Source organism: Miscanthus floridulus, chromosome 8, assembly GCF_019320115.1.
Source record: "Miscanthus floridulus cultivar M001 chromosome 8, ASM1932011v1, whole genome shotgun sequence".
In the NCBI taxonomy this organism is placed as follows: domain Eukaryota; kingdom Viridiplantae; phylum Streptophyta; class Magnoliopsida; order Poales; family Poaceae; genus Miscanthus; species Miscanthus floridulus.
This window is the reverse complement of record NC_089587.1, coordinates 199,172,326-199,244,229: the sequence shown is the minus strand read 5'-3', so window position 1 is coordinate 199,244,229 and position 71,904 is coordinate 199,172,326. Positions and strand designations below refer to the sequence as shown.

Sequence of the window (71,904 nt, the reverse complement as noted above, 5' to 3'; positions counted from 1 at the left end):
CCATCCCTCGTTGGGATGGCCATCGAGATTGTTGGGCAGGCCCTTGGACTACTGGGCCCAGGTGGGCCAGGGAAGAAGCTTTTTGACCTGTATCCCCTCTATGGGAAAAGAGTCTGGTCCGCTTGGGAAGGCAAACTATCCAGCGTGATTTTGGTGGGAAAGGATAGGGATCACGGGCGCATATCCCGCGACATGACACGACGGTGTGTTGTCGTAGGCTCAGAGATCAAGGAAGACGGTTGCTCTTCTCACATCCGTCGCCCCTATAAAACCATGGGGTTCACCCCTAGGGTTTTATACTTTGCCTCCTCACCTTCGTATCTACAACCTCCACTGCCAATTACCTGAGCCTCCTACACCCGTATTGTTGCCATCGTCAAACTCGCATCTGCATCGCAGTCGCCGTCGAGCTCGCATCCACCCCCTTTCCCGTCGTTTCAATGGAGCTATGGTGTAGATCCAACATTACCCCTCAGCACCTAGAGGGCCTCGTTCACCATGGCCTCCTTCACCCATTGCCCACCGTTGAGGAGTGGTGGCTGCCTGGTGATGAGGACAAGTCGTCACCACCCAAAGGGTATGTCGTGTCCTTTGCTCTCTTCCATGAGCGGGGATTCGCCGTACCTGCTCATAAGTTCCTTCAGGGGCTATTGGAGTACTACAAGGTGGAGTTGGAGCACCTTAATCCCAATAGGGTCTAGCATATTGTGGCATTCATCACCCTGTGTGAGGGGTTCCTAGGGATTAGTCCCCACTTCGATCTATGGTGGTATTTCTTTGCCGTCAACCTGTCAAAGAAGTGGGTTGGGAAGCAAGAGCTGAGCATGCCGATGGGATGTGCCAGCATTCATCTGCACATTAGCTGAGCGAATGACTACCCTTTGATGCACCTATCGACCTCCAACAAGGGGTGGCATTCGTAGTGGTTTTACATCAAGGACGACGTGGCCGCCCCCTTGTCGGTGTACTCCAGGCGCCTCATCGAAGAGGTCCTAGAGTCATAGAAGTGGGGTGTCCCGGACAAAGATAAGAAGAGGATCAAGGACCAACTTGCCGCCCTCCAAATTCTGAAGGAGAGGTGTGTGAAAGGATCGGGGATCATCGGCGCCTACCACACGTGGAGGGTGGCACCGCTGATGAGCCGTGCACTCCCCCTATACCTGATGACGCCCGGGGCATCGCCTGAAGGGACGGTGCTCGCCGATGAAGCGCTCCCCCCACTGAAGTGGCGCAGTGGATCAAAGAGGCGATGCAGCCTTTGAAGGACATCGCTGACGTTGTCCTTGACTTCGTATATCCAGTGCTGGGACATCCTCCAATGCGGCTGGAACCGGGGTTCATCGATTTCGTAAGTTCCCCTTTCCCGTGCCTTTTCTTCACTTGAATTTCTGACACCTTGATGCTAACCTCAGGATAGCAGGACTAGCCAAAGAGACATGTCCTCAGGGATAGCTCGGCTCTACTGCCGAATGACCGGATCCTGGTGGCAGCGAATCTCACCACAGCTGAGTAGGATAAGAGGATGAGGGAGCTCAAGAAGAAGAAGATGCTATGGAAGCAGCAAGCACAGGATCGAGGAGAGGAGACAAGTAGTGACGACGATGACGATGAGAAGGTAGTTGTCGATGTGGATTGGGATGTCCTAGAGGGCGAGAATTTGTTGATAGGCACCCAATTGTCCATGTAGGGACCCTTCCTATTCCACGTGGGGGGAAGTGAGTCCGTGAGGCTGGCGGAGGTGGGCCAAACCATTAGCCCATCCTCGAGGCCAATGGGAGCCGGAGGATCCACTGCATCACCTGGGGTGCCAGCGGAGGATCAGTGGATGGGGGAGGTGGATCTGCCACCACCCCTAAGGTGCAGATGGAGGGGGCGGCTCTGCTACTATGTCCCATGAGCTAATGGGGGTGGGTGGATCTACCGCCATGCCCGAGGTATCGACAGAGAGGTACGGCTCCGTCGTCGTGCCCTTAGAGATAAGAGAGGTGAGCCCCTCTACCCGGGAGCAGGGGTAGGCTCGAAGTGGCCCCGCCCTAATGAGGTGGAGCAGGGAGCTAGGGGATCGTCCCCCAAATATCGCCTAATAGCGCCAATGTAATTTGTTGACTCCTCCGTTATCTCTGTTTTTCATGGTGACTCATGCTCTTTGTTTTTTCTATAGAGATGGGGGGCTGGTCAGAGGGGGCACTCCTATAGCGCTAGCGCCCAAGAAGACCCTTGCCCTTCAGGTGAGGTGGGGGCCACCATCCGATGTCGCTCCCGTTTTGGTTAGTGGAGCCGACGCCATAGCCTCGTCAGCCGGTCTGGTGTCGCCCGTGATTGCGCCCACGCCCTCGGTGGGTTAGGCAATCGGCGTAGCCGAGGGATCACCTTCGGAGGTAGCCGTGCAACCGACAATGGAAGTGATTCTACCTTTGGCGTTGGAGCAGGCGGAGCCGTTGGCTGCACTCGTTGCATCGACCATGGCGGTCGTGGCATAGCCAGATGAGGTCCCGCAATGGAGGGGGAGGTGATGGTGGCTACGACAGACGGGTGGCAGCCAGAAGCTGTGGCGGCAGTGCCCAAGGCAGCGGTGCATTCTGCGCCACCGGCAGCCCCCGAGGCGACGCTCGTCCTGGGCAGGGCGGAGGGGGTCGCTGCCGAGGGACCCTCGGACACTGTAGTGGTCACCGAGGAGACCGACAAGGAGTTGTCCCTGGTTCTAACATCAAGGGGCAGCCGCCTACCTGCATGGAATGAGACCCTGCTCTGGTGGGGGAGTCCACAGGATCCATCGTTGGCGATCTTCACCCTCGACGATGGCACCGAGGGTATGGAGCGGGAGAGTGTCGACAATGGGATCACGGCCGTGTTGGATGCTCTGAACCATGCCCAAGGCGCCCTTCGAGATGTCATCATTCCCATCAGACAGGTATTTACTTGGCCTTGCCTCTCGATTTCTTCTTTCTTTGTCTACTTTTATTTTCTGACCACCTATCTTTTTCAGTCTCTTGTCGCTCGCAGCCGGGAGAAATCCTAGTTCCTTCATGAACACAAGGAAGAGTGGGACCACCTTGTCGATGAGGCACCGCTGCACATGGACGTGGCCGCCTAGCTTTGCCAGAGGGTGGTGGAGCTGACTTCCCTCACGGCGGAGGCGGACGATCTTCGATGGTGGGAAGCTGAGTCCCAATGACACATGGAGGATGCCGTGGGGATGCTCCAAGATCTGGTGGCGAGGGCACGGTAGGATGCGGAGGAGGCTGGTAGGGTGCAGATACAGCGGGATGAGCTGCTCCAGCAGGATGCTGAGACCCACCAATGGATCGTCGACCTCCTAGACGAGGTGGAGAAGGAGTAGGAGCTCAAGCTATGAGCTGAGGAGAGGTCCATGGCCCTAGAGCAGAGGGTGAAGCTGGATGCCGAGATAGTCACCTAGCTACACGGGGAGCGAGATGAGCAACGCCAGACCCTAGAGAGGCTTAGCTTGGAGCATGGCACGGTCCATGGGGAGCGCGACCAGGCTGTCCAAGAGTGTGACAAGGCGCAATAGAGGATTAGCTCCCTCCAGGCCGAGCTTGATGCCGTGAAGGCTCAGAAGCTAGAGGCGAAGGGCGCCACTGTCGGACTTGCCAAGGATCTCACCGAGACAAGGAGTATTCTTTAGGCCAAGAGCGATGAGCTTGAACTCCTGAAGGTTGGCCTTAGCGTCATCTGTGATGACCTACAGGTGGTGCAGGTAGAGGGGACCAGCTCGCTCGTGGCCCATGTCGTAGACATCACACTACGGGTGCGTCAGCTAGAGAAGGAAGCTTTTCACTTGGGGATTATCCAAGCCTTTGCCATCGCCCCACTCACATTATGATATTAACATCAACCTTGGGGCGATGGGCCTAGGTTTCGTGCCTGGCTATGAGCTCTCCGAGCTGGATGAAATACAAGTGGCGGTGACTCCTCTCGCGGAAAGCCTAGAGAGCAAAATTGAAGACATGGTTCTCCCCCAGAGGGGTCGGTAGTCAGTCGAGTCTGATAAACATTTATCTATAATATGTGGACAAGTGTTGGTACTTTTGTGCTCGAAAACAGTTTTGTAATTCTGTTTCATAATTTAACTTTGTTCGTGTGAACTTGATTTCTTCCCTTTTGTATTCAAGAAAAAAAAGGTTTGTGTGATCTGACCCTTGTGTTCATTAAGACCGTAGGGCCCGAGGTGCACAAGGGGGAAATTTTGATTTATGCTGGTGAGCAAAGTTACCATAGCCATCGGGGCGTGGGTTTTTTGTTGTCTTACCAGGCGTGCTCATTTATCTGTTCCCGCAAAACTTGCCGCCAGTCTCTATGTGAGGAAGAGGTCTGATGCAATGACTGTTTCGAAGAAAAAAGGAGGTATCCATACCTTTATCAGCCCCCGAGTGAGATCCAACCCTTTGTGCTTGCTGGGGCTGGATGTTACTGAAGACCAGAGCGAGGGTAGCGAACTTACTTTTGTATTCGCATGTACCCCCCACTTAGGTTTTTGGTGATCGTTCCATGACTATGTGTTTGGTCTTATCGTTGGCCCGGCCTTCCCTGAGCCCCCACGTGTGGTGGGGATTTGGTCAAGGGCCGGCTCGTTTTGTGACTGTCACTCCATCCATGGTTTTTCGCAACTGGAGGGGTCGAGGCGAGGTCACTTGCCTTGGCGGCTCAAGTGACGTGCCTAATGAGCTCGCTAACGGGGATGTTCGAATGGAATCCGATCCCGCTGCTTTGCGACAAGGTCGGCAAAGCTCTCGGGCGGCGTTCCATTGCTCCTTGACTTGCCTTCCAATAGATTCCCCCTTAACGGGGACTATATGGGCTCAGCAAGAGGCAAGATTGAACTTAGAAAGTTGAGATGACCCTTCCTGCCTCAATGCGGGTTGGGCAAAGGCCGCGGAGGCTCATCTGTGTTTTCTCCCCTAGCTCTTGTTGGACGCGAGGCGGCCTTAGACCCTTCGTGGGTCAGCCTTCGAACCTCGGTCTCTCGATCTCAGATTGAGCAGCTCAAGCTCCCGAGTCCCTTAGGGTCTGATAGGGGTCGGTCGTGTTTCGCGCGTCACCCCGTCCTCGGTTTCTGCAACCGAAGGGGACGAGTTGATGACACTTGCCTCGATGGCTCGAGTGTCGTGCTCAATGTGCTCGATAATGGGTATGTTTGTGTGGAATCTGGGTCCATCATTCGCTGATGGGGTCAGTAGAGCCCTCATGTGGCATTCCGCTACATCTTAACTCGCCTCCCGGCAGATGCCCAAGCCGTTCGGTAGGCTCAGGTGGCCCATTGGTCTCTCCTAGATGGAGATTCTATGGGTTTGGCTCGGGGTTAGAATCAAACGAGAAAGGTCGAGATGTCCCTATTCGCTTCTGAGTGGGGTCGGGCAAGGCCGCTGGGGCTCATCACGGTTTTTCTCCCCTGGCTCTATTTGACACGAGGTGGCCTCGAGCACTTTGCGGGCTGGCCTTCGAACCTCGGCCAGTTGCCGCTCATATGGAATGAGACGGGCGCCGCTTTGTGGCGTAACATGAAGTGTTGAGATGCTAAGATCGCATATGCAATGTTTGGATGATGGGATTAATGTGCGATTTAATTGAAATGAAAGCGGGGGTCGGTAATGTTACCTCGGTGGTATGAGCAACAAGAAGCTCTTACCAGACATGTCCGTGCGGGTTTCGAGTTTGGCGTTTGCAATGGGGCCGGCGTGGCCTACACAAGCATCACGATTTTTTGTCTCTGTCTCTTGATGGTGATTCGAGCCGTTCGATTGAGTTTAAGCGACCTGACAGCTTCTCCTTGAAGGAGATTCTGCAGGCGGACCCCTCCGAACCCCTCTCGAGAAGGTAGATATAGAAGCTTAGGGTATGGGGAACTATGAATTCAATTATGCTGGTGAACAAAAACACCATAGCCACCGGGGCACAGGGTCTAGTGGTTCGTCCAATTCTACTCAAAGTTCTACACCTGCACCCCGTGTCTCTGGTCTTTTAAACATAAGGAGTGATCAGGCGATGAGGATGTCTAAACAAGTAGACACCCTTGGCAGCCCTCGAGCAATGTCCGTGCCCCTGCCGTTGCCGAGGTTGGATGCTTAGTAATGAAATTAACACGCGAAGTAGGTAATAGAGGTGCTTATCTTTCAGTGGTCATTCGTTTGTTGTTTTATCTAGGCCGTCCGATCGACCTAGGAGGCCCATTGGGCCCCCTGGACAGGGGTTCCATTGTCGGGTCGTTCCATGGTCTTGCCTGGGGAAGCGGAGAGTCGTCTACATGCGGGTACGCCCAGATTCTCGTGCCCAACACATGGTAGTGGGGGGGGGCAGGCCTAGGCAACGTCCTATTTTGACTAGGCGACATCTTGTTGATCAGAGTGTGTCCCGTCGGTCCAGGCATGTCCCCTTAGATTCTCATCAGCATTGATTTCCCATCTGCATTGAATAGGGGAAGGAAGAGAGTTTTTTGTACCAACCTTTCGCCTTTCCTCAGTTGCTGTGCCTCTTCCTTAAATAGGGAGGGGGAGGGGAGTTCTTGTCCCATTCCTTCACCTGCTTATGAGCCACTACCTCTTCTTCTTCCTTTCCACCGAATGCGTTCGTGCGTCGTGGCGGTTCCTAAGTGAGAGAGGGTAATGCTAGGGAGAGAAAAACTCATAGATCCACTCGTGAATCTAGAGCGTGATGTCAAGCCAGAGGTTATCCAATGTAGATGAGATGGTGTCGGCTGCCTTTGTCGAGAAGGGGCCGCCTTTGTCAAAGAAGGAGGTGGAGTGGAGGGTGCTGAGCGTCATCGGTTTTGCCATCATTCGTGGTGGCCTTTCTTCGATGGGAAATGCCCGCCGCGCAGATGTCATTGTCAGGGTTGCAGCTGATCATGATGGCACAGTCCCTGGATGCTCCGGCAGAGGTTTCATTGTTAGGGTTGCGGCTGATGATGATGGCGCAGTCCCTGGGCGCCCCGACGGAGGTGTCGTTGTTAGGGTTGCGGCTGATGACGTTGGCGCAGTCCCTCAATGCCCCGGTGGAGGCACCACAGTCGCCGACGTGGTGCTCGACGTTGCAGATGATAGTGCCCTTGAGGATCCCAAGGAGTGGTAGGACGTCGCCAATGGAGAGCATGGCGTGGCGACCGTAGTAGTACTCATAGTAGAGCTGGTCAGAGACTATAATCGAATATGTTTGTGGGGGAGCCCCCAAGTGAATAGTCTTTTGTATTTATGAATACATTAGTCCTTTTCATGATGAAATCACTTTGTAAGCAGTGAATTTTGTGCGAAAAAATGAATAAGTTTTCAACTTTCACTACGGCAAACAAATAGCTTTTTGGCTTTTCTCCCTTTTTGTAAAAGAGATTTTGGTGCCTTCCGAATCTTCTCATAGTTAAGGTCACAAAAAACTCAGAGTGCGGGAGCACCAACTCTGATCACGCTGGTGAGCAAGGAGGCCATAGCCGCCGGGGCATGGGTTTTCCGCAGTCCTACCAGTTATACTCGGGTTTTGTTCCCGAAATTCTAGCCTTTAGGACTTATGATGAGAAAAGGGGGGGAAACACATAGAATGTTTGCAAAAATAACACAGAGAGTGTTTGTAAGATAAACATACTTATATCAGCCCCCGAGTGAGGTCCTACCCCTCACTCTTTGCAGGGGTCGGAAGTCACTAAAGATTGGGGATTTTTGGAGACAAAACTAATAAGAAAGAGTATGTTTTTATTTAAGGGTAAAAACGATGTAGCTGCTCAATGTTCCAGGCGTTGGTGAAGACCTCGCCGTCGATGGTTTTCAACTTGTAGGTGCCTGGCCGGAGTATTTCCGTGATGACGTAGGGCCCCTCCTAGGGCAGGGAGAGCTTGTGATGGTCATTGTTGCTCTGTACGAGGTGGAGAACTAGGTCCCCGACGTTGAAGGCTCGGTCCCGCACCCGTCGGCTATGGTACCAACGTAGCGCCTGCTGGTACTTGGCCAAACAGAGGAGGGCGATGTCATGGGCTTTGTCTAGCTGGTCCATGGCATCTTTGTGGGATGCCTCGGCTCCCTATTCGTCGTATGCTCTGATTCTTGGCGCTCTGTAGTTGAGGTCCGTCGAGAGGATGGCCTCAGAACTATATACCATGAAGACAGATGTGTAGTCGGTGGCCTGGCTGGGAGTTGTCCTTAGGCTCTAGAGCACCATAGGGAGCTCGATGACCTAGCGTGCGCCGAACTTGTTCAATCGATTGAAGATCCTGGGCTTGAGGCCCTATAGGAGCATGCCGTTTGCACACTCAACCTACCCATTTGTTCGGGGGTGTGCGACGGTAGCCCAATCGACTCAGATGTGTTGTTCATCATAGAATTGAATGAATTTCTTGCCGGTGAACTACGTGCCGTTGTCTGTGATGATGGAGTTCGGTACTCCAAAGCGATGGATGATGTTGAGGAAGAACAGCATAGCTTGCTTGGACTTGATCACGAAGATCAGTCGAGCTTCGATCCATTTTGTGAACTTGTCTACGGTGACAAGTAAGTGGGTGTAGCCCTCGGGCACCTTTTTGAGAGGCCCAACCAGATCGAGACCCTAGACCATTTACGGCCATGTGATGGGGATCATCTGGAGTGCCTAGGCTGGGAGGTGAGTTTGCTGAGCGTAGTACTGGCACCCTTCGTAGGTGCGAACAATTTGCTCGACGTCGGCTACTGCAGTGGGCCAGTAGAAGCCCTATCGGAATGCGTTCCCAACCAAGGTCTAGGCACAGCGTGGTGACCATAGACCCCACCGTAGATACCGCTCAGCAAAAGCTTCCCCTGTTCGACGGGGATACAGAGCTATAGGATCCCGATGTGGCTCCGTTTGTAGAGTTCACCTTCTACAAGAATGAAGGATTTGGCGCGACGTACAAACCATCGAGCCTCCGTCTTGTCCATCGGCAGAGTGTCATGGAGGAGGTAGTTGAGGTAGAGTGCTCTCCAGTCATCTAGATGGTCGGGCTCTATCGTTGGTTCCTCTTCAAGCTCCATGACCTCAGGGCCAAAGGGAGCCATCGGTTGGTCAGCCCCCAGGGCTGGATCAGATGGGCCATTGTTGGCCCATTTTGCCCTTTTGTAGCATACCAAGGGCTTATGCTGGTCGCTAGCGAAAATGCCCGTTGGCACCGGCTCTCGACTGGATGTCGCTTTTTGCAAGTGTGTCGGTCGCCTTGTTGAGGCGCCTTGGGATGTGGGTCGTCGAATTTGTCCTCCAGCTATCGGACCTCCTGGCAGTATGTAGCCATCTTGGCGTCATGGCAGTTGGACTCCTTCATGACTTCGTTGATGACCAGCTAGGAGTTGCCTCGGATGTCGAGGTATCGGATGCCCACCTCGATGGCGATGCGTAGGCCGTTGATGAGTGCTTCATATTCGGCCACGTTATTTGATGAGAGAAAATGGAGCCAAACCATGTACCTGATGTGGACCCTGAGGGTGACACGAAGACTAGACCCGCACTGGCGCCCTTCTTCATCAGCGATCCATAGAAGTACATCATCCAGTATTCTTGATTGATGATCGTCGATGGTGTTTGGACCTCGGTCCATTCTGCGATGAAGTTAGCCAGCACCTAGGACTTGATCGCCGTTCAGGAGGCATATATGATGCCTTGATCCATCAACTCGAGTGCCCACTTTGCAGTTCTTCTCATGGCGTCCTAGCTCTAGATGACCTCGCTGAGGGGGAACGACATCACAACCATTACGGGATGTGACTCGAAGTAGTGGCGCAGCTTCCTTTTGGTGATGAGGACGGTGTAAAGGAGCTTCCGGACCAGGGAGTAGCAGGTTTTAGAGTCGGATAGTACCTCGCCGATGAAGTACACAGGGCACTGCACCTTAAGGGCGTGCCCCTCTTCCTCCCGCTCTACTATTAGGACAGCGCTGACCACTTGTGTGGTGGCCGCTATGTATAGTAGGAGGGATTCTTTGTCGTTTAGAGGAACTAGGATTGGGGGGCCTTGTCAGAAGCAGTTTGACCATGTCAAGTGCCTCTTGGGCCTCGAACATCCACTCAAAGCGGTTGGCTTTCTTCAAGAGCCGATAAAGGGGAAGACCTCATTCACCAAGGCGTGAGATGAAGTGGCTGAGGACGGTGAGGCACCCTGTGATTCGCTGAACTCCCTTTATGTTTTGGATTGGGCCCATCCTTGTGATGGCTAAAATTTTTTCTAGGTTAGCTCCGATGCCGCGCTTAGAGACAATGAAGCCAAGCAGCATGCCCCTCGAGACCCCAAAAACACACTTCTTGAGATTGAGTTTGATGCCATTCACTTGGAGTTTCGCAAAGGTTTGCTCAAGATCGGCAACGAGGTGGTCAGCCCATTTGGACTTAACCACGATGTCAACGTAGGCCTCAACAGTCTGCCCTATGAGGTCCCCGAAGCACCTGACCATACAGCACTGGTATGTAGCCCCAGCGTTCTTTTGTCCGAACGGCATTGAAATGTAGCAGAATGATCCGAAGGGGGTGATGAAAGATGTTGCGAGCTAGTCGGATTCTTTCATCATGATTTGATGGTAGCCGGAGTACGCATCAAGGAAGCAAAGGGTTTCGCACCCCGAGGTAGAGTCGACTATTTGGTCTATGCGTGGTAAAGGAAACGGATCCTTTGGGCATGCTTTGTTGAGGCCCGTATAGTCAACACACATCCTCCATTTCCCGCTCTTCTTTCATACAAGAACAAGATTAGCCAACCACTCTGGGTGGGGTACTTCCCTGATGAATTCGGCGGCCGATAGTTTTGCTATCTCTTCACCGATGGCCCTGCGCTTTTCCTCAACGAAGCGATGCAGGCGTTGCTTCACCGGCTTGGAGCCTAGATGGTCAAGGTATGCTTGATGACCTCCCTCAAAATGCCTGGCATGTCTGAGGGCTTCCACACAAAGATGTCTTTGTTGCCACTGAAAGCTCTAGTTTGGTTTTGGTGAATTGATGAAACCCTAAGTGCTAACCTAGTTTATCAAGTGATCATGAGATAGGTAGCACACTCCAAGTAGTGAAGCAAATGAAGATCATAACATGATGATGATGATGCCATGGTGATGATCAAGTGCTTGGACTTGGAGAAAAGAAAGAGAAAAACAAAAAGCTCAAGGCAAAGGTATAAATTGTAGGAGCTATTTTGTTTTGGTGATCAAGACACTTAGAGAGTGTGATCACATTTAGGTTTGATAGCCATACTATTAAGAGGGGTGAAACTCGTATCGAAATGCGGTTGTCAAAGTGCCACTAGATGTTCTAACTCATTGCATATGCATTTAGGATCTAGTGGAATGCTAACACCCTTGAAAATGTTTGTGAAAATATGCTAACATATGTGTGCAAGGTGATACACTTGGTGGTTGGCACATTTGAGCAAGGGTGAAGAAGTTAGAGGTGAAAAGGAGTTAGTCTCGCTGGTCACAAGGTGACCGAACGCTGGTCTAAGAGGGACCGGCGTGTCCGGTCAGTTGTAGCAGCGTGGACGCTGGCGTCGGTCAACTGACCGAATGCTGGGTCGCTTAGCGACTAGACACTGGAAGGTTGCATCATGTCATGTTGTCGGACAACGTAGAAGAAAGTCACCGTGTGACCGAACGCGTCTGGTCGAAGAAATTCATTTCTAGAACCTTACTGGAAACGACCGGACGCTAGAGGCTCAGCGTCTGATCACTTATGCCACAGCGTCCGGTCGACTGTTGACCATTGAGATTGGGCGAACAGTATTTAAAGAGAGGGGACATGTGGCGTGTATCACGTGACCGGATGCTAAGGGCCAGCGTCTAGTCGATCCAACCAGAGCGTCCAGTCACCCCGAGTTGTGCCCAGTGAAGGGGTACAACGGCTCTATTTCGTGGTAGCTTCTATTTAAGCCCCATAGCCGGCTCAAGCTCACTCTCTTGGCCATTTGCATTAATATAACAACCTTGTGAGCTTAGCCAAAGCCCTCCCACTCATCTCCATCATAGATTCAACATCTTTGTGAGATTGGGAGAGAATCCAAGTGCATTGCTTGAGTGTTTGCATCTAGAGGCACTTGGTGTTCGTGTTTCGCTGTGGGATTTGCTTGTTACTCTTGGTGGTTGCTGCCACCTAGATGGCTTGGAGCTGCGAGGATTGTTGAGCGGTGGGTGGTGATTGTCTCCGGCTCCGATCGTGGTGATTGTTAGGGGTTCTTGACCTTTTCCCTATGGAGAGCCAAAAGGTACTCTAGTGGATTGCTCGTAGCTTATATGATCCTCATCTTGTGTTGGTTGTGCAGCACCCTATTGAGGGTTTAGCGTGTGAAGCCAATTAGCACGTGAACCTCCAAGTGAGTGAATCGCCACAACAAGGACTAGCTTGCCGGCAAGCAAGTGAACCTCAATAAAAAATCATTATGTTCATCATTGATTCTGAAGTGATTGGTCTTCATTGTTATTCATCCTTGTGATTGATTGGCTCCTTCATCTACATGGCGGTATAACTGTCTTGCTTACTCTCTTTATATTACCACAAAGTAGTTGTCAAGCTCTTTAGTGTAGCTAGTTGTGAGAGCTTGTTAGTTTGGTTAGTGTGGCTCTTTAGTTAGCCTTTGAGAGCATACTAATTTAGTGTAGTGACATAGATATTGTGTGGATAGAAACTATATCAACTAGAATTGTGGTAGGTGGCTTGCATTATTAGTAGGCTAGCGCAACACTTGCTTCGCCTCATAATTGTCTAACCGGTTTGTAAGTGTTGTTGTAGAAATTTTTATTAGGCTATTCACCCCCCCTCTAGCCATTAGGACCTTTCAAGAGGTATCAAAGCTGAGGTCACCATGATTTGAGGCTTAACAACCTTCGGTGTAAAAATGGCTCAAATCAACAACACAAAGAAGCCACCCTAATTTGATGGCTCCAACTATCCCTATTAGAAGGCTAAGATGACAACTTATATCAAGTCAATCAATAAGAAGGTTTGGAAGGTGGTAGAGACAAAGATTGAGATTGAAGATGAAGAGGCTCCCACCGCCGCTGAAGAAATACTACTCCAAAATAATGACATTGCTCTTAGTGCTATCCATAATGCTTTGGATGAAAGAACATTTGAGCAAATCAAGAAATTGAGAGAGCTCATAAGGTATGGAAGAAATTGGAGGAATCATTTGAGGGCACTCAAGCCGTGAAGGGTGCAAAGGCATACATTCTTAAAGAGAAGTTTGCAAGCTTCAAGATGAAGGAGGATGAGTGTGCCGGAGATGTTCCATAGGCTTCAAGTGCTTGTTAATGATCTCAAAGCACTTGGAGAAGAGGTGAAGGACAAGGACTTCTCCCACGAGTTCTTGAGATGCTTACCTTCAAGATTTGACACATTGGTCACTATTCTAGTGAGAAGTGGTTTGGACACCATGACACCAAACCAAGTGTTGGGAGATATAATGACAGATGATACTGATACATATAGAGATGATTATGAGAAGGAAGAAAAGAAGGAGAAGAAAGATGAGAAGAAGAAGAGTGTGGCATTCAAGGCCACATCATCCAAGGGCAAGGCTAAGCAAGAAACATCAAGTGAAGATGATGGCTCATGGGATGATGATGATGATGAGAAGATGGCTCTCTTTGTCAAGAAATTTGGCAAGTTCATGATGAAGAAAGGGTATCGTGCTAGAAGAAAGAAATCTTCATCCAAGAACAAGGAAGAGTTAAGAAGTTGCTTCAAATATGGAAGCAAAGATCATCTTGTTGCTCAATGCCCATACAATAGCGACAATGATGATGACAACAAGAAGAACAAGAAGATGGACAAGAAGGAAAAGAAAGAGAAGAAGGACATGATGACCTTACGTAACACCCTAAAATTTGCCTCTTTTAAAAAATAGAGCTAAAATGATTTATTTACGAATTTTTGTGCTCATAAAATATAGGAAAATAAAAAAATTTCATTAAATTAAAATTCATCATAAGGTAGCAACATGTTTGAGCATACATGCCATCGCATTGGATTTTATTGGTTGAGTGGTTTTAATTGAAAAGTCAAAATGGTTAAAATGCTCTTGAAATGAAATTAAAAATGGCTTTGAAATAAAAGAAAAGAAAGAAAAGAACATTTGAAAAATAAAAGAATTAAAAAGGTTATTCTCGGAAAACTTACCCAAAATTGGTTCATTTATGTTTGAACTAAAAAGTGTATTTTGAATCGTATTTATACTCGATTTGGTTCATATTGAAATTGTTTTGAATTAAGAAAAGAAAAAGGGTTTGGAAAAAAAATAAAACCTCCCCTCTCTCATTTTTGGCCCGGAGGCCCAGTTTCTCCTTGGCCTGCTTCGCGCCTCCCTGCCCGCAGCCCGCTTCGCGCTCGGCCCGCTGGCGGCCCATTCCCTGCACCTCCCCTTTCTTCCCTCTCTCCCACGCAACGGCGCGCAGCCTCGCCTGCTCACCGCGCGGCCCAGCTGGTGCCCCGGTCCGCTCGGCCTTCAGCGCCCGCCCGCACGCGCCGCTCCTCTCCCTCACTACGCTGCTGGTCCCGCGCGTCAGCACCGTCTCCTTCCCCTTCCTTTTCTTTCCCCTGCTCTTTCCTTCCGTCGTCCTGCCGATGGCGCTGCCCCGATGGCAAGCCACCGGTCCTCCGCGCATGCAAGGAAGGCAACCAATCAACGCGCTCCTGCTCCCCTTCCATCTATGCATCATTGTCCATCCTATAAAACTCCGAGCCGCACCCCTCCTTCTCCCCTTTCCTTTGCTCGTGTCCAAGCACTTTCCGCCACCGGTGAATCCCTCGTTCCTGAGCGCAATCACCATCACCGACGTGACCCGAGGCTCCGCAGTGTTTCACCACGCCCGTAGGTACCTCCATTTCTTGTTTTTGGTCATGATTTGCTCGGATTTTCCCTCACCCATACCTTCTCTCTCCAGCCATCGCTGCTGTCGTCGACCCGCCCCCTCGAGGCTTCCCCGGACGCTGTGCTCCCCTCCTAATGACTCACGGTGAGCTCCTCCGTCTCCCCATGCCTCCATTGTGTTGAACGATGCTCTAGAATGCCATATCGGTGAGAAACAGTTAAGCCAACCATGGCGCCGCCGTGGGCTTAGTACCCCGCTGTGTTCCCTCGCCTCGGTAGCGCCTCCACCGTGTTCGCTAGGCTCTATAATCATCCATGTGCTTCTTGTTTCGATCGAGGAAGTTCGGAACGCCCCCCCCCGACGTCCGCCACCACGCTGCCTCGCCATCGGCCATGGCGAGCTCGCCGGTGATGTCGTGTCGCCGCTGGAAGGTATCCCGAGCATCCCTCACCGTCGAATCTAGCACGAACGGTTGAGATTAGATCATACCGGTTCGGTCCACAGCGAGCCATGGACCCGGCACACCGTGCCTGCGTCAGCGCTGGTCCACGCCGCATGGTGCACTGCACCAGTCTGCTCGCACCACATGTCGGATGAGTCAACAGCCGCAGTCAAACATCCGGTCAGCCATGCGCATTTTTCAGAAAAAACCCTTCTATTTTTGGTGAATCAACCCGCAATCTATAATAGTTTAAAATAAAAACAGATCAGCCCTATTTTTATTTGTTTAGGCCCCTATATTTTCCAAAAATAGTACCCGCAGTCCAACAGCCGTGTAATTTAATATTTTAATTGTTTTAATTCAAAAATGAGTTCAAGTTATTTACAGAAATGCCACTGAACCTTATTTCACGTGTAACTTTTGCATTTTAAGTCTGATTTGAACCGTTCAAATTGCATTAGGACTGTATTTATGTTTTCTACATGTTTATACAACTGTTAGACATGTTTTCAATATTTCAAATTCATGGGTAGATTTAATTTATTATTTAACTATAGGAAATTTTGTTTAAATCATAACTTATTCATTTTAACTCCAAAATAGTCCGTTCAAGTTGTGTTAGATTCATAGCGACGAGATCTACACAATAGTAATAGTGTTTACTATATTACTATTTTAGAAAAACCATGGTTTAAATCATATCTTGATTAATGACTATGCAACTGGATTTTATAAATAAAATATGATTTGTTTTACTTTAAGTTTATAATTCAAATCTAAAATTGACTTAATTCAATCTATATTATTTATAAAATATTATATATATATATATATATGAATTCATATGGTTAACATAAATGAAGCCTATAGTTTTCTTTTCCATGTATTAAGCAAATCTCTCGGTAGTTGTATCGTTTCAACCGTAGCTCCGATTAGAGTGCTTCTCGCAACTGTGTGTTCGTAGCAATGCGTAGAATCATATTTCAATCTCTTTTACTTATTTTTCTATGATTGGTGTACTGTTCTAATATAGATGCAATTATATGCTATGCATGTATGTGTATGGATGTTTGTGTGGTGTTCTATGATTACGTTCAGTCGATGAGATATATGTGGTGATCCAGAAGGAGAAGAAAGACGTGAAGATTAAAGCTTACCGAAGGATCGGTGTGTAAGGCAAGTATAGCATGGGACCATCCTTGTTACCTATTCACATTTAATCACTTAATTCATATTGCATGTGTCTACCTTGTTGCCATTAAGGATATCCTAGATATTTGATATCTTGTACCTTGATACCTTTGGGATATTGCATTGGGTAGTTTTTGCTAGTGCTTAATCAAAACCATGATCTTATAACTTGACTAATAATATATGCAATAAACATTAAAACATGACTTTCTAGCAACATGGAAACAGGGGGCTGGAGTGTTTAGCTACTTTCTAAATGCTTCAGATTCCTCTTCCTAAGGACTTATCTGTAAGCGATCATCCGGGACTTATAGTACAGCTGCGAGGGCTATATCACTCTGGCTTTAGCTCAGTATGAGGACCTTTTCTAGCTTGTTAGTGGTTACCTTTATGGCGCAAGAGGGTATGTTTTCTTTTCTGCTAGGATGTGTGTACCGTGCTGCGATGCCCACGCGTGGACTCCTAGAGAAGGGCCACATACGTCTAGCGGCCCTAACTTGTTAGATGAACCTTTGAAAGACTTCATAGTGATCTCTGTTGACCTTCCTTGGTAGTGGGTCAAGAGGCTGATCACCTCGGGTGAAAGGGTAAATCACGACTCACAGTGAAAGTGTACAACCTCTGTAGAGTGTAAAACTGTTATAACAGCCGTGCTCACGGTCACGAGCGGCCTTGGACCTTAATGGACTAGAGATGATCACTAATGGATAATGGTACTAATAATTAATTGTTTATGCTATACATTATTCATGTTTACCTGATCATGTGTTTATGGGAATGATAAATTCTTTGCCACTCAATTGCATAAAAAGATGACCTATTAAAGCTAATCGCAGTAAACCAGTGTCAGCCTTTTGAGCCTCATAAACCCCATGATATAATTGTTAAGTATGACATGTACTTACACTTGCTTTACTTTTCTATACTTTGGATAAAAATCCCGGATGGGTACCAGATTGCTGGTTTGGAGGAGTTAGGCTTGTGGTCAACCAGTCAGTCGTCCCTATGAATTTGGAGTCTTCGCCTAAAGATCAGAGTTAACTTTCCGTTGTCTATACTCTGAGGTTATATTCCTTTTACTAATACGTTATGTATTAAGTATTATCTCTTGATATTACCCTTATTTATGGCTATATGTGAGATTTGACTTTCTAGGCTCACATATAGTGTGTATCTGGTTTTGTCTTTAAAACCGGGTGTTACAAAGTGGTATCAGAGCAATGCTGATTGTAGGATGCAAGCCTAGATAGAACTGGACGTTTTAGCATGTATTCATCTTGCTTAGTTCTTGTTTTCTCTCCAACCTTGTTATTTGCTAAGATTTATGCTCATTTCAGCCTCTGTCTGTTATGAAAACTTTGTCTCTATTCTCAATCCTCTTTCTTGGTTTATATAGATGGGTCGTAATGAGGAGACCACCAGCATTAGAGATTAGGAGGAGAAATGAAGGCAAACCGCAAATGCCCAAGAGTTAGTCTTAACATAAAGGGGGTAAAATTCGAAGCAAACCTTATTGTATTAGAGTTAGTGGACATTGATGTCATTCTTGGAATGGGATGGATGTCAGCATGTAAAGGAGTGATCAAGTATGTCCAGTGTCAGGTGCTTCTAACCACACCATCAGGAGAAAGAATTGAGTATGAAGGTATTCAGCCTGTACCTGAGGACAATGTGGATAAGAAGAGAAAGGAGGTCTCACCAGAGTCAGAATCAGGAAGTAATCAACATTCGAGTTCTATTACATCGTCACATCTAGCTCCAACCCTTGGTTAGATAAACTTAAACTCTAAAGAATTAGAAGTTTCTCAAGCTAAGGTTACTCCACTCTTTCCATAGGAGGTATGCATAGATGGGTGGACAATCACCTACAAGGAGTTTCAACCCCGAAAGATCAAGCGAGCTAAAAAGCGGTCCAGTCAAACAAAGATGAACTTACAGAGTCAGCAAGCTAACAATACTCTAAGCAACAATTCTATGGAGTATGACATCACTAAAGATCCAGCTAAGAGAAAGTGTTACCATTGCCAGCAGGAAGGATATTATGTTAAATCTTGCCCACAGAAGAATCAATAAGTACACCAAGGAAGTAGCCAGAGTCAGATCACTACTAGACTGTTACCAGAAAGTGTCAGTGATAACCAACCTAAAAGAAGTATTTGGTGAGAGTGGTGAATGAAGAAGTCATGCTAGACTACCCAAGATCCTTAGTTAAGGAATAGGAGTTTGTGCCCCTTATGTAATAAAAACGATAGTAGCGCAAGTTGAGTCGATGATTAAGCTGTGCATCTTTATTATTTGTTGATTTGTCATTATGTTTATACTTGTTTTGCATCTTTGTAATGATTGCAATGATCTTGCTGGGAGTTCCCACAATTTCATTTAGTTTATAGGTCTAAGGTATAAGGATTAATGAAATAAATAGTTAGGTTATGGTTTTCTTCTGTTTTTCCTATCCTATCTTCGGAGCAGACTGTCTTTATCGGTTCATATCTCTGATTTTGGACGATCAAAAACCCTAAGAAAATTCTGGACAACAGTAGACTTCAGTCACAAGATGATGCAAGCTATACTTTGGTGTCCCTAGGTTTATCTATTCTTAAGGGGGTAGCCAAGTTGAAGAATTTGAAAGATGAAGTGTCCTACGTTCTAGTTTGCGCAGCGGAAGCGTGGTGGTACTCAAGGATGTAAGAGAGAACTTAGAGTATTAAATATTGAGGTTTGGTTAGAGGGAAGTTTATCCAAGACCATCAAGATGTTGATAAATCTACCGAAGAAGCTTTTAAGTTAGGTTGGATCAAGAAACCTCAGGTAAGTGTTTGAAGAAATCCAAGAAGACGTTGACGTAGAACCTAAGTATTAGCTTTGTCAGATCAGGACAAGAGCTTTATATCCACTATGATGCACCTTATCAAGGTGTGGGATGTGTCCTTATACGAGAAGAAAAGTAGTGGCTTGTTCATTAAGTCAACTAAGGGAGCTTGAGTTGAACTACCTAACATGTTATCTGGAGTTATCCATTGCGAAGCATGGAAGTACCATCTTCTTGAAGGTAAAAGTGACATCTAGGAGGATCACAAGAATATATAGGACATCTTCACTAAAGTTGGTCTTGAGCTTGTGATAACCTCATTAGAATGAGATTGATTATGACTTGGAAAAGTGCTATCACTTCGAGAAGCGAAGTCATGGCCGATGCACTTAGCAACGGAGAATTGTGCTAAGAAGGTTCGAGTGACACTAAGTGATGAGGACATGACACCCATGCATATGACCATGTTTGGTGCATGGGATGGAGGGGAAGGAGGCCAGCAAGGGTGTCCAAGTAAAAAAGGAGGCCCGAGGCTAATTCGGTTCGAGTCTCAGAGGTGGAGGCCTAAAGCAACTCAAGTTCGAGTCTGCCTCGACCTTCAGGACCAGTCTGCCTTAAACTGGTTACCCAGGACGCATCCGGACTCCGTTTTTAATGATCCACATATGGATAGAAAGATAATTTGATAAGGAAGCCAATCCAAGTGGTTTCACGTCAAAAGCTCTTCGGAATCAACAGGAATCGTTAAAACAATTCAGCATCTAGAATCTATCAGGGTGCTGCGACACCTTCTTTTGGTCCGTTGGACCGTGTATCGTGTTTAGGCCCATTAGGGGCACGTCCAGGGTAGGCGACGACCCTAAGACCTTTATAATCATATGTCGCTGCCATCATTATGGTATGGGTTTTGCTTAGATTATTCTGTCAAGAACAGTTTCACCGTTCATCGGTTTGTGAGACCCCAACTTCGTGAGATAATCATTCATCTGTAATTTAGTTGTGTTCTTTCTTGTTCTTGCTTGTGTTCTTCGTTGCACAGGCAAGGATTAGCCTTCTTGGTGAGGTCAACCTGGTTTGTGACTTGGTTGATAACCATAGGAGCTGTGGTGCTAAGATTGCAGGGTTTGATCTTTTGATCTGAAGCCGGATCGGTGTGTCATTCTCCTCCACAACGATAGTTACCATCACCTGACGAAAGATTGGAATCCCCGTCTCCATCAAGTGGTATCAGAGCAACTGTTAGTGAAACCCTCTCTTGATTTATCTTTGTCCCATGATAATTTGCTTCATGTTCCTTGTGACAAAGATGAATTGGTTGAAGATGCTTCAGTTTTACATGTTTTGGAACTACTGACTTATGCTGAAAATAAACATATTATTCATATTGCTACTAAAATTGATGAGTTCAAACTATTGTCTTCTTTACCTACTTTGGGTTACATTAAATTTGATGTTTTGTGTAACCTAGATTGATTGGAAGAGAGCCTTTTTAAATATGCTAATTTGCCTTGGTTTTCTAAATACACATATCATGTTATTGGCAGATATAACAAGGGACAATATATGATACATCGAGTATACATTCATAATAATATGAATTCTTCTTTTGTTGTACAAGATTATGATCGTTTAGAGGGTAGCCATAATAATACAAATATTTTCTCATGTTCCTTAAAGAAACAAGTTCACTTCCAAGAAGGGGAGCATTGTTGGTTGCTACCTATGTCTGCTTGACCATCTATTCATGCATTGTCTTTGGTTAGTTCTAATCTTTTACAGGATAGTGTTGACATACATCGTGTGCATTCGGATCATGGAGTCTACATGCTTGCTGAAATTTTTATGCGAGATGACATGCTAGAAACTTGGAAACATGGTCATGTTCCTTCTCACAATTATTTCAATTTTCTTTGTCCTCGCAACCCCGTTCTCCTTTATGTTGTGCAGGATCAGTTTCAAGCACAATCGACGCCGAGGACGGCTTTTCATCAAGAAGGGGAGGATGATGAGGACATGACACCCATGCATATGACCATGTTTGGCGCATGGGATGGAGGAGAAGGAGGCCAGCAAGGGTGTCCAAGTCAAGAAGGAGGCCCGAGGCCAATTCGGTTTGAGTCCCCGAGGTGGAGGCCCAAAGCAACTCAAGTTCGAGTCTGTCTTGGCCTACAGAACTAGTCTGCCTTAAACTGGTCACCCAGGACACATCTGGACTTTGTTTTCGATGATCCAAATATGGATGGAAAGATAATTTGATAAGGAAGCCAATCCAAGTGGTTTCACATCAAAAGCTCTTTGGAATCAATGGGAATCTTCGAAACAAGTCAGCATCCTGAATCTATCAGGGTGCTACGACACTTTCTTTTGGTCCGTTGGACCGTGTATCATGTTTGGGCCCATTAGGGAGCGCGTCCAGGGTAGGCGACGACCCTAAGACCTTTATAATCATATGCCACCGCCATCATTAGGGTTTGGGTTTTGCTTAGAATATTCTATCAAGAATAGTTTCGCCGTTCAACAGTTTGTGAGACCCCAACTTCGTGAGATAATCATTCATCTGCAATTTGGTTGTGTTCTTTCTTGTTCTTGCTTGTGTTCTTCATTGCGCAGGCAAGGATTAGCCTTCTTGGTGAGGTCAACCTGGTCCGTGACTTAGTTGATAACCAGAGGAGCTATGGTGCTAAGATTGCAGGGTTCGATCTTTCGATCTGAAGCCGAATCGGTGTGTCATTCTCCACCACAACGATAGTTACCATCACTAAGGATTAAGAGTTGTATTTCTAGTTTGAGCAACTTCACCAAGATCATTAATGTTTTGAAGATTGGTGGTAGATTCTCTTTTGGACCAAGAACATAAGGAAGCTCCGTTGGATGGTGAACATATGAGGAAAGAGAATTATGGCCTAGTGATTAGTGTTACCTGAGAGTTGTTCAAGGTATCTGTCAAAATTTTGGAATTGGTTAGGCAAATTACTTGGAGTAAGGGCAACAGGTATGCAAAGTAAAGTGGATCTTTATCAAGACAATAGAGCTGCACGAGAAAGTAAAGAAGAACCCAAGGACGGAGGATTCCTATCTTTTAGTCGACATCTTCCAAATCTCGAGGACGAGATTCATCTTAAGGGGGGTAGAATTATAAAACCCTAAATTTTGCATATTTTAAAAAATAGAGCTAAAATGATTTATTTATGAATTTTTGTGCTCATAAAATATAGGAAAATAAAAAAAATATTAAATTAAAATTCATCATAAGGTAGTAACATGCTTGAGCATACATGCCATTGCATTGGATTTTATTGGTTGAGTGGTTTTAATTGAAAAGTCAAAATGGTTAAAATGCTCTTGAAATGAAATTAAAAATGGCTTTGAAATAAAAGAAAAGAAAATTTGAAAAATAAAAGAATTAAAAAAGTTATTCTCGGAAAACTTACCCAAAATTGGTTCATTTATGTTTGAACTAAAAAGTGTATTTTGAATCGTATTTATACTCGATTTGGTTCATATTGAAATTGTTTTGAATTAAGAAAAGAAAAAGGGTTTGGAAAAAAAAATAAAACCTCCCCTCTCTCATTTTTGGCCCGAAGGGCCAGTTTCTCCTTGGCCTGCTTTGCGCCTCCCTACCCGCTTCGCGCTTGGCCCGCTAGCGGCCCATTCCCTGCGCCTCCCCATTCTTCTCTCTCTCCCGCGCAACGGCCCGCAGCCTTGCCTACTCACCGCACAGCCCAGCTGGTGCCCTGGTCCGCTCAGCCTTCAGCGCTCACCCGCACGCGCCGCTCCTCTCCCTCACTGCGTTGCTGGTCCCGCGCGTCAGCACCATCTCCTTCCCCTTCCTTTTCTTTCCCCTGCTCTTTCCTTCTGTTGCCCGCCGATGGCGCTGCCTCGATGGCAAGCCGCCGGTCCTCCACGCATGCAAGGAAGGCAACCAATCAATGTGCTCCCGCTCCCCTTCCTTCTACGCATTGTCGTCCATCCTATAAAACTCCAAGCCACACCCCTCCTTCTCCCGTTTCCTCTACTCGCGTCCAAGCACTTTCCGCCACCGGTGAATCCCTCATTTCTGAGCGCAATCACCGTCGCCGACGTGACCTGAGGCTCCGCCGTGTTTCACCGCGCCCGTAGGTACCTCCATTTCTTATTTTTGGTCACGATTTGCCTGGATTTCCCCTCACCCACACCCATCTCTCTCTCCAGCTGTCGCCGCCATCGTCAACCCGCCCCCTCAAGGCCTCCTCGGACATTGCACTCCCCTCCTAATGACTCATGGTGAGCTCCTCCATCTCCCCGTGCCTCCATTATGTTGAACGACGCTCTAGAACGCCATATCGGCGAGAAACAGTTAAGCCAGTCATGGCGCCGCCGTGGACTCATTACCCTACCGCATTCCCTCGCCTCGGTAGCGCCTCCACTATGTTCGCTAGGCTCTGTAGATCATCCCTGTGCTTCTTGTTTCGATCGAGGAAGTCCAGAATGCCCCCCCTCCCGACGTCCGCTGCTGCACTGCCTTGCCGTCGACCATGGCGAGCTCGCCGGTGATGTCGTGCCACCGCTGGAAGGTATCCCGAGCGTCCCTCACCGTCGGATCTAGCACGGACGGTTGAGATTATATCATACCGGTTCGGTCCACAGCGAACCATGGACCGACGCACCATGCCTGCGTCAGCGCTGGTCCACGCCGTGTGGTGCACTGCACTAGTCTACTCGTGCCACGTGTCATATGAGTCAGCAGCCGCAGTCAAACATCCGGTCAGCCACGCACATTTTTTAGAAAAAAAACCCTTCTATTTTTGGTGAATCAACCCGCAATCCATAACAGTTAAAAATAAAAACAAATCAGTCATGTTTTTATTTGTTTAGGCCCCTGTATTTTCCAAAAAAGTATCCGCAGTCCAGCAGACGTGTAATTTAATATTTTAATTGTTTTAATTTAAAAATGAGTTCAAGTTATTTATAGAAATGCCACTGAACCTTATTTCATGCGTAACTTTTGCATTTTAAGTCTGATTTGACCCGTTCAAATTGTGTTAGGACCGTATTTATGTTTTCTACATGTTTATATAATTGTTAGACATGTTTTCAATATTTTAAATTCATGGGTAGATTTAATTTATTATTTAACTATAGAAAAATTTGTTTAAATCATAACTTATTCATTTTAACTCTGAAATAGTCCGTTCAAGTTGCGTTAGATTCATAGCGACGAGATCTACATAATAGTAATAGTGTTTACTATATTACTATTTTAGAAAAACCATGGTTTAAATCATATCTTGATTAATGACTTTGCAACTGGATTTTATAAATAAAATATGATTTGTTTTACTTTAAGTTTATAATTCAAATCTAAAATTGACTTAATTCAATCTATATTATTTGTAAAATGTTATATATATATGAATTCATATGGTTAACATAAATGAAGCCTATAGTTTTCTTTTCCACGTATTAAGCTAATCTCTCGGTAGTTGTATCGTTTCAACCGTAGCTCCGATTAGAGTGCTCCTCACAACTGTGTGTTCGTAGCGATGCGTAGAATCGTATTTCAATCTCTTTTACTTATTTTTCTATGATTGGTGTACTGCTCTAATATAGATGCAATTGTATGCTATGCATGTATGTGTATGGATGTTTGTGTGGTGTTCTACGATTACGTTCAGTTGATGAGATATACGTGGTGATCCAGAAGGAGAAGAAGGACGTGAAGATTAAAGCTTACCGAATGATCGGTGTGTAAGGCAAGTATAGCATGGGACCATCCTTGTTACCTATTCACATTTAATCACTTAATTCATATTGCATGTGTCTATCTTGTTGCCATTAAGGATATCCTAGATATTTGATATCTTGTACCTTGATACCTTTGGGATATTGCATTGGGTAGTTTTTGCTAGTGCTTAATCAAAACCATGATCTTATAACTTGACTAATGATATATGCAATAAACATTAAAACATGACTTTCTAGCAACATGGAAATAAGGGGGCTAGAGTGTTTAGCTACTTTCTAAATGCTTCAGATTTCTCTTCCTAAGGACTTATCTGTAAGCGATCATTCGGGACTTATAGTATAGTTGTGAGGGCTATATGGCTCTAGCTTTAGCTCAGTATGAGGACCTTTTCTAGCTTGTTAGTGGTTACCTTTATGGCGCAAGAGGGTATGTTTCCTTTTCTGCTGGGATGTGTGTACCGTGCTGCGATGCCCACGTGTGCCACTCCTAAAGAAGGGCCACATACGCCTAGCGGCCCTAACTTGTTAGATGAACCTTTGAAAGGCTTCATAGTGAGCCTTGCCGACCTTCCTTGGTAGTGGGTCAAGAGGCAGATCACCTCGGGCGAAAGGGTAAATCACGACTCATAGTGAAAGTGTACAACCTCTGTAGTGTGTAAAACTGTTATAACAGTCGTGCTCACGGTCACAAGCGGCCTTGGACCCTTATAGAATAGAGATAATCACTAATGGATAATGGTACTAATAATTAATTATGTATACTATACATTATTCATGTTTACCTGATCATGTGTTTATGGGAATGATAAATTCTTTGACACTCAATTGCATAAAAAGATGACCTATTAAAGCTAATCGCAGTAAACCGGTGTTAGCCTTTTGAGCCTTATGAACCCCATGATATAATTGTTAAGTACGACATGTACTTATGCTTGCTTTATTTTTCTATACTTTGGATAAAAATCCTAGATGGATACCAGATTGCTGGTTTGGAGGAGTCAGGCTTGTGGTCAACCAGTCAGTCATCCCTATGGATTTGGAGTCTTCGCCTAAAGATCGGAGTTAACTTTCCACTGTCTATACTCTGAGGTTATAATCCTTTTACTAATATGTTATGTATTAAGTATTGTCTCTTGATATTACCCTTATTTATGGCTATATGTGAGATTTGACTTCCCGGGCTCACATATAGTGTGTATTTGGTTGTCTTTAAAACCGGGTGTTACACCTTCAAGAACAAGAAGGGTGGTTCATATGTGGTCACTTGGGATAGTGATGCTTCCTCAAGTGATGATGATGATAGTGATGACGACAAGACCACCAAGAAGAAGGCACTTGCAAGCATTGCTATCAATGAGAAGCCTTCTCTCTTCGACACTCTATCATGCTTCATGGCTAAGGCCACTAAGGTATAAACTTATGATGATGGAAGTGATGATGAACATGAAAATGAAAATGATAGTGATAGTGATGATGATGAACCTACTAAAGATGAATTATTTGACATGCTAGAAGATGCTAAAGAACACTTTGACATTAAGAGAAGGGAATGCAAGAGCTTGAATAAGGAGGTAAAAGCCCTTAAGCAAGCCCTTGATGAGCTCAAAGCAACTCATGAGAGGCTAGAGGAAGCCCATGAGAAGCTTGGCAAGGCTCACAAGAAGCGTGAAAAAGCTCATTCCTCTTTGCTTAATGAGCAAAATAAAAGGAAGCATATTGAAACTTGCCATGTAGGCTTAACTTGTGATATAATTAATGAATCATTATCTATGCTTATCATTGTTGCTCCCACTAACCCTTCTTGTAGTACTTCTACTTCCACCTCATCTAGTAGTGATGGTCTCACTTGTGATGCCTCACTAATGGTTGAGAATGAGAACCTCAAGAAGGAGGTCAATAAGCTCACTCACACCTTGACCAAGGCCTATGGTGGTGAGGACCGCTTGCTTATGTGCTTGGGTAGCCAAAGAGCTTCTCTCTATAAAGAGGGATTGGGCTATACCCCCAAGAAAGGCAAGGTGGCTTTTCTCCTCATAAGACTAGTTTTGTGAAGAACAATGGTCGGTTTTGCACTAATTGTAAGCAAGTTGGTCATAAAGAGCATGAATGCAAAAATAAGAGCAAAAATGCTAATGTATCCTCAATTAAGATTAATTCTTTCTATGTGCTTACTAAGAGTACAAATGGTGTGAAGGCTAAGTTCATTGGTAAACCATAGATGGGCTCAAAGAAGAAAGCCATTTGGATACCAAAGAGCTTAGTAACTAACCTTCAAGGACTCAAGCAAGTTTAGGTACCTAAAAAGAATTGATCTTCTTTTGTAGGTCAATTACAAAGTCGGAGAAAGGCATTGGGTTCTTGATAGTGGGTGTACTCAACACATGACCAGTGATGCAAGAATGTTCAACTCAATCAACACCAATGGCAATGATGGTTATGATAGTATCACATTTGGTGATAATGGCAAAGGCAAGGTCAAAGGGCTTGGTAAGATTGCAATATCCAATGACATGAGCATATCCAATGTATTGCTAGTAGAAATCTTGAACTTCAATTTGCTATCCATGGCTCAATTGTGTGATCTTGGATTCAAATATATATTTGGGGTAGATGATGTAGAGATCATAAGTGTAGATGGCTCCAATTTGATCTCCAAAGGCTTTAGATATGAGAATCTATACTTGGTTGATTTCAATGCTAGTGAAGCTAGATTATCTACATGCTTGTTCACTAAGTCTAGCATGGGTTGGTTATGGCATAGAAGGCTCGGTCATGTTGGAATAAAACAATTGAATAGATTGGTTAAGCATGACTTAGTTAAAGGCTTGAAAGATGTTGTGTTTGAAAATGATAAGCTTTGTAGCTCTTGTCAAGCTGGCAAACAAGATAGAAACACCCATCCTAAGAAAAGCATGATGAGTACAAGCAAAGCATTTGAGTTATTGCACATGGATTTGTTTGGGCCAACACAATACACTAGCATTGGTGGTAAAAAATATGGCTTTGTGATAGTGGATGACTACACTAGATACACATGGGTATTCTTTCTAGTGGACAAAAGTGATGTATTTATAGCATTCAAATCATTTGTCAAAGGCATTCACAATGAGTTTAAAACAATCATCAAGAGAGTTAGAAGTGACAATGGTAGTGAGTTCAAGAATACTAGAATTGATGAGTTATGTGATGAATTTGGAATTAGACATCAATTCTCGGCCAAGTACACACCTCAATCAAATGGACTTGTTGAGAGGAAGAATAAAACACTCATTGATATGGCAAGATCTATGCTTAGTGAGTACAATGTGAGTCAATCCTTTCAGGCCGAAGCTATCAACACGGCTTGCTATTGTAGCAACCGTCTCTATTGTCACCCATTGAAAGAGAAGACATCATATGAGCTCTTGAATAGTAGAAAGCCCAACATTGCATATTTTTTTGTCTTTGGTTGCAAATGCTATATCTTGAAGAAAGGCACTAGATTGGGCAAGTTTGACAAGAAATGTGATGAAGGATTCCTACTTGGATATTCCACTACAAGCAAAGCATATAGAGTTTGGAATTTGGATAGTGGTACTCTTGAGGAAGTTCATGATGTTGAATTTGATGAAACCAATGGTTCACAAGTAGAGAATGAGAACTTAGAAGATGTTAGAGGCATTCAACTTTCAAATTCCATGAAGAACATGGATATTGGTGAATTGAGGCCTAGGCAAGTGAATGATGATGAAGATGATCAAGTGCAAGTGCTCTCTAACTCAAATGTGCAAGATGATACAAATTAAGCTAGTACAAGTGGATCTCATGACACTGAACAAGATCAAGTGGCTAGTACATCATCTCAACCCAATGATCAAGCAAGTGCAAACAATCAAGTTCCAATCCTCCAACCAACCAATGTTGCAAGAGATCATTTATTGGACACTATCATTGGTGATATTTCAAGAGGTGTACAAACAAGATCAAGATTGGCTTCATTTTGTGTGCACTTCTTATTTGTGTCATCCATTGAACCAAAGAAGATAGATGAAGCATTGAAGGATGTTGATTGGGTGAATGCTATGCATGAAGAATTGAATAACTTCACACGAAATTAAGTATGAGAGTTGGTAGAAAGACCCTGGCTTCTATCAACAAGTGGGTGCGTCCCATCCTACGTCGGTGGATGGTGCGGCATGTCAGAGGGCCAAGTTGTGACCCTTCGGGGAGTAGATGGGGAAGTGACCCTCAGTCGTCAGTCGAGGCGGAGCTAGCCCTCAGTCGTCGGGCGAGGCAGAGCTAGCCCTCAGTCGTCGGGCGAGGCGGAGCCCGTCCTTGGGCATCGAGCGGGGCGGAGTCTAGCCCTTAATCGTCAGGCGAGGCAGAGCCCGCCCTCGGACGTCGAGCGAGACGGAGCCCGCCCTTAGCCATCAGGCGAGGCGTAGCCTAGCCCTCGGGGGTCGAGCGAGGCGGAGTCTAGCCCTTAGCCGTCGGGCGAGGCGGAGCCCACCCTCGGACGTCGGGCGAGGCGGAGCCCGCCCTTAGCCATCGGGCGAGGCGGAGCCTAGCCCTTAGGGGTTGGGCGAGGCGAAGCCCGCCCCCGGACATCGGGCGAGGCAGAGCCAGCCCTTAGCCATCGGGCGAGGCGGAGTCTAGCCCTCGGTGGTCAGGCGAGGTGGAACCAATCTTCCATCATTCAGGCAAGAAGCGTAGTAGCATTCTTATCTGACCGGAAGTGTCAACGTTCGATGGTTATTAGTTCCACCTCATTGGGTACCCCGGTATTAGGTCCCCGACACCGGCCGAGTACATGTAGCCATGTAATTGTCGGTGAAGACCTTCTTCAATTGTTTCCAAGATTCGATGGAATCTGGGGCAAGGCTGGTGAGCCAGTTCATTATGGTCAGCGTGAGCATGACAGGAAGATAGTTTGCCATGACACTGGTATCTCCCCCGACGGCACGCACAGCGGTGGCATAAGCTTGTAGCCACTGTGTGGGGTTCATCCGCCCCTCATAGGGCTCGACCCCGGTGATTTTGAAACTACGGGGCCACTGGAGTGTTCGGAGTGCTCTCGTGAATGCTCAGGGCCCTTCGGGATCATCACTATCAAGATCGGCAGCATTGCCGGCGTTAAGTGGCTAGAGGGCTATCGATGCTGACATTAAAAATCCCACCTCCACGAAAGGGTGGAAAAGGAGGTTGGACGGCGACGGTTTCGGTGATAATCTCCGTAGAGCCCTAGGGCTTAGAGTCTGGATTTTCTTCTAGAATAGTGTTGAGGGATTCTTTGGGATGTTGGCCGATTTGTAGCATGTTGATAGTCGGTGAGAGCTGATCGGCGATCGGGTCGGCGAGAGGATAGATGTCTCCAATCTGGTCGGCAAATTTGTCCCTTAGGGCATCTTGATGGATGGTGGTCGTATCCCCTGGAGTTTCCTGTTCGGCTTCTGATAAATCAGAACCAGAAGGTGGTCGGCGCTGAACCAGAGTGGTCAGAGCCGATTCTGTGAGGAAAAGGCAGTCGGTGAGCTTCTGGCCGACCTGTTTGATGGATGCAATCAGATCGTCATTGTCGACCTGCTTCCTCTGAGTAGCAGGGCAGTAGGCGGCGAGTTGTTGGTGAAGACGACCTCGGAGGCAGTTCCGAGATTGGATCTACCATTGCAGGTGTTGGTGTGGTCGACGCAAAATCGATCTGCACTGGCTTGATGATCTTTCCGTCTCCGTCAGCATTGATGACCCAGGAGATCGATCCGACCGTAAAGATCTGGCCGGGCTTTGGAGAGGACGAAGAGCCTGAAAAGTGTACCATCTTGTTCGTCATGAAAACAGCACGCACACCTCTACCTGGCGCACCAACTGTCGACAAAATATCGTCGGCAGTCCTCCGAGGGGTATCCCACGAGGGTAGATTGATTGGCAGAGGTGCGCGTAATCAAGAATAGGAAGGCAACAGAGACACAAGAGTTAGACAGGTTCGGGCCATCTGCACGACGTATTACCCTACTCCTATAGTCTGTTGGTTTGTATTGGCTGTCGTATGATATTGCGTGTATTTTGAGGGGGTCCCCTATCCGCCTTATATAGCTAGGGGTAGGGTTACAAGTCGGTTAGATCTAGAAGATAACCGGTAAATAATAACAGATTACAGGAATCACGTGATCGAGCATATCCTAACAAATCTCACAGCATCTTCAGGATATCGCCATTGATGTTTTGCGGTACACGCCGAGCAGCACCGTGCACCGTAAGTCTTCGTCTTGTGGGATGGACCGCCCCTGGCAGCGCAGCCCATATAGTCTACCGTGGGTATCCGGGGTCATAATCCCCACGGTATCATCTCCATGAAACTACTTCTTGTCTTTTTTTAAAATGTTGCCATGCTTATATAGCAACTCATTAATGTAGATAAAACTATGATATTACTCCCAATGAAACTGGCCTCGCAATCTCTCTTCGTTTCAAAAATCTCGGTTTCAACTTTCAACACTGTAAGTTACCTGCAAGTATTTATTTTTCACTAGACAATTTCTATAGAGTACGGTCTATGGCGACGCGCAAGCACCGGGTGAGCGTAGACGTAGGCTCGCGAAGCGGTACCAAAAGGGCAAGGGCGGCTAGATGCAGCGTGTGGAACATGGCATTTCGGAATTCTTGTGTCCCCTCCTAATTCAGAAATGATTTAAGGGGCGTAGTGTCTTCCTATAAATTTATCATTAACCGCGTGCCTATTGGCAACACATATCATTTCCAGTACGTATATCGTAGCGATTTTCCCCTTCTAGGTTTAGTAAGATAAGTTTGACTGAATTTGCGGGGAAAATATCAATATTTAAGTTTACAAACAGGTATGTTATAAAAATACATTTCATGATAAACTGAACTGTATTTAATTAATAATGAGCATTAATGTTTTTATATAATTTTAGTTGAATTTAGATAGCTTGACCGAGCACTATTTTAGAATTGGGTCTTTTTTTGGACGGTGGAGTTAGACCCCGTTTAGATGCGAAAATTTTTGGCTTTTGGCTACTGTAGCACTTTCGTTTGTATTTGGCAAAAATTGTTCAATTATGGACTATTTAGGCTTAAAAGATTCGTCTCGCCAATTACGGGCAAACTGTGCAATTAGTTATTCTTTTTAACTACATTTAATGCTCCATGCATGTGCCGTAAGATTTGATGTGACGGGAAATCTTGAAAAATTTTGGATTTTGGGTGGGATCTAAACAGGGCCTAGTTGACCAGAGCAACAATCAGGTAAATTTGACTCCGATGAATGCTGCACGTTTTTCATCAAGAAACGATGTTGTGTGATAGTAATGGTACCAAAAAGGAAGCATTATCTCCTGTTCAGATCCATCGTCGTCCAAAGCGTTTGCAGAGACAGTAGACCTCCATCATGGCCGCTTAGGATACCCGATACAACAGTGGATGCACTGCTCGCCGCCTCGATGAGGAGCTAGCAGAGAAAGAGACGGTGCAGCGACCAAGCAAGAGGACTAGAGGAAGCACAGTCACCATGCCAGAAGTGTGTGGGGCGCTGTACCAGCCGGCAGCCACGGCACTGATGATGCATGCATCCCAGCCCCACCTCCTTGTCTGCCTGCACTGTGCAGTGCAGCCTGGTAGGCGGCAGGCAGTAGGCACGATCCATCGGATCCTGCTGGCTAGCTGCTGCTGCTGAAATCTGAATCTAATCCAGCCACATAAACGCAAGGACCGACGCGAGGCACGCCTGCTGAAATCTGCAACACTGAGCAGCTGCTGCTGCCCTTGTTTAGTTGGACCCTAAAGTTCAAAAAGTTGCTACAGTACCTGTCACATTGAATGTTTGCGGCCGTGCATAGAGCATTAAATGTAGACGAAAAGAAAAACTAATTGCACAGTTTGGTAGAAAATTACGAGACGAACGTTTTAAGCCTAATTAGTCAATATTTGAACACTATTTGCCAAATAAAAACGAAGGTGCTATAGTAGCCCCAAATTTCAAATTTCGCAAACTAAACCAGCGCTGAATCGCTCCAGATCTGTCTCACCAACCTCTCGTGGACTGTCCACCCCCACCATTTGATGCCAGACGATGTCGATCAGCCCTACCCAAAATCCAAACTTTGGCATTACTTACAAAGAAAATTATTCGTCATATTAAACTTATAGTATATGCATGGGTACTAAATGTTGACAAAATCAAAAATTAATTGCACATTTTGGTTGTACTTTACGAAACGAACATTTTAAGTCTAATTAGTCAACGATGGAACAATTATTACCAAATACAAACAAAATAGCACAGCACGCTACAGTGATATACGATTCCGGCGCACCACCTTCGGCCGGCAACTAAACGGGGGCCCATGGAGCATTAAACGTCGCACGATAGCCCGGTAGCCATTTTGGCCACCGACACATTGCACGAAGTTAATGTCTGTCAGCCTTGAGGTACAGGTTTGAACCCAAGTGGAGCAATCAAGACAGCAGCATGCAAGCCAGTTTATGTTCCAATTGTTCCCTAACTTTTACATTTAGAGACATTTAGTGGTAGGCAGGAACATTGGTACAATACAGCGGCGGATCCACAGGGGAAGCTGGGGGGCTCCAGCCCCTCCTAATTTCTTGATTTCAAACCTAATCATTGTAGCAAAAGCTTAATTTCATCATTAAATCTTCATGCAAATCAACATCTCCATTGTTTTAGCCCCCTTTATCCCGCATCGTGCATCCGCCACTGGTACAATATCTATCTATTTCTCAGGAGAAAGCAACGAAGTATAATAGATTTGTGCTAGCTTTTATACACCGTGGAAGAGGCCAAAAAGTTCATCTTCTCCTGCCGTGCGCAAGGCAGTGGTAGATTGCGCACTTTCTTCTGGTCCTAGTCCAGCTAGCAAATCCTCAATCATAATTCATGCATGCATGGTCCTAGTCCGCGACCTGCCTTTTTTGTTGCTGCACCCCAAATTCATGCATGCGTGTTTAGTTTTAGAAAGTTGGAATTTAGGGCTACCGTAGCACTTTCGTTTTTATTTGGCAATTAGTATTCAATCATGGATTAATTAGGCTCAAAACGTTCGTCTCGCAATTTCCCACCAAACTGTGCAATTAGTTTTTTTTCGTCTACATTTAATGCTCTATGCACGGGCCGCAAACATTCGATGTGATAGGTACTGTAGCATTTTTTGGGAATTTGGGGTGGAACTAAACAAGGCGTAAAGAAGAAAACATAGCATCCAATCAATCAGCTACTAGAAAGCAGTATTGTGATTGCACTAGAAAAAGAACAGGTAGCGTAGCGACTGAAGTGATGACTTGCACTGGCTCACTACACAGCTCACTATACGGGGCTCCCAAAGGCAACAGCAGTAATGAAAGTCATTAAGGGAACATCTTGCTCATGTCCTCCGCTGCAACAAAAAGATCATTTCTCAAAGCGAAATCATTTGCACGAGTAGACGATGTGCTAGGCTGCTAGCCCATCACGTCGCATTGATCCAGCGGCCGCTCTCTGCTCTGCCGGCCAGGATAGGCCAGGCGGCCAGCCCTCGGCGAGGCGAGGGGTTCGAGAGCCGATGCCCGGTGCTGCTGGCATGCATGCCCGGTCGTTTAATCATGGCAGCTGCATGCCGATGCTGCGCGGCGGAGGAGCGAGCGGTTGCCGGTTGCCCTGCTGCCGTCTGCCGAGGCCGCTGCATGCCCAGTACTGGCGTGCCGCAGCGGCCACTGACTGCCACAGCGTGGCCGGCGCATCATCGCGGCTGCTCGTCTGCGTACCGCATTCATTCACGCGTCTGTCGCTTTGACCGGAACCGGAGTAGTGCTACATGATGCGGCCGTATCATCAGGTTTGAGTGCAGCAGCGTATGTACGTGATGGCCATGAACTGTTTTATATTTATTTACGGGTAGGTGTGTCAGTTCCAAATACTAAAATGCACAATGTAATCCCGGCAGGAGGAGGATCATTACGGCTTTGCAGGCATGACGCCCACGGAGCCTAACCGTTTAAAAGTGTGGCGATGATCGATGATCGTGCGTTCAAATCGTTCATGGCCTGGTCACGTTATGCTATGCCTTAGGGCACGCCCAATGGGTAACTCATAAGCTAATTTTAAGTATTATTTTTATATTTCAATAGATGAGAGGGAAAAAGGTAGCTCTTATTCAAAGCTATGCTCATACACATATTACAACATGTGAGACTGTCATATGCTCTAATCATACTATGAGCCATTGATAAAAGCTAACACTATTAGAGATGTTGGCTTAAAGACTCTTACTGTTGCCCATAGGGATTCAGGGCCATGAAGCCACGATCTTTTAGGCGTACAGCACCGAAAGAAAACAACATATCCATCATAGGGATGAAGGACTTAGCCCCAGGTCCGAACGGTTTTGGTGTAGAATCAAGGGCCTCAATCGTGTGATGCAACAAGACAATGCGCTTTGCTTGTTGTTTTCTTCCTTGATTGATCAACTTAAGCATTTGGTTTATGTAGCCCTACATGCACTACTAGAGAACAGACTTTAGAACGATGTCCCAATTTGGCATTAGCCTCGGCATTTTTTTTTGCTCCCGGGACTAAAGGTTCCTTTAGTCCCAGTTGATAATGAATATGGTTCCAACATAGAAGTCTACCGACCAGACAATTCTGGAGAAGTGTCGGTTCAAGACCTTAATGCTTTTTTGAACTAACTGGTTTAACCTTGGATCAATTGACGGGCAAAGCTCCAATCCAGAACCTGGAAGTTGATACCTGGAAGACTTATAAATTTGGTAAAAGTCTGTACAACCCTGCGGCTCTGAATGAATTGGGTACGCAAATATACTTGCTCAACAAGTGGTACATGCAGGCGTGTGGCAGGGGTGAGGAGTGGATCTTTGTCAGATTTAGAGACCATCATTACTTCCGTGGCGATGACATCTTACATATTAGTTTCGAAGAATTGCATCAACTATACCACATGGACGCTCCGGACAAATCAATCATTAGCTGTTTTTGTTTGTAAGTGATTCTTACTTTTATTTAATAAACTCACTTCCATGCGTACATGTATATAATTATCCTCACATGTAACTTATATTTATATACAGATTCCAGATGTCAGAGCTCCAAAGAATACAAGACACCAGTGTTGCCTTCATTGATCCTTATATCGTATTCAAAACCGATATTATTGTCAAGGAGCAGTGGGTATCTGAAGCACAGAAGAATATCATGAGGTTCTTCATGAATCAGCACGACAAGACAACAATATTTTCCCGTACAACTTTGAGTAAGTGTTAATAATAATGTAGTCCACACATTTTATGTAATATCAATACAACTTATATGCATGTAAGTGTGTATAAACCAATGCAGGTTTCACTGGATACTCATTGTCATTGAGTTAAACTCAAGTCGGTTAGTAATCTTGGACTCGTTGAGAAAAGAGCGGGCACTATACCAAGATATGATAGACATTATCCTAGGGTAATTTCGATCTCTCGCGCACAACTATTATTGAATAGACTTTACCATACTTTATTAACGATCGTACATTATTGGTCGCACAGGGTTTAGAAAGAGTTTATTCGGCAACACCGCAAGGATTGCAAGGCACCACTTAATGTAGTTGAAATACCAGTAAGTTATACTATATATACTTCCTCACATGTTTAATTACTATATCGTACTTCAATTTACGTGTGAGATGATGAGAATAATCTTCTTCTCGTACAGTGGTGTTTGCGGCAGCAACCAGGTAATAACTTGTGTGGATACTACGTTTGTGAATTTATCACTGCACACATAAGAAGAACTCCTGAAGATGTCCTCAGAGTACGTATATATAAATTTTTTATTTATTTTTAAATGAATATATATATATATTAATACTTTTCCTTTTATTTCAAATGCAAGACTGAATAGTTGAAACAAAGGGTCATGCAAAAAGGCCATCTGAAAGCAGTTCAAGAGTCAATAGCAGGATTTCTTATAGAAAAAGTACTAAATCCCAACGGCGAGTTCTACTTTGATCATAAGGAATAAATGATGTAAAATAAATGTTTATTGATATCGTTATTTTCGAGAACAAGATTATGAAAGTGTTGTATATATACATATATATCTATAATATATATAGTTTCATACTTTATTCGAATATAATAATGCTCGAGATGAGAATTAGATGTAATTATATGCGTGCGTGTATTTATATTAGCAGCATAGAATACGTACATAAAAACATATTATATATTAAACAAATATGTGTAACTGAACTGAAAACAAATTAAACAAAAAAAAGAAAAGAAAAGGAACCTTTAGTCCCGGTTGGGGTTACCAACCGGGACTAAAGGGTGCGGCCACGTTTGCTCGGCTGAAGGGCCTTTAGTCCCGGTTGGTAACACCAACCGGAACTAAAGGTCGCTCTTTAGTCCCGACTCGATGACCCAGGACTGAAGATTCCACCTTTAGTCCCAGAATCGTTGTCCTGGCGCGGTAACCGGGACTAAAGGCCGTTACCGCCCGAGACAACAAGGTCATCCTGTAGTAGTGATGTCACTCTTAAGAACATGCATGCTCGTTGTTTGGCATTTTGTTAGTAATGGGACATAAGAAAACCCAAAAAAGTTAACCCTATCAACTACTATGTGGACGGTGGACACACTCTCGCATGTCTTATTGAGCTCCTGCAAGTGTTCTTACTAAAGCAAAACAATGGATACCGGCTGTGTGGGCACAACCGGCGACTGATATGTGATATTGTCAGGGTGTGGCACCGAGATTGCAAGGGTCATTGTTGTACTGATCAAAAGTATGTATCTAGAGCTTGGGATGCCAAAAATATATATTATACATATAGCACACAAGCCAGTAATAAATAGCATTACTCAATAAATTAAATGTCCAAAACACTTGTTCTAGTTGTTTGTGGCAACAAGAGATGAAATAAGTATGAAGACAGCAGGAAGGAAAAAAGAACAACTATATGAAACACAACACAACTCTCCGGGTGTTACGTGCTCATTTTCGAGGTTTTTTTCTTCTTCTTTTTTTCACTACTTTCATCGTTTCTTGTTTTTTTACAAACTCTTTCCTTTTTTGGATACCTTTTTTTTCATATTTCCCTCCCAAGGGAGTGCACAGCCCGTCGATCAGCAGGGGGCGACATGGACGACGGCACAAGGGCCTCCAAAAAATAAAGGGCCTTAAATATGTCCATTGATTCATGAGTTCGTTGCATTGGTCTATTGGGCCTAAGGCCTAATATTTGTACACTTCGCCTCTGGTTTTGGGCTGGCCACGGATTGCTGTTGCTAGTTGCCTAAATAACCAACGTGGAAATGGGCGATGCAAAATAAATACAGATGCTGCAAATGACTCAATGAAACTGTAGGAGTCATTCGTCGAGATGATCAAGGATGTTTCATTGCTGCAAGTGCTTTGGTGATACCGAACATCACTGAACCTGAAACCTTGGAAGTAATGGCATGTGTGGAGGCATTAGCCCTTGCCGAAGACTGTGGAATAAAGAAAATGACAGTAGCATCGGACTGTCTAAGTGTCATCATCAAGAACATTAAGGAAATGACTAGGTGCCCTTATATGATGATTCTTCAGGATATAAATGTGAGGGCAAAATCTTTTGATTGTGTGCGATTTGCACATGAGTGTAGGGTGTCTAATAGGGAGGCTCATTACCTTGCTAAGCATGCTTGTACTCTTGATCCTGGCCGTCATGTTTGGCTTGGTTCTCCTCCTATATATTCTTGGATGTAAACGTTGTCGATCTTAATCAGGAGGTGTTTGGATCTTAGGACTAAAACTAAAGTTTAGTCAAATCATGTACTAAAGTTTAGTCGTTGTCGCATCGGACGTTCGGATGCTAATTAGTAAGAATAAACATAAGCTAATTATAAAACAAATAACACAGACGGAGACTAATTTGCGAGATGAATATATTAAGCCAAATTAATCCATCATTAGCACATGTTTATTGTAGCACCACATTATCAAATCATATACTGATTAGGGTTTAATAGATTCGTCTCGTAAATTAGTCTCTCTCTGTACAATTAGTTTTGTAATTAGTCTATGTTTAATACTCCTAATTAGTATCAAACATTCGATGTGACAGGGACTAAAGTTTAGTCCCGGGAACCAAACACCCCCTAATAAATTTCCTACCTTCCTCTCAAAACAAAACCAACATGGCAACATAAAAGTATTGGTTTCACATATCTCAAATTAGAGCAAGTATAATAAAAGTCTGTAAAGTACTGAGGTAAAGAAGAGAGAAGAAATATGCTGTGATTTTAGAGCCGGCAAGAAATCTTATGAGAGAGACAAATTAAGCGTGTATTAATAATGAAAACCTAACTACTATCTGAGTGAGAAAAAAGATGGTTGTAATGATCTATACAACTAGCAACGTGTTGTATTATTAGCCTTGCTCTTGTACATGCGCACATGCTAATCTCACGGCCGTGACACCGTGACCGCGCCCATCCAAAGTGTCTGAGCACGGCATCAATGGCGCATCCGTGCCGCACAAACAGTCACAAGAGGACTCCTTGTGACATTTTGATTTCTCGCCATCTCTTCTTATTTCAAGGTTTGACCTTATCGAGTATCTTGCGAAGCCTATTTCTATACTATTTGAAATTTGATACATGTCTAGGTATTACAGAGAAAAAATATTGATCTAATTTAGGACCTTATTTTTTCTCATTTTGCATCGAGGCCTCAAATTTTTTGAGACGGACTTAGGAGACAGCAGAACCAAACCATAAAAATTTTGGAGCCCAATTGGATAAAAGATGTGGCATGTATAGAAAATAAAGTATGTCTGAAAGCGTGCAAAAAAAGAATGAGTCTCGAAAAACAATTTATATCGTTTTTTGAAAATATAAAAGTTGTCTAGTTTCAAGTCTATACATAAAAGTTGTGGCTATTTTAAAAAGGACTTTCGGATCGGGTTTTTATGTGAGCACAAAAAGATACGGGGATGGCGGGCGGCGGAAGAATCAACATGAAGGGGACTGAGAAACAAACTAAACCAGCAAACAGAGTTGACTGAGGACATAAACTCAAAACTCCAGACTTTGAAACAAACTTGTACAAAGGTCATTGCGTGGGTATTAGGACAGGGAATTTTTTCTGTATGGTTCTCCATGGACTGTGGGACAAAGATGAACAAAACTATACTAGGTGTAAGATGTGAATCTAATCGTATCACCTAAAGCTATGATTACCACGTGATGGGTATGATAGCGCACGATCTTCCATCAGGTCGAGGTAACTATTAAAAGGTTCTAAATGGTTAGAGGGGGTGAATAGCCTATAAGAATTCTCTACAAAATACTAGAGCAAATGATTATACAACAAATGACGATAACAAGTTTTGCTCTAGCTCTATTCAAGGTTGCAAGCCACCTATCCAATCAATTCTAGTGAATTACAATCTCTGTGGCACACAATTGGCTATGTCACTACTTCTACACTACACTAGTGAGCTAGTAAGAGAACAACTAATTAAACCACTAGCTAGCTAACTAATCTTAAGCTACACAAAAATAATAACAAATGTAAATACAAAAGTAGGGAGGAATATACCGATCATGGCAAGAGACAATTAATCAATAGAATGAATACCAAGTGATCCAAGGAGACAAATGACACAAATATTTTTCTCCCGAGGTTCACGTGTTTGCTGACACGCTAGTCCCCGTTATATTGACCGTTCACTTGGTGGTTCGCGAGCTAATAAGCACCACGCCTAGCCCAACACTAGGACACCGCAAGAACCTAACACAAATGAGGGTACTCAATGACACGAGCAATTTACTGGAGTGACTTTTGATGCTTCATCGAGGAATAAGCCTAAGAACCCCCTCACAAATCACCGGGAGATGGCCACGAACAATCACCAACTCGTGCCAAACCTCCTTCGCTACTCCAAGCCGTCTAGGTGGTGGCAACCACCAAGAGTAATAAGAAATCCAGTAGCTCACACGATCTCTAGTGCCACTAGATGCTCAAACTCTAAGCAAATGCACTAGAATCACTCTCAATCTCACTTGGATGATGAATCAATGAAGGAGATGAGTGGGAGGTGTTTGGCTTAGCTCACAAGGATGTATCAATGATCAAAATGTCTAAGAGAGTGAGCTAGAGCCGGACAACATCTATTTATAGAGGCCCAAGCCTCACATACCCGTTGGCCCCTTCATTGGGCAATCTGCGGTCACACCATCCGGTCACGAGAGTCCGGTCAATCTCCACGCGCCACGTGTCCCGATCGTTTGAATAGAGCCATTGGCACCCAATGACTCCCTGCGCACTCACGTACTCAGCGTCCGGTCAGTGACTGGACTCGACTCTCGCCAGAGTCCGGTGCGGAATAGAGAGGTTCTAGAACGTGATTTTGGCGACCGGACACGTCCGGTCACCCTTGACCGAACACGCCTCAGCGTCCGGTCGCACTGCCGCCAGCGTGCCTTACTGTGAACAGTGCTAGGGCGTGTCCAGTCGCTCCCCTGAGCCAGCGTCTGGTCGAGCCAGTGCTCCTGGTCGCACCTAGGGTATGCTACCGGACATGTCCAGTTAATCCGGACCTAGCATCCGATCACAACAGTGACCCTTCTTCTCTTCTCCATTTCACCCTTATGCAAATGTGTTAACTCCACCAAGTTTTCAACACTTGTGTACGTGAGTTACCATTTCACAAACATGTTTTCCAATGGATGTTAGAACTCACTAGGTTCTAATGCAAATGCGTGGAGTTAATTCACCTAGTGGCACTTAGATATCCGCATTAACTTCGAGATCACCTCTTTTAATAGTTCGACTATCTATCCTAAACCTAATCACACTCTCTATTATGTCTTGATTGGCGAAACAAAAACCCTATCAATACCTTTGTCTTGATCTTCATTGGATTTTTGTTTTTCTCTTTCTTCTTTTTCAAGTTGGAGCACTTGATCTTCAATTTGTCCATCACCATCACCATAGACCTCATCTTGCTCCACCACTTGGACTTGGACCACCTTAACTCACCCATCAATTAGACAAAGGGTTAGTCTAAATAGGTTTCATCAATTAGTAGCCAAAACCAAACTAGGGCTTTCAACTATCAGCTTCCAGACATACACACGGTCTGAGTTTCGATCACAAGATCTAAACCCCGCAATCATAGCAGGCAGAACCATGTCTTGCCTATCTATCAACCGTGCACTGTCTAGTTGACCTCGCCATGAAGGCTAATCCGTGCCTGTGAATCGAAGAACACAAATAAGAATAAGGAAAATGCAATCTTAAATAATAGTGATGTATGATAAGACATTGAGTTAGAGTTTCACAAATCAATATACGACAAAATTGTTCGAAGATAGACTAATATAAGCAAAACTAAAACCCTAATTTGAGCAACAACTACTGAATATATAGCCTAAGGGGCGGCCAAGGACCCATCAACGCATCTCTAATGGACTCTAACATGATACATGACCCAAAAGACATCGCGGTACCCTGATAAATTATGTACGCCCGCTTTTTGGTGATTTTCTGTTGACTAAAGAAATTTTGACATAGAACCGGTGGTAATGGAAATAGCTTTTCATGAATACATAGAACATTGGAATCGAAATCCGTATACGGCCTTAGAGTCGGATGAAAAAATATATAAAAACACATCAAATGCACTCTAGAGTAGCAATTGCAGCACGCTAGTGGACATATTTTCCTGATCATCCTTGAAAATAATTAGATCACGCATGGACGACAGGACAAGGTCGTGATATACTGATATGTGCTTTAGGACAAGTATACTGCTATACGCCAGCGATCTCATGCTCGGTTTTAAACAATGTCACGTAGTTTTTTTTAATGATGTGGAGGTAAGAGAGAGAGGAGAAAGAAAGTGGTTGTGTAGTTGTTTCACGAAATAACCCTCTTATAGGCTAAAATTTAAGACTAAGATAACTATTGTACAATTGTATTAGTTGTTGTTGTCAATTGCTATGCAACTCACAACCTTACTTTTATTATATGCATAAATTAAGGACAACTTAAAAGACAACTGTTGTACATATAACCTGCTAAGTCATCTTAAAATTATATGATACTACATGTCTACATGAGACCTCTTACGAAACGGCACCTATGTACTTGCCCTTACATATTGGGATCACAATCCAATTATTTTGTTAGAATAGTTAACTTCCAGTTTGTTGCATCATATAAATGGTTATAAGATTTTTTTTTTTTTTGTCATATGAATGTATCACCGCTAATACATGAACAATAATCGTTCCGTTGCAACGGAAGTCGTAAAATGAGGCAGGACAGCAGTCCACCAGTAGCAGCAGATCGTCCCGCTCCAGGCTCCAGCCGTCCAGCGCAAGCGATAAGGCCACGCGGCCCACGCAGCTCATGCTTTCAAAAAAAAAAGATAGCGTCCAAGCTGCCGCCCACAGAAACAAGTACTCTACGACCCGACTGTCTACACACGCAAGAACGTCCCCGGTTTCCTGACCTCACTGACTCCCCCCCCCGGTTCCATCTAATCCATCGCGCGAGACAAACACAAACTGATGAGAAGGGTATCCGCGGGACGCCGGACGGACGTGGCCCGCCTCCCCCGCGCCGATCCAATCCGCTCCACGCCCCCAAACCGAAATATCCGCAGCATATCCCGCGGCATCTCGCATCCACCGCCCGCGCGACGGCCCAGTGGCCAGGTCCCCGCCGCGCCGGCCAACCCTACTCCCAGTCCACGCCGAGCCGCTCGGACCGGATCGGCCATATTTAAACGCGCCCCCGTGCGACCCCCTCAAAACACGCGAATCGTACCGGTACGAATGGTGAGCAAACTCAAAGGAGTGACTAGTGAGTGACCACGGGGAACAGAAGCCAAGCCAAGCCATGGTGGTTACCGTTGAGAAGGACGCGACTGGCGAGCCGGCGCTGCTGCTGGAGCGAAGCCGGGCGATCACCCTGCAGGGCCGTGACCGGAAGGGCCGTGCCGTCGTCAGGATCGTCGGCAACTATTTTCCAGGTACGCTTTGCCAGCGAATCAGATTTTGCCCGGACAGCGAGCGCTTCGCCGTGCCGTGCGCCGTGGAACTGACGGACGTTGCCTCTGCCTCATTTGCAGCGCGCGCACTGGGCGGGCGGGCGGAGGAGGCGCTGCGGTCGTACCTGCGGGAGCGCGTGCTCCCGGAGATCGGGGACCGGGAGTTCGTGGTGGTGTACATGCACTCCCGCGTGGATCGCGGCCGCAACTTCCCCGGCGTCGGCGCGATCCGCGGCGCGTACGAGTCGCTGCCGGCCGCGGCCAAGGAGCGGCTGCGCGCCGTCTACTTCGTGCACCCAGCCCTCCAGTCCAGGCTCTTCTTCGCCACCTTCGGGCGCTTCCTCTTCAGCTCAGGGTACGATAGCAAATCCCTGAATCGTACTGCCATCTTTTTAACAGCTGCTGTTCTCATTTGACATGCCCGCGGAGCAGAAAATTTACGGGGTTCGGGGTCTTGCAGGTTGTATGAGAAGCTGCAATACATGAGCCGGCTCGAGTACGTCTGGGCGCACATAGACAAGGGGCAGCTGGAGGTCCCGGACTGCGTGCGCCAGCACGACGACGAGCTGGAGCGCCGCCCGCTGATGGACTACGGCATCGAGACGACGGAGAGCCGCTGCATGTATGACGCCGCGTCCATGGACACCTCGGCGTCCCTGCACTCGCTCCGCTGCGCCTCCTAGTCGCCTGGACACTGGCATCCCGATTCCCACCGCCGGAACGGCGTGCTTCTGTGTTTTCTGGTTTGTAGGAGGTAGCTGCCTGGCTTCATAGAGCTTCCGTACCGTAGTTTAGCTGTGTATGCAAGTATACATTAGTAGTGTAAAGGATAAAGAGGTACAAATGTTCTGTGGACTCACGGGATGACTTCTCCAAGTGTGCAAGAGTAACATGGAAAATCTGATCAAAGAACACGATCATCGGTACCAGAACAAGTGAACAACAATAAATTTGGGAGATGTGGAGGAAACTCCTAGTGGCTCCATGATATAAAAGAAAAGAATCCACAAATCTTGCCGAGCTAATCCACCAAACAAGAATCGTAGTGTGATTACTGATCAGTCTTGCCTCCCATGTTACCATGGATGTTTTTTTCCCCCAAATGGATGCTTTGAAGGTTAAATTATTTCCTGGATAAGACTAACGCGGTCCACTTTCGTACATGACCAGCTTCAAATCATGAAATGTTATAACACCATCACGGCACGTCGGCATCACCTAATAAATAGTACAGCTATATCTACAAGTGTTGCAATAGTTGATTCTACTATTACTAAAGAAAAATGGATGGAAGATACTTTCCATGATTCAATTGCATTCTTGACAGTTCAGTTTCACCTACAACGACGACTCTTGGGACTTGGAGATAGATAGCACAGTCCCCATCAGGTTAGCAGTAACAGGGTTAATCAGATATCCAGGTAGCATGGTGTTCCAAGCTCTACACAAGCAGAGAACCATGACTACTCAAGATAGATGTGGTGTTCCAAGCTCTACAGAAGCACCAGAAGAGAATCATGACTAATCAAGATAGTTGGCAAGAGTCCATCCGTGCCAGCAAGAGGCTTCGAGCATGTATCCGTCAGATTTCACAGGCCTAGAACAACTGACTCGATCAAGTATGGTGCACTTCAAACTTGATACAGTGAATTGATATGCAGCTAGCCATCAGATAAGAGAGACACTAATGAATCCCATAAACAATTCAAATAACGAAATACTTTTAGTATCAGGTGCCAGTAATGGGTAAAACAATTGTCTGGAGCAAAATAACAAAGTACAATATACGATTAACCTGGGCATCATGATGTGTTCGCAAAAAGAGCACGGCAAACATATAAGCACATCTTTAGTGTTTTGGTGCCTATTCCATTCACGAAGATACAAATTTCATCCTCTAACTAATAATTATTTAGATTAAAGGACAAGCATATACTTTTTTAACTCAAGAAATGATTTGCCTGCAAGTGTGCAAGAGTAACATGTCAAGGCAGATCAAAACCCCAATTATTAAACAAGTCGCAATCAACATTCCAAACAAGATTTTGCACATCTGGTACTAGAACTAATAAAAGAACTTGTAAAAACATTTTGGGGATGTCAGAGAACCTCCTACCTTAAGCCCATAAGGGAAAAAAATTAAACAAGATATAAGACTCCACAAATCTTGCCAAAACGATCCACCAAGCCATGAAACAAGGATTATAGAGCTCAGATTTGGTCTCGTCTCCCGTGATCCCGTCCCATATTACAATTTAGCTTTCATGGTTAGCAATTTCTTTTTGAATAAAATTTATGTAGTTCACTTTCTGACATGATAACTTTCATGAGAAAAACTAGTATAACTTTTACCGCAAGACTTGCAACCATAGATCAAGTATTTAACCAATACTTAGGGGTGTTTGGTTCTTTAGTCGCTCCTAAAATTCATGTCACATCGAATATTTAGATACTAATAAAGAGCATTAAATATAGATTAATTACAAAACCAATTACATAGATAGAGGCTAATTTCCGAGACGAATTTTTTAAGTCTAATTAATCTGTCATTAGCACATGTTTACTGTAGCACCACGTTGTCAAATCATGGACTAATTAGGCTTAAAAGATTCGTCTCGCAAATTAGTCGCAAGTTATGCAATTAGTTTCGTAATTAGTCTATATTTAGTACTCCATGCATGTGTCTAAACATTCGATGTGACAGGAATTTTAGGAGTTCCTGCAGGAACCAAACAGCCCCTTACTTCAAAAATTCAAAATAAACACCAGAAAAAAGATAAAATTAATGACAGTCTAGTTTCACCTGCAAAGACTATTATTTGGAGATAAAATTAACCGTCTCTAGAAAATAAACTACCTCTCTCTCTACCACTGTATAGCACTTACCCTAGCTAACTATCAGTAGGACAAGGGCTAATCAGGTTGATTTTGGATCTTCAAGTTCACAATATTTGGCATGGCTGGAACAGCCTTTGGCTCCAACATGTGCTCAACAAAAATGTACTAGAAATATCAATAGATATTATGCTGCGAGTGAAATTTTACGCACTATCAAGCAGACTAAGTGATATACAGCTATTACCAAAAGAAAAAAAAAATGCAAGAAAATAAATCTATATGCTAGATAAGAGAAAATATAGTGAATCCCATAATAATTTCAGCAAACAAAAACATTGCTTAAGCATTTTCAGGTGCCATCTGTCATACAACTGTCTGGAAGCAACTAATGAAGTTCAGATATAAGACTAATATAAACCTATATAGATTCTTATTTCAGAAGATTAATATAGGGATCATGATGGCATAAAGCCATGCACATTAACCTCTTGATGTTCATATTCCATTGGAGAACATATGAGTCTTCATTCTCTATATTATGATATCTCATTAGAAATGTCTCAGCTCCCTCTCAGTACATACGACAAACAGATATCCTCTTCGGTTTTGCATGCCCCTTGGCAAAATTTATTACTCACTTAGATTATCGCTTGGCATTTGTGCTTCTTCAATATTCTCAACTTCAGTCCCAACCTTGGCCTCTGCACCAGCATCAATACTCTCAACTTCAGCACCAACCTTGGGCTCAGCGGTTTCCATGTAGCGGAAATCTGGATAATTTCTGTGGTTCAATGAGTGCAACCACAAAGCTACAGCTCCCTCCTTGTGTTCCATCGCCGCAATATGAGTGAAAATATTCTTGACCTTGAACTCTTCAGCCTCCTCATAATAAGGTTCCATGGAAACTGCCTCATGTGAATCCTTCCATTTCTTGTTGTATGATGTGAACATGCATTCATCTAGGTACAGACCGACCTCAGGTGCAGTAGGCACATTAAGGTTGACATCCCTGCAACACACATGGCATAAGCTTGCAAACATACGTTATATGGATTGTTTAACACCTAAAAGCTTATAAGATTCATACTTGCGAAAGGCGACATCATAAATTGATTCAGGTGCACAGTTCCTCATCACAGCTACAGCAAGACCAATCATCTTCCGGATCTGATGGAGCATGAAACTCTGTCCAACAACTTCACACCTGACAAAATCAATCCCATCCAGGCTGACAACACGATCGGCGCCAAAGGAAATGATAAACCTTTTCGCTGCAGGATCCTCTGCCTTAGTTCTTGTGGTGAAGTTATGGAAATTGTGAGTCCCAACATAGTACTTGAGAATCCTGTTGAACCTCTCCTTCACTTCATCAGTGTAAGAAAAGGTGCTCTTAGTTGGCGGCTTCTCTTCTCCATTGCTCTTCTCGGAATCCATATCTTGTGCTTTCTCTTCAGTGGCTGCAGGTTCAAGTTTCTTCTCCTCGTTCCCAATATAAATATCTGCAACAGCTGAATTTGTATTCAGATAAGAACAAAATTCTAATTAACTCTAGCCAGCACAGATTAGAATTACAAGATTCGATTTCCATCCAGTACCTGACTGTACAACATCACCTCCACCATTCGATCCCATCTCAGCATTTGCAGCTTCAGTTCCATCACCAGAGACGGGTAAATCAAGCTTCTCCGTGCTGTTCAGTCCAACCTCCCCATGCGCACATGGGTTACCACCATCTGAACTTGTATGATCACATTTTGCATCCCCAAGTGTTCCAGATTCATCATGGCTGGCCACACTTCCTTCCCCGGGAGCATCAACACCATTCTGCCCGGGGCTGGGCAGTTTCCCCTCCCGGCCCATGACACCAGGCACCTTCCTGCCTCTCTCAGAGCACTCCAGGCACTTGCTAAGCTCGCTCCCACTCCCCATGCTCGCCATGACGGCCTCGCGGTCCGGGTGCGCGCTCGGGTCAAGAGCAAACACGGGGAGCAGGTACAGGTACCTCCGGCGGTCGCAGAACTTCTTCGCGTTGAACGAGTTGGTTACGCGCACGTAGCCGTAGGCGCGGATCTGCGGCGCGAGCTGGGCGTTCAAGCGATCGATGAAGCCCGGCGGGTCGACGTAGAAGCGCCCGGACACTACCTGCGCCGCGGCGCTGACGCCCTTGTCGGTGCGCGCAGCACGTGCCCAGTCGTAACGGCGCGGCGCGGCCCGGTCGGCCTCGGGCACGGCGCCCGCCTGGTAGAGCGCCTGCTCGAGGTCCCCCTCGATGGTGCGCGCGCCCGGGTTCTTCTGCATGCCCTGGTACCCCGCGCCGCAGTACCCGAGCAGGATGGCGACCTTGCGGCGCTTGTACCTGGGGCGACGCTGCGCAGGATCGGCGCCCTCAACGGCGGCGGAGGCCGAGGTGGGCTCAGCATCGGCTTCCGGGTCGGAGGAGGAGGACATCTTGGGGCGCTTTGCGTGGGGCGGCGAGGGCGGCGGCGAGGCGGCGGCCATCGGAGAGCGAAACGGGGGTTTTAGATGGTTAGGGTTTGGTGCGAATGGGACTAAAGGAGGGGACAAGGAATCGAATCGGAGGTGAAAGAAATGAGACGATCGGAGTCAGAAAAAGAAAGAAATGTAAAAACAGAGTAGTCTATAAAACAGGAGTGCTAAACTGCTATACTACTGTGATCTTGTTTGGATCTCCTAATAAAAAAGGAGACATTATCAAAGAAAAATAAGAATGAGATCCAGACACTTTTAGAGACTCTAAAATAAGAATAAGATTCTAAAATCCAACTTTCTATCCTAAATCTATTATTTAAAGATTTTTACTATGCAAAATCAATTGAGCTTTTCGGCTGATGGTTTCTGCAGCTGATAATCTGGCTGAAGCTGATTCGTTGCGAGAGAAAAATAATGTATCATGTTGTAAGGAAAATGGACCCTAGACCCATTTACTTTAGATTTTGGTGTTTAATGACTGACATAAAGTTCAATAGGATGCAAGACGTGACTCAGACGAAGGCGACATGAGGATCCCACGATCAACACCATAAGCAAGACCCTAGAAGCACAAGAGAAGACTCAAGAGATCAAGCAAAGTCCAAGCACAAAGATGGGAACCAAGTCGGACGCAAGATCGCGAAGAAACGATGTCCACAGAGGTGACCGGACGCGGCCCTATAAGTGACCGGACGTGTCCGATCAGATGCTCGACAACAGCAGGCGTCAACAGTAGCGACCGGACGCTGAGGACTAAAAGTGACAGGACGTGACGATGGCACTGTTCATCATCTTGGCAACATATTCAGCACTGAGCGGACGCTAGCGGATAATCGACCGAACGCAGGAGCTGCAGCGTCCGATCGAGTCCAGAGAGGTTCTAGAGCGGCGACAGCGCGACCGGACGCGTCCAATCAATAGTGCCCGGACTCGGCAGTGCGTCCGATGAACGCGCGCGCTCCAAAGGTCGGGACGACCGGACGTGTCCGGTCAGGATGACAGCAGCGTCCGGTTAGTAGCAGAAAGCTGAGTTTCGCCCCCAACGGCTACTTTCTCGGTGGGGCTTATAAATAGACCCAAACCAGTCAATTGAGTAGTGGGGAGCTAAGAAAACATACCAAGGATGTTAATACACCATTTTAGTAATCTTCACTTACACAGTGCTCAGTGATTCATTAGGTAATTATCATAGGTGCTTTTTGCGAAGTGCTTAGGTTGATTAGACCGCCGCTTATACGCTTGCTCTAGGTTTAGGTCTAGTGTTTAGTTAGGTTTGCATACATCTTACCACTCGGTGCTTGCGCGCACCATTATTGTATATCGGATGGCTTGTAGTCTTGCGAGATCATACCAACCGCGTTTATGGCGTGACCGCCACCGTGTACCGAAGGGAACAAGGTCCGCGGCGGTTCAGCCGGAAGCTTGATAGTGAAGACGGCGGAGAGCGGTCCATGAGAGGCTTACCGGAAGGCACACCGGAGACCCACTTGCGCGTGGGGAAGGCCAGGGGCTATCCATGGAGTTATCCAACCGGAAGCTTGGCCCTTGCGAGGGGCTCCAACAAGTACTATAGAGAAGCTTGCGCGCTTCTCGATATCTCAGTAAAAATACCGGAGACGTCGATAGGAGTTTACATATCTCTACCTTACTCTTTAACTTCTGCATTTACATTGTTTGCATAACTCTTCTTACGGTAGAGATATCAACACACTAGTAAAACCATAGTTGCACATTTAGATAGTTTATCTTTTTGCATAGGTTTTGCTAAGGTTAGAAAAAAGGACGTAGTTAGAGTTAGAGTTTTAAGTTATCTAATTCAACTCCTCCTCTTAGGCGTCACGGTCCCTTTTCACATGTCTAATAAGTCAGGCTGATAAATTCAAGTGAACAGGGCGAATCACTGTGAGAATGAAGTCCAACACATCTATTTTTTTAATCCAAAATTCAGATTTTATATTTATATTGTCTAAAATCCAAATCCAAATTCTAAAAATACGAATGAGATTCAAATAGGCCCTATGTATCATTGATCGAATGACACAATGGTCTCAGCTAACACCAATTACCAAGGTTTGGTTTAGCGTCCGTCCTTGTTTAACTAGATTTGTATCTACCTTAATCCATCACCTCCAGTCCACTTTAATATAGGTGGATTGAGCTGTATACAAGTATAGCCAAACAAGACTTGTTTAGATGCACTCGAATCCACTTTAATATAGCCTTAAAGTAACTGGTAGAGCTTACGCAATATTTGGTTCAACATTTCCAGACAATGATTTCCTATATGATTGGAGCATGAATCAACCCAACCCAGGCCTTGTTTAGATGGCCTCAAAATTTCAAGTTTTTTCACTCTCTCTCCATCACATCAATTTTTGGACGTATGTATGGAGCATTAAAGGTAGGTAAAAAATAACTAATTGCACAGTTTGGTTGTAAATCACGAGACGAATCTTTTGAACCTAGTTAATCCATAATCGGACAAAGTTTGTCAAATACAAACGAAACGTGCTACAGTATCTAGATTGCAAAAATTTACAATCAAGGCCCCATTAGGCCAGTAGAACATCGCTATTCCTCTCCTACCAACGCAATCCACTTCCTTCGTGGAGTCAGTCCTAGCAAATCAAGTCTGGCTTGCCCCGAGCCTACTAGGTTTTGACCTGTCCACGAGCCTTAGTGGACGGGGCCTGGGTAGAGAGCCAATTGTCCAAAAAGAATTTCATTAAAATGATCATATGTTCCACTGTAACGCACTGCAACCATGAGATGAATAATTGGCCAATTGGGGCTCAATTGAAGTTCACATCACATAAGATGAATACGGAACACTGCTAGATTTACTAAGTTTAGACTCGCTCCAGTTGGAGGAAGCAACACAAAAGCGTGTTTCGTTTGTCTCTGCTCCTTTTAAGCTCCACCACAAGTACCTCGCTCGCTACAACCATGACACCCCGGTTTCACCTCGCCCTCCTCGTCGTTCTGTGCTCGTCTCACCTCATCTCGTCCATCCGTCGAGCGTCCGACAATGACAACCCGCTCGCCTCATACCTCGTCGCCGTCCGCTGCCCGGACTGTCTGGTTGGCGTCGACGAGCCGGAGGCGCTCGAGCAGTGGCACACGCACCTCCTCGAGCAAGTGTGCAACACTAGCGACCCGGCGACCGCGGAGCGGTTCCCGACGGCGGAGTCGCGCCTCATCTACTCGTATAGCCATGTGGTGAGCGGGTTCTCGGCGTGGCTCACGCGGAAGGAGATCGAGGACATGGCGAGGCTCCCCTGGTTCGTCGAGATCATCCCGGACAAGAGCTACAAGCTTATGGCCGTCGACACTCCAACTTCTTCGCAGCTTTCATGGCTTGACAATGTTAGGGATGGCGTGTGGAGCGAGGGCAACATGGGCGAGGGTATGATCATTGGCATCCTTGACGCCGGCGTCGCCGCTGGCGACATCACCACCAGCTCCGAAGCCGAAGGGATGCTGCCGCCTCCGGTCAAGTGGAAAGGCACAGGTGTGACAATAACCAAGCATGCAACAACAAGATGATTGGGTTCAGAACATTCGTAGACACAAGTGATGCGCATGGAAATTCCCTGCAGCGCGCATCCGTTCTTGGAATCGAGTACGACGAGGCATTCGCGGTGGCGCCCAAGGCGCACCTCGCAATGTACCACGTGTGCAACGAGGAGTGCCACCCGAAAGAAGTAAGAGCAGGGATGGACGCCGCGGTGGACGACGGCGTCGACGTCATATCGATGTCCTTCAACAGCACCGAGGACAGCACGGTGTTCCACGACTATGCCGTGACCGCGCCGTCGTACAGCGCCGTCGCCCAGGGTGTGTTGGTCTGCACTCCGGCCGGGAGCAGCAGCCCGGACATGTTCAAGGTCGAGAGCAACGCGCCTTGGCTGCTCACCGTGGCCGCCAGCGACGCCGACCGCCGCGTCGTCACGAACGTCGAGCTCGGCAGCGGGATCTTGAAGCCCGACGTCAGCGTGCCGTGCGCTAACACGCTCGCGGTGGCGCCACACGGCGACGTGGAGTACACCGACACGCTGATCAAGGTGGCCACGTCATTGGCGGCCGCGCACGTCAGCGGCGTCGCGGCGTTGATCAAGAAGGCGCACCAGGAGTGGTCACCCGCCGCGATTAAATCGGCGATCGTCACAACAGCCGACCTGGTCGGACCCGGGGACGCCATGCCCGGCGACGCCGCGAGCTACTTCGTGACGGGCGCCGGCGAGGTGAACCCCATGAAGGCCATGGACCCGGGCCTCGTATATGACCTCACCACCGGTGACTTCATCCCGTATCTATGCGGCATGGGCCTCGGCGAGGACCGGATACGCAAGATCGTCGAGCCGGCGCACGCCTCGTGCGCGGAGACCGGGGAGATCGCGGCGAAGGACCTGAACTACCCTTCCATCATGATCGTCACGGGCGACGACGTGCGGCAGGTGGAGCCGAAGCGGACGGTGACGAACGTGGGGGAACCCGAGGAGACGTACAGCGCGGAGGTATTCGCTCCGGGCGTCGACGTAGCGGTGAACCCGTCGACTCTGGCGTTCAGCGACGTTGACCAGAAGAGGGACTTCGTTATCACGGTCAAGAGGGAGGCGAGCACGCCGACGAAAGCGGTGGTCGAGGGGGAGCTCAAGTGGGTGTCCGGGAAGCATGCCGTGCGGAGCCCCATGGTCATCGTCGTTGGAGAAACTTCTGCGTCTTACGGTGCCGATGTACCGGCAGGTATCGAGAGTTCGGATGAGAAGACTACCCCGCATGAGCCATCCTGATCCAAATGAATGAGACGTCTTTCCTTATCAGATATCGAAAAAAAATGTGTAAAATTACACTTGATCTCGCTTGGCCTCTATGGGTTATGGACTTATGACCAATTGAATCTTTTGCACTTTGCACAATTTGGAAACGTGACAGGTGAATCAATTCTCACGTCACCACTTCACTTCGAGAGAAATCTCTATATTTTGAGGCCGAGTTTTTTTTTTTAAGTAGGGTTCATACTCCCTCGTTAAAATATCAAACGTGATGGTGGGGTCTTCAAAGACAGGCTTTTATCACTAATTTCTCTCATAGGTTCTAGAAATAACTCTTACAAATATATTCTCCAATCCTGAGTAAGTTGAATAGGAATCCTAATCTAGATAGAAATGGAAAAAAGTAGAGATTAGGAAAATCTTATCTTATTTGGTCTTTCTATTTTTGTTTTCGTATCTTTTTCTTTCTCACGTGAATGTTCGAAAATCTGTTAGGAGCAAGAGAGAGTTGTCCGTCATGCACACGGGTACCATACGTGAGTCCTCATCCATTTTGCGCAGGGGTACCATCCATTGTGTGTGTGTGTGTGTGTATTTCTTCTCCAATTTATTTTTCTATTCGGGTATCTTCTTTTTCTAATTTCATTGCTTTTTTTCCCTCCTGTTCCAAACCTGTTCAGCTAAATTAAAAAAAATAAAAAACTGATACACAAGAAGAGGCAGATTTGTTGTACGACTAAGAAAGACGACGAACATTGAGTCGCCGTCAATGAAGTTGCTAGCGTGCCCAATAGAGACCTACCCGTACATGACTACTCTGGTGAAGGAGAAAGACTAATAGTGTGTTTGTAGGTGCATCAATGGTATACATATTGTCGTTGATGGATGCAAAGATAGACGAATTCTGAGAAAGATGTTAACATCTTAATAAGAGTGAAAATAACTATTCGTTGCAATGCGCGGGCATTTTTGCTAGTAATATATAATTTACAGCAACAAAAGTTTGATCATTAAAGAGAATTGCAAACTTTTATATTTTAAACTTTTTGTACGGTTAAACTAACTGTTGATCAAAGATAATAAAGTTTAAATTTTGAAATAAGTACATACTTATATTTCGACACGGTTTTTAATTATGTGTGGCTTACCGGCTGCTATAATTTTCAGATATAATGTAAAAGTGAACTAGATGGACAATAGAATCAGAATTGAAGTTCTACTTTACATGTTTTGCTAGGCACCTCCAATGATAACTTATGAGCTAGCTTTGAGCATTTTATTTTATATTTTAATATAAGAGAGATAAGTTATGTCTTGCTCAAGAGATAGTCTTATGCACACATTCTAGATCATGTGAGGTTGTCATATAGATCTACTCATGTTATAAGCTATGTGCTAAAAGCCAATACTGTTGAAAAAATTATCTTAGAGCTAATAACTATCTTATATCGTTGAGGGTTTCCTAAGGAAAGTAATGTCGATGCATGTGAATGAAGAACGATCATTTGGCACTGGACTTATTGGTACGCCTTATCATATATGCACTTAAAGTAGCGTAAAAACAAGGGGTACACATCATCATTTTTCTTCTGTCTTTAACCTTTTGTTGTGGCTTCTGTTAAGAATTATACATAAGCATTTTCTTAGAATAAAACCATCGTGGTAAAGAATTTCTTTGTTTCTTTTTGGAAAAGTCAATTCATGGAATCGGAAGAAAAGAATAAAGCTATTGGAATTTGCCTTTTGGAAAACTTATTTTGACTATGTATTTTTTCTATGGAACAGATTGAGCATTTTTTATACTACAAATTTTGGCCAGATCCTTTACATAGTGAGAATGACACAAGTTTGGATCCTTAGGGCTTTTTGGCAAAGCTTGCGCCGCTTTTGGATTTGGATTTTGACATGTACTCCCTCAGTTCAGGAAAGAATGTAATTCTAGCATAGTATCGTGGTTTTGTATCTTAAGTTCGATCAATTATAAATAAATAAATATTAATATTTATGTCGGGTTCATAAACCTAGGGTCCCTCGTGAACCGGCTTTTCAAACAAAGGTTCGGCCCAAGCAGACAGCGCGCGACTCATGGGCCGGCCCAAGTATCTGAACAACAGGCCAGAAGGGCGATCTAATCACCGACCGGAGGTCTGGCCAAGGAGGAGCGACGCTCGTTTTCTGACTCCGGCCCACCTCACCGAACGGAGGGCTCACTTCGGTCTCCAGCCTGCCTCCGGACGGCCTCTCTGACCGAAAGGCCTGGCCAAAAACACTACTTCCGACTTCGACCCCACGTCTCCGACCGGAGTACGTAAAAACCCTGCTCACTACTCATCTCTGACCGGCGTGATCAGAACCGACTGGGACCAACTGACCAGGGATGCCCGCTCGGAAAGGACCAGGGAATGAACGGAGAAAGCAAGGCAGAGCGCACAAGTCAAACCATGATACCAGGGACCGTACCCTGTACACCTGCAGAAATAGTATTCTGCAACCTCCCTAACATGAACAGTATTGTAGGCGTCGATATTTTTTCTCTATAGTATTATGGGCACCATTAACTCCCATACAGTAAGGCCCCCTACATGCCTCTGTGCATCAATAATGTTGTGGGCGTCGGCTTTTGCCATACCAAACGAACATGGTAAAAACAACCTTCCCTACCTCAGGTATCAATAGTGTGGCAGGCGCCGACATCTGCCATGCCCGAACAAGATGACGTAACCTCCCACGTGCATCCGACATCCAACAGTATTGTAGGCGCCTACCATCATCTTGTACCCACCAGCATGGGCAACAAGACTTAGAAGCATACGTACTCTCTCCCTCTCATTTGTAAGGCCATCCCCTTCATCTATAAAAGGGGATGCGCTCTCTCCCAACATTCAAGTGGATCCAGGTTGATCAAAGTGATTCTAGATTCGTTAGATCGACCAAGTTCATCAGCACACAACCACAGAACCACCAGGTTCGAACCACAAGCACACGCTTGGACACTTAGCTCATAGCGGAGCTTCTGTCGCTCTTGGCCCTTTCGACCGGAGCTCGGCCGGACCTCTTGTACCCCCCATCTTTCTCCTCCTTGTTTGTAACCCCACTGCAAACTTCGAGCACCTAGGCTCAGGAATAAAGTCACCGACCGACTCAAACTGGACGTAGGACACGTTGCCTGAATCAGTATAAACCCTGTGTCATTGAGTGCTAGGCCACCTCCGATCACAATGTGCGGCAAAACTACAAATATTTACTTGTTGGTCACTTTCTGCACCGACAGTTGGCGCCGTCCGTGGGGAAGATGTTGTACGTTCAATATTTTTTTTGTCATCGGATGGCCCACTTTTCTACAACCTTCGCCATGGCGGGCTCTGGCGATATGATTCGCTTCGGCTCATTGGAGTTTCCCGCGCTCCTACCTGTTGGGATGTGGGTTCCACCCATCTTCGAGCCATCCCAGGCCTTCCTTCTCGGAAGCCTAGACTTCGTCGTCGATCGGCTCGGCGTACTACACCTCCACGAGGAGGCACTCATTCTGGCACCCGTCAGAGGGGCGCCCTCCATCGACTTCGGGATGCATGACTTCAACGACGCAGCATCTGCACTTTATTCCGAGCAAACTCTCTGCTCAAACTCTGTTGTGAGTAATATGCATAGTGTTATTTACTCTCTATTTACTATCTCCTGTCGATTATCTGGAGGGATCGTATTTACTGCACCACAAACACCATATGATCGGTTCCCCTATGGCTTCACGTCCCCTGCAGACGCATGCGCTCGGGGGGCTTCGAGGGATGCTGCCGCCATCCCCCCTCACATCTGAATTCGTGGGAATGGTGAGCTATGCTCCTACCACTTTCCATGAACTACCGGATGACAAGGGTGAGAGCGATGGCTCCAGCATCGGCAATGTGGCACCTAGCCACCGTCCGTCTCAAGAGTGCGCTATGGTGGACACTCCGGGACAGCCATCGGTTATTGTAGAGTCTGCACAAACTCACACCCCTACGGACCCACGCGCGGGGGCCCTCGTGTTTGCACAAGGGCACGTTGAGGAACTACGACAACGACGGCATAACCAGCCGCTGCCTACGCCGGCTAGCTTGGTGCAGCACGTTGCGCCCCATGCGCATGACCCGGCGGGCGGCGCCCGGGGGCACGCCCGGTAGGTCCAACATGACATCATGAAAGAGGGGAATGATCTCCCACAGTTCGCTCGGGCTGGCCAAAACATTGCTGCAGCAGCAATGCTTCTGCGTGGTGTTCCCGAGCTCGTCGAACCCTAGGAGCGGGCAGTCTACCAGAACCTTCGGGTTCTAGTAGAAGCCGAAGCCATTCAACAAGCGGAAAGCTCCGTATCGCGACTCCAACATGCGCCCTCTCTCCCCACCGGGGGAGCGGGGACATGCCAGATGGACCACTCTATCCACTAGGTGTGGCTCAGGAGGCAGCAGCCGCGCCTTGGTCCGACCTGGCACCTGTTCCACGCCGACCGCCGGTACATGAGCGGCCCAGTCTGCACCAAGATGCTCGCAGCGTCGTCAGCAACCGACATCACGCCCGGCATGATGATGACATCCACCGGGCGGCGATGAAAGCAGGCGACATAGATCCTGGCTGAACCATCGAGGGAGCGGTGAAACGCGCCCTAGACATGGTCGTCGGCCGGACGACCAGAGTCCTAGCCCTGAGGGCCTGGGACCATGGGCCTTTGAGTGGCGTATTCGGAGAGTGCCGTTCCCACAACGCTTCCGACCGCCCACCAACATCACCAATTACACCGGGGAAGCAAACCCCGGTATTTGGCTCTAAGATTTCTGGCTCGCCTACCGAGCCAGAGGAGTGGATGATGACTTTTTCATCATTTAGTATCTCCCCATCTACGCGGGGGAACATGTCCGAGCATGGCTTGAATTCCTCCCGCACGACAGCATCCGTGACTGGGCGGACCTCGAGAGGGTCTTCGTCAGGAATTTCTAGGGGACGTATGTCCACCATGAAAACTCCTGGGACCTCAAGAGTTGCTAGCAGGAGCCCAGTGAGTCCCTACGGGACTACATCCATAGGTTCTCCCAATGATGCAACTCCCTTCCTAATGTCGTCGATGTGGATGTCAACAGCGCATTCCTCTTCAGGATGACCTGCGAGTTCCTGATCCACAAGCTTGGATGCTTGAAGCCCCGTACCACCCGTGACCTGCTCGATGTCGCCACTAACCATGCCTCCGGCGAGGAAGTGGTCGGAGCGATCTTCAATGGGGGCCAGGACAAAGGGAAGGCCAAGCGCGTAGACCAAGACGAGGGCCTCTTTGTGGCAGAACTTCCTAAGAAATCAGGTCCACATGCACCTATCGTTGTCTTAATAGACCTCGGATAGCGTACACGAGTTCCCAACAACTCAACAGGTCTGTCGGGTGTCCTCGGGAAACCCGAATCATCCACGATTCTCTTTTCAAACAGGATCCCAATCATAGATATTGCAGATTACAACAGTTTATTCAAATATATACACCAGAGTAAAAGATAGCGGAAGTCTTAAGATAACTTAGTCTGGTGGCAGACCAATTCTAAACTCTACATCTCGATCTGGTGGCAGACCAGGCAGATCATCGGGAAAGACATCCGCAAACTCATATACCACTAAAACTTTCTCGGCTCCTTCAATAATGGTTGCACAGACTGTTTCCACTATGCTATTAGGAAAGGGAAGTTGGATGAGAAGTTGGGTTTTGCTGTCAGGTGCATTTACCCTTATGGTTCTACACAGGACATCTATGATAGCCCCGTGTTGGGTTAACCAGTTCATACCAAGGATTACATCTATATCTTGATCCTTTAATATCAGCATATTGGTAGGGAACTCACAACCTCCCAAATCAATAGGTACGTGCTGAACTACCTCCCTTGTACAGATTCGTCTCCCGGGTGACTATATATGATATGGTTCTTTTGTTTCCCCAATAGATATCCCATGCTTCACAACAAATGTACGATTGATGAATGTATGGGATGCACCAGAATCAAATAAGGTAATTGTAGGATGCTTAGCAATGGGAAATATACCCATCATTATTGGTTCTCCTTCTAGAATAGATTCCACTTGAGTATAGAAGACCCTTCTAGTTTTCTTCTCAGCATGATCCTTCTGATTATTCTGAGCATTGCCCTTATACTGATTCTGAGCTTGAGTAACTGGGGCTTTGGGTGCATCAGGATTATTCTTCCTGGGATACGGACATTCTCAGGAAAAGTGTCCGGGTTTACCACAATTATAGCATGGATAATTGTGATTCTGGGGAGTAGCATTGCGGTTTGCATTATTTGTATTATTTTGCTGCTGCGGTGCTAGATGAGGGTAAGGCGTATTAGTTGCAGGACGAATAAAGATTTGCTGCCTGCCTTGGCCTTGTTGTGGGCAGAATGGTGCACGGCCATGATTCTGAGGATGGTAGACTATCTTTTGATGCTTTCCACTCGACGATCCGAAAGCAGATATTTTCTTTTTCTTCGCCTCCTTGTGTCGGCGGTAATTCTCCTCCAAAGCGATAGCAATGTTGATTGTCTCATGATAAGTTGCGTTACCACAAGTTGCCATCATGGTCTAAAGTTTAGTGTTTAGGCCTCTAAGAAAATGATTCTTCTTCTTCCTGTCAGTATTCACATACTCAATAGCATACTGCGACAGGTGATTGAAGCGCCCCACATAGTGCATCACTGGGTGCTCCCCTTGCTTAAGAGCCAAAAACTCTTCTAACTTCATGGTCATCACACCATCTGGAATATAGTGTGCCCTAAAGGCATCCTTGAACTCCCTCCAGTTGATTTGGTGACTAGCGGGCTGTACTGCTACCAAATTTGCCCACCAGGCACCAGCAGCTCCTCGGAGTTGCTGTGCCGCAAACCTAGGTTTCTGAACCTTGGTACAGTGAATCAGCTCGAACTTTTGCTCTATTGTCCTAAGCCAATCGTCTGCTTCTAAAGGTTCTTCTACCTTAGAGAACACAGGCGGACGTGTGTCAGTAAAATCCACATAGGTTGACTCGTCATTTCCATTATTACGATGGCCATGATTAGGGTATGGTGCCTGCTGGTTCTGCGCCAATTCCCTTAACAGCCTCACATTCTCTGTCATTGCATTGACGAGTGCGGTTATGGCATCTGCCATAGTCGAAGGCATTGGTGGAGGATTTGGGCACTCATCATCGTCATGCGAGCCACTAGCACTAGTTCATGTGATAGGACGAGGCATCTGTTAGAGAAACACGTTTACTTACATTATTCTTTATTGAAAGCATTTAAAAGGTTTCATGCGACAAAGGGTCCTTATTTATATTACATGTCTTGTATCCCACAAGACAACCTTGGTTTTCTAGGAAAGCAGTAAAGGAATTGTTACTACTCCGAGCTCTCAGTCTTCGGCATCCATGCCCATACCGAACAAAACCTCCTCTTCATCTGAAAAGTACACTAACTCCTCAGGATCCTCCTCCTCATCTTCATTCTCGACTTCTCCTGGAGCTACAATCATTTCTTCATCTGTAACTTCACCATCCCCATAAGGAGGATGAAGTTGAGCGTACAGCATGTGGACATTCTCATGAAGAATGGCATTGTCCATCTCCAGGTCTTCTACGTAGAACTCCAACTCATGGACGCGTTTATTGGCCGCATCCTCTCGTGTCCAGGCTTCATTTCGTAGCTCCATGGTCATGGTGATGCCCCTTTGCATTACCGTCAGCTCTTCTTGATCTTTGGCATGAGCCCGACAAAGAGTGTTTAGCTCCATGGTAAGGTTCTCGATGTTGGCGGAATTGCTTGAAGATCCTTCATCTCCTAGGTTCTTGGTACTTCCTTCACCAAGCTCATGGTTTTGCGGTGCCAATTGGTGACGAGGAACTCCATGAGGTCCCGTGGACTTGCGTGCGATTACCTTGGTCTTTGCCATAGCCTATAGAATTTAGGGTAGGACTATAAGAATAGCTTGAGGATAATGGAGATTAGCAAGAATGGGATTGACATTACTTACCCAACCACTATTAAGGGGAATTATTATGCAAGGTGCTCAAGCATGATGCATGAATCGATCTTACGAATCTAAGTACAAAAGATTTATATAATCATAAGTACTAGATTTTTAATACATAGGACAAACCTAATCATATTATCCGCCACAAACTTTCAAATAAGACAGGATTGAGGCTAGATCAAAGGTAAGAAAAAAGAAATTTGAACTTTAAAATATCAAGTTTACTTTCTTTAATCCAAATCAATTTGAACGTTTTCCAAAGTAACCTACAATGATCATAGATGGGAACTGCTCTGATACCAGCTATGGCAGAACCTCCTAAGAAATCGGGCCCACATGCACCTATCGTTGTCTTAACAGACCTCGGATAGCGTACACGAGTTCCCAACAACTCAACAGGTCTGTCGGGTGTCCTCAGGAAACCCGAATCATCCACGATTCTCTTTTTAAACAGGATCCCAATCATAGACATTGCAGATTACAACAGTTTATTTAAATATATACACCAGAGTAAAAGATAGCGGAAGTCTTAAGATAACTTAGTTTACAAACCAGTTGTTTTCAAACTTACAATACTATAAGTGTCATACAACCATAGTAGCAGGATAATATTACATTAACATTATTTATCAAACAAACTAGTGCCTTGTCCAAAGGCCATTCATCACTCCTCATCGTCATTGACTTCAAACACAGACACGCAGCAGAGACCAAAACAAGCCTGCGCATGTGACTCACCTGCAACAAGGGTTAACAAACCCTGAGTACAAAAGTACTCAACAAGACTAACCCGATGTAAAGGGGTGTAAGACTTTTAGAGATGTAGGGGTTGGGGCAAGGTAAGGATGTAGCAAAATTCAAAGTCATTTGCCAAAAGCTTACTATTCTTATCCTATTTTCAAGTTTTACCCCTAAGTACTTTAATTCATTATCCCAAACTAAGTGTTCATATCCCATATTCCAATCCTTCTCATTCCATTCTTTTTCTCATATTTTAGTAATTCACCAGTCCTGCATTGCTTCTGTAATGAATCGAGTCTCCATATCCGCGGAGCACCAGCAATTTGAATTGATTCAAGTCCTAGCTAGGGATTCCTTATCACACGACATATGTAGAACTTAATCTTGCATATATCAACCTCGCTACTAGATCCTCCTATACTAAGCCGTCTCCATGTCACCCGAGAGTACTACACACCTCAAATCTGGCCACATTCTAGTCACGAGGGTACACGCTACTCCCGCCATCTCTCCACTCCAGTGCGTGGGCATTCGTCTTAGTATCGGATTAGCCAAAGTAGGCTTACCGGAGTATGTGACCAGTACTACAAAGTGTCTTGTTCAGAAGATCCACAATGAGTGGCCTTTAAGCGACATAGTCGGCAACATTACCCAACATTCAAGATAAGTCACCCGACTAGTCTCTAGTTCATTCTACCTTCTTTCTTTCTTTGGCCAGTATGCTATCTTTGATTGTATCAAAACTTTTACTTTAAAAGCCTACCATAAAGCATACTACGCCTTTGTAAATGAAAACATCTTCAAGGATGGTAAACAATTATCAAGGTAGGCAATGCATCAAGTAGGAAACATTTGAATTAATCAACTTAATGCAATAAGTAACATAAGTGATAAACTTTTCAAAGTAAACAAGGTAAGGGTTTAATGCATAAACCGGGGCTTGCCTTCGTTGACGATCTCGGGTTCCGGATCAGTACCACAATTATCAAATTCTGTGACAACCGGGGATTCTTCCACAACTTGCTCAACTAGAATCAGTTCACTCTCGGATTCTACACGAAATAATAGCATATGCTTCAACATGATGATAATGTAAACATGATGCTTTCATGGTGCATGAAATATAACAACACCTTGAATACAACTGTCCTTCATGGTACAGTTACAAGCCAAACTAACCAAACCATATTCATAACGGATGTGACAACGCCAGCACCGACCACTTCGGCGAGCTCTCCGACCACTTCGGCGAACTCTCCGACCACTACGGTGAACTCTCCGACCACTACGATGAACTCTCCGACCACACTAATCTTGAAACCCTACTGGTCACAAAACATGACCCAAACAAGATCAAACACTAATCAAACACTTAGGGTTTGCTTTTATTTATTTTTGAATTCATTTGGAAATAAGCCCAAAAATGAACTTGTTCCAAATGACCTCAAAATTTTATGTAAGCTTCCTCATGACAAATTAGTGTACCAAAACAAATTTCATAATTTTTGGAATTAGACAGTGGCCTACAAAAATCATGGAAATTGCATTTATTAATTAATGGACTGAATATTTGAACATTACAAATTTATTCAAATTTCAAGTTTCATATTTTTAAACCATAATAGAGCATGTACAGAAGCTACACACAAAATTTCAGAATTTTTGGAGCTATGATTATTTTCCTATAAATTTCCAAAGATTCAGCACTATTCAAAATCAGAAAATAACAAAACATCACTGTTCTTCTCCTTCCTTCTCACTGACAGCCCGACCCCACTCGTCAGTGACTCATACAGGTCACGGCGGCGCTGCCATCACTAGCCGGCCTAAAATGCGCCGACGGTGATGCTCCGGCGAGGCAGACCGCACCCAAATGATCTACACACTCCTACGAACCCATCCCCGCCCTTTGAATGGTAGAAGGTGCACCGGAGAAGACTCCACGCCGGCCATGGCGGCTCGAGCACGATGGCTCACGGCGTAACCCCGGCAACGGCGCAGTAGAGTCTAAAACAAAGTGAGTATCGCGTTCAGTATCTCACCATGATCACGCCGGTGCAGTTGGTGAAGACGGAGACGGTCTGCAATAGCCTAGCCATGTCGAGGCGATGGTGGCGGAGCTCCGGCCGGTCTCGGGGAAGAAGACATTGCGCCGGGTGATTCCGGCCAACCCAGGCGACATGAGCAAGCCGTAGAGAAGCGCAAGACTGAGGCGATCACGTTGGCGTAGCTGGGCACGATGGAGGCTGCTCGACGGTGGCTACAGCGAGCGATGGAGCTAGCTGGTGGTGGAGCAGAGCAGAAGGGGAAAACGGAGACGACGGCGGCGGCTGCTGCTATTTATAGCCGGGAAGGGGTTGCCTGGCGTCGACAGCGCACGCACGGACCCGCCACGGCACCAGTTGCGTGTCAAAGCACGAGGAAGCAGCGCAATCTGATCGGCGGCGACAACCGCATGGCGCCGGCGGCAAGCAGAGAGGTGGCGCCGGCTGCTTTTCAAATTTTGAAGTATTTACAGAATTGCCACTGCACTAATTTTGCAAATTACTCCCAATTTTTCTAAAGAAGTTGAAAATCTCCAAAAATGAAAGTTGCTCAATTTTTCAAACTCTACAACTTTGCTTCTAGGAACATTTTCAAATTCTGCCTCCATTTTGAAATTTGAATTTAGGGTGCATTTGAGTATTTGAATTATTTCAAAATTACTCCAAATTTTATATGTAAACTTGAAAAACTTTGAATACCAAAGTTGATCCTTATAAAATAATCTTCAACTTTGCTTTTTGCCTCAACCCCAAATTCCACATGGATTTTGAATTAGTCAAAAGGGGCAAAAAGGACTTTTATAATTTGAATTTGAATTCAAATTTGATTTGTCTTCCTTTTACTTTAACTTTGATTTTTGACCAGTAACATTGCCCATTAGGGTTATTTGAGTCAAATGACACATGGCCTCACATGATCACATGAAATTTGACCCTTGTGGTCATGATCTTTATTTAGGGTTTTGAAACACATCACATGAAATAACAACATTATGCAATAAGGCTTATTTAGTGAATGCATTAAAAATTTTCTACTTTATGAATGCTTTGCAATGCTCATGATGACATGGCAAGTTTTAGTGTTAGGTCAAAACACCAAAGGTGTTACAACCCTTCCCCCTTAAAGAAATCTCGTCCCGAGATTTAAAACTTAAGGCTAAGTAATGGAAAAGGAAATGTGTCAAGCTAACACATCAGAACTTTATTCAAAAGGCTAGTGAGGGGGTTTTTTATTCTGTTGCCAAACGAGACAAGTTACAATATAGACAAGGTATTGCAACTAGATAGAAGCGAAGAAGTCAGGAAAGTTCTCTTCTAAGTAATCCTCGGACTCCCAAGTAGCTTCATCTTCAGTGTGTTGATTCCATTGTACTTTGTAGAACTTGATTATACGCCTTCGAGTAACTCGATCTTTCTGATCTAAGACTCTAATGGGGTACTCGGCATAAGTCAAATCAGGTTCTAGTTCTACATCACCAAAGTCGATCTCTTGGTCAGGTACTTGAAGACACTTCTTTAACTGAGATACATGGAAGATATCATGCACAGCTGACATGTGATCTGGTAGCTTGACGCGATAGGCGATAGGTCCACACCGTTGTTGGATTTGAAAAGGACCTACATAACGGGGCGCCAACTTTCCCCGAATCCCAAAATGATGAACTCCTTTCATTGGTGATACCTTGAGGTAGACATAATCTCCCACTTTGAATTCTAGCGGTCATCTCCTCTTATCAGCATAGCTTTTCTGTCGAGATTGAGCTACCTTTATATTGGCTTGTATGAGTTTAACTTTCTTTTTAGCTTCCTTGACCACATCCGGTTCAAAGAACCAATGTTCTCTAGCTTCTGACCAATTTAAAGTTGTTTGGCATCTACGGCCATACAGTGCTTCGAATGGTGCCATTTTAATGCTCTCTTGATGGCTATTGTTATATGAAAATTCAGCTAAGGGAAGGCATTCATCCCATTTAGCACCAAAGGAAAGGACACATGCTCTCAACATATCTTCAAGAATTTGATTTACCCTTTCAGTCTGTCCATCTGTTTGCGGATGATAAGCAGAACTACGAATAAGTTTAGTTCCTAAAGACTCATGTAGACTTTTCTAAAACTTGGATATGAACAATGACCCTCTGTCAGAGACAATGGTCTTAGGTGCCCCATGTAGACTGAAGATTCTATCAAGATAAAGCTTGGCATATTGTTCCGCTCGATATTTATCTCTGACTGGTAAGAAATAAGCTATCTTGGTTAGACGATCAACAATAACCCATATTGAATTGTAGCCTGCAGATGTCCTAGGCAATCCCACGATGAAGTCCATACAAATATCTTCCCACTTCCAAGATGGAACTGGCAACGAATGTAATGGACCTGCAGTCTTCATATGAACCGCTTTGACTCTCTAACAAATATCACACTTGGCTACATATTGAGCTATTTCTATTTTCATTTTGGTCCACCAATATCTCTTTCTTAGATCATGATACATTTTATTGCTACCCGGATAAATGGAGTATCTTGTAGAATGAGCTTCATCAAGAATCTGCTTTCGTAGCTCTGGATTCTTGGGTACTACCAATCTATCCTTGAACCATACGACATCTGATTCATCAATCTTGAAACATGTTGGTCTTCTAGATCTGACTTTATCCTTGATATGGGCTATGCCCTTACTTTTCTGTTGAGCAGCAATGATCTGATCTTTGATAGTGGATTCAATTGCAATATTGGACAGAGAATCTTGTTCTATGATTTGTAAATTCAGATGCTCCATCTCTTGACACAATGTTCATTGCATAGGTTCTACAACTAAACAATGACAATGACTCTTGCGACTCAGGGCATCGGCAACCACATTAGCCTTGCTCGGATGATAATGCACTTCTAAGTCATAATCTTTGATAAGTTCTAACCATCTTCTTTGCCTTATATTCAACTCTGACTGAGTGAAGATGTATTTCAAACTTTTGTGATCCGTATAGATATGACAGATATTGCCCAATAAATAATGTCGCTAAATCTTGAGTGCATGAACAACAGCAGCTAATTCAAGGTCATGGGTGGGATAATGTTTTTCATGCTTCTTGAGTTGTCTAGAAGCGTATGCTATGACTCTGCCTTCTTGCATTAGAACACAGCCAATACCAATTCCAGATGCATCACAATAGATATCAAATGGCCTCTTGATATCAGGTTGTGCTAATACTGGTGCAGTTGTCAACAACTTCTTCAATGTCTGAAAGGCCTTCTCATATTCTGTTGACCATACAAACTTAGTTTGATTTTTCAGCAATCCAATAATTGGCTTCGCAATTCTGGAGAAGTCAGGGATGAACCGATGATAATACCCTGCCAACCCTAGAAAACTACAAACTTGATGAACAGTTGCAGGTGCTTTCCAGTTAAGGACTTCTTCTACCTTGCTCGGATCAACTGCTATACCTTCAGCAGATAGCACATGACCCAGAAATTGTACTTCCTCCAACCAAAATGCACATTTACTGAATTTGGCATATAGTTGGTGATCTCTTAATCTTTGTAGAACAATATGGAGATGTTCCGTATATTCCTCTTTGCTCTTAGAATAGATAAGAATGTCATCAATAAACACCACGACAAACTTATCCAACTCGGGCATGAAAACTGAGTTCATCAGATACATGAAATGAGCCGGGGCATTGGTCAGCCCAAAAGACATGACTAGATACTCATATAGACCATATCGGGTAGTAAACGTTGTCTTCGGCACATCTACTCGTCTGATCTTAATCTGGTGATAGCCTGATCTCAAGTCTATTTTTGAGAACACCTTAGCTCCCGCAAGTTGGTCAAAAAGCAAATCAATTCGAGGTAAGGGGTATTTGTTCTTTATGGTGACTTCATTTAACGGCCGATAGTCAACACATAACCTTAAGGTTTGGTCCTTCTTCTTCACGAAGATAGTAGGGCATCCCTAAGGTGATGAACTGGGTTGAATGAAACCCTTGTCTAACAACTCTTGTAGTTGCATTTTTAATTCTGCTAGTTCGTTGGGTGGCATCCTATATGCTCATCTGGATACGGGTGTTGTTCCTGGTTTTAGATCAATTCTAAACTCCACATCTCGGTCTGGTGGCAGACCAGGCAGATCATTGGGAAAGACATCCATAAACTCACATACCACTGAAACTTTCTCGGCTCCTTCAACAATGGTTGCACAAACTGTTTCCACTATGCTATTAGGAAAGGGAAGTTGGATGAGAAGTTGGGTTTTACTGTCAGGTGCATTTACCCTTATGGTTCTACACATGACATCTATGATAGCCCCGTGTTGGGTTAACCAGTTTATACCAAGGATTACATCTATATCTTGATCCTTTAATATCAGCATATTGGTAGGGAACTCATAACCTCCCAAATCAATAGGTACATGCTGAACTACCTCCCTTGTACAGATTCGTCCCCCGAGCGACTATATATGATATGGTTCTTTTATTTCCCCAATAGCTATCCCATGCTTCACAACAAATGTACGATTGATGAATGTATGGGATGCACCATAATCAAATAAGGTAATTGCAGGATGCTTAGCAATGGGAAACATACCCATCATTATTGGTTCTCCTTCTGGAATAGATTCCACTTGAGTATAGAAGACCCTTCTAGTTTTCTTCTCAGCCTGATCCTTCTGATTATTCTGAGCATTGCCCTTGTACTGATTCTGAGCTTGAGTAACCGGGGCTTTGGGTGCATCAGGATTATTCTTCCTGAGATACGGACATTCTCGGGAAAAGTGTCTGGGTTTACCACAATTATAGCATAGATAATTGTGATTCTAGGGAGTAGCATTGCGGTTTGCATTATTTGTATTATTTTGCTGCTGCGGTGCTTGATGAGGGTAAGGTGTATTAGTTGTAGGACAAATAAAGATTTGCTGCCTGCCTTGGCCTTGTTGTGGGCGGAATGGTGCATGGCCAAGATTCTGAGGATGGTAGACTATCTTTTGATGCTTTCCACTCGACGATCCGAAAGCAGATATTTTCTTTTTCTTCGCCTCCTTGTGTCAGCGGTAATTCTCCTCCAAAGCGATAGCAATGTTGATTGTCTCATGATAAGTTGCGTTACCACAAGTTGCCATCATGGTCTAAAGTTTAGTGTTCAGGCCTCTAAGAAAATGATTCTTCTTCTTCTTGTCAGTATTCACATACTCAATAGCATACTGCGACAGGTGATTGAAGCACCCCACATAGTGCATCACTGGGTGCTCCCCTTGCTTAAGAGCCAAAAACTCTTCTAACTTTATGGTCATCACACCATCTGGAATATAGTGTGCCCTGAAGGCATCCTTGAACTCCCTCTAGTTGATTTGGTGACCAGCGGGCTGTACTGCTACCAAATTTGCCCACCAGGCACCAGCAGCTCCTCGGAGTTGCTGTGCCGCAAACCTAGGTTTCTGAACCTCGGTACAGTGAATCAGCTCAAACTTTTGCTCTATTGTCCTAAGCCAATCGTCTACTTCTAAAGGTTCTTCTGCCTTAGAGAACATAGGCGGACGTGTGTCAGTAAAATCCACATAGGTTGACTCATCATTTCCATTATTACGACGACCACAATTAGGGTATGGTGTCTGCTGGTTCTGCGCCAATTTCCTTAACAGCCTAGCATTCTCTGTCATTGCATTAACGAGTGCGGCTATGGCATCTGCCATAGTCGAAGGCATTGGTGGAGGATTTGGGCACTCATCATCGTCATGCGAGCCACTAGCACCAGTTCAGGTGATAGGACGAGGCATCTGTTAGAGAAACACGTTTACTTACATTATTCTTTATTGAAAGCATTTAAAAGGTTTCATGTGACAAAGGGTCCTTATTTATATTACATGTCTTGTATCCCACAAGACAACCCTGGTTTTCTAGGAAAGCAGTAAAGGAACTGTTACTACTCTGAGCTCTCAGTCTTCGGCATCCATGCCCATACCGGACGAAACCTCCTCTTCATCTAAGAAGTACACTAACTCCTCAGGATCCTCCTCCTCATCTTCATTCTCGACTTCTCCTGGAGCTACAATCATTTCTTCATCTGTAACTTCACCATCCCCATGAGGAGGATGAAGTTGAGCGTACAGCATGTGGACATTCTCATGAAGAATGGCATTGTCCATCTCCAGGTCTTCTATGTAGAACTCCAACTCATGGACGCGTTCATTGGCCACATCCTCTCGTGTCCAGGCTTCATTCCGTAGCTCCATGGTCATGGTGATGCCTCTTTGCATTTCCGTCAGCTCTTCTTGATCTTTGGCATGAGCCCGACGAAGAGTGTTTAGCTCCTTAGTAAGGTTCTCGATGTTGGTGGAATTGCTTGAAGATCCTTCATCTCCTAGGTTCTTGGTACTTCCTTCACCAAGCTCATGGTTTTTGCGGTGCCAACTGGCGATGAGGGACTCCATGAGGTCCTATGGACTTGCGTGCGATTACCTTGGTCTTTGCCATAGCCTGTAGAATTTAGGGTAGGACTATAAGAATAGCTTGAGGATAATGGAGGTTAGCAAGAATGGGATTGACATTACTTACCCAACTACTATTAAGGGGAATTATTATGCAAGGTGCTCAAGCATGATGCATGAATCGATCTTACGAATCTAAGTACAAAAGATTTATATAATCATAAGTACTAGATTTTTAATACATAGGACAAACCTAATCATATTATCCACCACAAACTTTCAAATAAGACAGGATTGAGGCTAGATCAAAGGTAAGAAAAAAGAAATTTGAACTTTAAAATATCAAGTTTACTTTCTTTAATCCAAATCAATTTGAACGTTTTCCAAAGTAACCTACAATAATCATAGATGGGAACTGCTCTGATACCAGCTGTGGTAGAACCTCCTAAGAAATCGGGCCCACATGCACCTATCGTTGTCTTAACAGACCTCGGATAGCATACACGAGTTCCCAACAACTCAACAGGTCTGTCGGGTGTCCTTAGGAAACCCAAATCATCCACGATTCTCTTTTTAAACAGGAT

At 45.4% G+C, this 71,904-nt stretch overlaps 3 protein-coding genes across 4 annotated transcripts; 2 read left to right on the top strand and 1 right to left on the bottom strand.

Annotated features, from left to right (window-relative positions):
• Nucleotides 1–43,522: 43,522 nt before the first annotated feature.
• LOC136477901 (uncharacterized) lies at nt 43,523–44,991 on the top strand. Its single transcript, XM_066476158.1, has 3 exons — nt 43,523–43,970; nt 44,070–44,343; nt 44,449–44,991. Exons 1-3 carry the CDS (start codon nt 43,838–43,840, stop codon nt 44,669–44,671), a joined length of 630 nt encoding a protein of 209 aa, XP_066332255.1. The 5' UTR covers nt 43,523–43,837; the 3' UTR covers nt 44,672–44,991.
• Nucleotides 44,992–47,125: 2,134 nt separating this feature from the next.
• LOC136477900 (uncharacterized) lies at nt 47,126–49,747 on the bottom strand. 2 transcript variants are annotated; one of them, XM_066476157.1, is made up of 3 exons: nt 48,422–49,747; nt 47,914–48,325; nt 47,126–47,835 (listed from the first exon to the last, which is right to left on the bottom strand). In XM_066476157.1, the coding sequence occupies exons 1-3, from the start codon at nt 49,323–49,325 to the stop codon at nt 47,457–47,459; spliced, it is 1,695 nt and encodes a 564-aa protein (XP_066332254.1). In that variant the 5' UTR covers nt 49,326–49,747; the 3' UTR covers nt 47,126–47,456. The 2 variants fall into 2 exon arrangements, with proteins under 2 accessions (XP_066332254.1, XP_066332253.1); XM_066476156.1 differs by having other exon boundaries at nt 47,914–48,334; nt 48,422–49,744.
• Nucleotides 49,748–52,262: 2,515 nt separating this feature from the next.
• Nucleotides 52,263–54,109, top strand: LOC136470478 (subtilisin-like protease 4). Its single transcript, XM_066468314.1, has 2 exons — nt 52,263–52,829; nt 52,916–54,109. The coding sequence occupies exons 1-2, from the start codon at nt 52,263–52,265 to the stop codon at nt 54,107–54,109; spliced, it is 1,761 nt and encodes a 586-aa protein (XP_066324411.1).
• The last annotated feature ends 17,795 nt before the right edge of the window (nt 54,110–71,904 follow it).

What these genes read in the sequence shown, in the direction of transcription:
- LOC136477901 (XM_066476158.1), top strand. Translation starts at nt 43,838, where the DNA reads ATGGTGGTTACCGTTGAGAAGGACGCGACTGGCGAGCCGGCGCTGCTG. An exon ending in CGTCGGCAACTATTTTCCAG is followed by an intron (nt 43,971 to 44,069) that starts GTACGCTTTGCC and finishes CCTCATTTGCAG; the next exon opens with CGCGCGCACTGGGCGGGCGG. An exon ending in CGCTTCCTCTTCAGCTCAGG is followed by an intron (nt 44,344 to 44,448) that starts GTACGATAGCAA and finishes GGGGTCTTGCAG; the next exon opens with GTTGTATGAGAAGCTGCAAT.
- LOC136477900 (XM_066476156.1), bottom strand. Translation starts at nt 49,325, where the DNA reads ATGGCCGCCGCCTCGCCGCCGCCCTCGCCGCCCCACGCAAAGCGCCCC. An exon ending in AGGTGATGTTGTACAGTCAG is followed by an intron (nt 48,335 to 48,421) that starts GTACTGGATGGA and finishes ATACAAATTCAG; the next exon opens with CTGTTGCAGATATTTATATT. An exon ending in TATGATGTCGCCTTTCGCAA is followed by an intron (nt 47,836 to 47,913) that starts GTATGAATCTTA and finishes TGTGTGTTGCAG; the next exon opens with GGATGTCAACCTTAATGTGC.
- LOC136470478 (XM_066468314.1), top strand. Translation starts at nt 52,263, where the DNA reads ATGACACCCCGGTTTCACCTCGCCCTCCTCGTCGTTCTGTGCTCGTCT. An exon ending in TCAAGTGGAAAGGCACAGGT is followed by an intron (nt 52,830 to 52,915) that starts GTGACAATAACC and finishes AATTCCCTGCAG; the next exon opens with CGCGCATCCGTTCTTGGAAT.